This window comes from Plectropomus leopardus, chromosome 8 (assembly GCF_026936395.1).
Source record: "Plectropomus leopardus strain MGB_pleo_1.0 chromosome 8, ASM2693639v1, whole genome shotgun sequence".
Taxonomy (NCBI): Eukaryota; Metazoa; Chordata; class Actinopteri; order Perciformes; family Serranidae; genus Plectropomus; species Plectropomus leopardus.
The window spans coordinates 18,864,967-18,926,241 of record NC_142183.1 but is presented as its reverse complement, the minus strand read 5'-3'; the positions used below and the strand labels follow the sequence as shown (position 1 = coordinate 18,926,241).

General features: G+C 39.0%; 3 protein-coding genes across 4 annotated transcripts; 2 read left to right on the top strand and 1 right to left on the bottom strand.

Annotated features, from left to right (window-relative positions):
• Positions 1–1,093: 1,093 nt before the first annotated feature.
• Positions 1,094–4,753, top strand: pmf1 (polyamine modulated factor 1). The gene is made up of 5 exons (XM_042493920.2): positions 1,094–1,404; positions 2,790–2,895; positions 3,056–3,156; positions 3,322–3,517; positions 4,588–4,753. Exons 1-5 carry the CDS (start codon positions 1,178–1,180, stop codon positions 4,651–4,653), a joined length of 696 nt encoding a protein of 231 aa, XP_042349854.2. The 5' UTR covers positions 1,094–1,177; the 3' UTR covers positions 4,654–4,753.
• A 587-nt stretch (positions 4,754–5,340) lies between these two features.
• On the top strand, positions 5,341–10,143 carry med19a (mediator complex subunit 19a). Of its 2 annotated transcripts, XM_042493919.2 has the most exons (7): positions 5,341–5,457; positions 5,581–5,760; positions 6,175–6,297; positions 7,314–7,447; positions 7,566–7,662; positions 7,747–7,841; positions 9,668–10,143. In XM_042493919.2, exons 2-7 carry the CDS (start codon positions 5,661–5,663, stop codon positions 9,731–9,733), a joined length of 615 nt encoding a protein of 204 aa, XP_042349853.1. In that variant the 5' UTR covers positions 5,341–5,457; positions 5,581–5,660; the 3' UTR covers positions 9,734–10,143. The 2 variants fall into 2 exon arrangements, with proteins under 2 accessions (XP_042349853.1, XP_042349852.1); XM_042493918.2 differs by having other exon boundaries at positions 5,396–5,760.
• slc43a1a (solute carrier family 43 member 1a) lies at positions 9,799–40,827 on the bottom strand. Its single transcript, XM_042493225.2, has 15 exons — positions 40,601–40,827; positions 33,541–33,704; positions 32,205–32,397; positions 31,080–31,135; positions 29,728–29,804; positions 19,719–19,811; positions 18,714–18,847; positions 18,478–18,605; positions 17,373–17,519; positions 17,228–17,263; positions 16,981–17,116; positions 16,139–16,268; positions 15,932–16,005; positions 14,597–14,720; positions 9,799–13,265 (listed from the first exon to the last, which is right to left on the bottom strand). The coding sequence occupies exons 2-15, from the start codon at positions 33,692–33,694 to the stop codon at positions 13,068–13,070; spliced, it is 1,680 nt and encodes a 559-aa protein (XP_042349159.2). The 5' UTR covers positions 33,695–33,704; positions 40,601–40,827; the 3' UTR covers positions 9,799–13,067.
• Between the last annotated feature and the right edge of the window lie 20,448 nt (positions 40,828–61,275).

Genomic DNA, 61,275 nt, shown 5'->3' with positions numbered 1-61,275 from the left:
GTTATTGAAACAAAAAACAAAAAAACGACAAGACCAAATATATATATACTTTATTGATCTCAAAACTGAGAAATTGGGATGTAGCAGCACCATACAGTAAGAACAGAGAATAAGGAGCACACATTATTAATAGAATATAAAGGAATACGCTTAAAAAAACCTAAAAAAAAAAAAAAAACAACTAAGAGACTGTACATATCTACATATATACATGTGTAAAGTGCGGAACAGTATCTGAATAAATATAAATAAAAACAAAGTCAGCAGTGTAGAATGACATGGAGCTAAGACCGGAGTTTAAAGCGCAGACAGGGGTGAGTTACATCCGTGGCATGGATGTATTATCTTAATGGCCACTCCAATAGTTTGAAAAAGGGAAGTGAACTTGATGAGATCGATGGTCACTTCAGATGTCTGTATCACACTCAATGTATTCCAGCTATGCACGTGATGCAAAAAATACATCCATGGTTAGGGTGCAGAAATGGGTAAAACTCCAGTTGCACTACAGAGGAAGGAGAGGATGAATACATTTTTAAATAAATTAAAAACAAGGTAGGTACATTCACCATCTGATGCTTTTAATTTTCACTTCTAATATATCTCATAGGTCTGTGTAGGTCGACTTACATATATAAAAATCCACTCGTCTATTAGCAGATAGTTGCTTATTGAAAACTGTCGTATAATTAATTGCTGTGAGGCTTATATTAATGTATATTTGCTCTGTTCATCTTGTGTGATTTCTGTATTTCCAACATTATCTATAAATGCTGTTTTTAAAAGATACCATAAACCCATAAAAAACAATAGTTATGATTATCATGATATAGATCACACTCAAAAATTATAAAATAGAAAACAGATGCAGCTGATCACTGATTTACTATCTGTGTTTTGCCTTCAGCTAAAAGACAGGAGTCTGCAGTTGTTAAATATATATAATCATGTATATATGTGATTATGATGATTAAGCCCCCTGTCAGCTTTCCCTCAACTTTCCAAGTGGCCTTTGTGCGACGTCAGCTCTTACGTAATACCGCAAGGGCTGAAGGGAAGTAAGGGAGGGCAAGTGGAACAACTTTTGGAACGCAGCCCCGATGGAATGATTTTTGGGTGCAGCGGCTCGCCGTACATTTGGCGGGTACTGCAAAACGTAAACAGAGGCGGCTGAAACATGGAGGAGAGCAAAGTAACTACACAAAAAGAGACTGCAGATAACATTTGCATCAAAGATTCAACAGAAAACCAGATCAATGAAGCAACAGGAGACGTTTCTTCAGAGGTGTCAAAGCCTGGATCCGTTTGTAAGCCGCCCGAGGAGACGGAAGCTCGGTATAACAGGCTGAAGTTGTTTGACAAAGTGATGCAGAAGAGCCTGGAAAAGTTCATCGAAAATGCAAGGTAACATAGCATTTGTGATTATTAAGTGCGCATGTGCCTATATGTTTATGTATGTGCATGAGTATTTATACATATGTATACATGGATGGATGTGTACGTATGTGTGTATGTATATGTATACATATCTGTCTGTATGTACATATGTATATATATATATGGATGTTTATATATGTGCATGTGTATATATACATATTTATACATGGATGGATGTGTACGTATGTGTGTATGTATATGTATACATATCTGTCTGTATGTGCATGTGTATATATATATCTGGATGTTTATGTATTATATTTTAATAGCATTTTCTGCGTGTTGTTTTACTTTGTTTTCCTATACTCTGTGGTTTTGTTTGAAAGCACTTTATAACTCAGGTTTCGGAAAGCGCTACAGAAATAAAGTTTATTATTAATATAATAAATTAAGAAATCAGATCCGAAACGACAGTGAGAGCCATGTATACAGCAGTCCCAGTCTGTGCGTTATAACTCGACACTGTAGAGTACAATGTAGTATTTTTTGGGCTTTATTCGGACAGGACAGCTTAATGGTGAAAGTGGGAGAGAGAGGGGGGATGTCATGCAGCAAGGGGCCGAGGCCGGAATCGGACCCGCGGCAGCTGCTGCGAGGACGTAGTCTCTGTACATGGGGCGCCCGCTCTTCAAACTCAGCTGCTGGGACATATTTTGATACAGGGCTATATATAAAACATTCAAAGCTAAAGCCTTGGCCCCCTAACAATGCCACTGTGCCAAAGGCAGACCATACTGAAAAGACTTGCCTATTTTAATTTAAAAAAATGTTTAATGTTAACATGAATTACCAATAAGATTTGGGGCTGTATTTTTGGGAGATAACAACATAAAGATAAGTGTATTTTTTCATAACTCTTTAATAACAAAAAGGTTGATTCGGACTGAAATGAAGGATTATTTTCATATTTTTAAGATGCTTTGTTTTCTTTCTTTCTCTCCCTTTTTTTTTGAATAAAATTGTCCAGAAAGTTTCCAGAGTCCAAAGGGACACAGTCTCATATTGCATCTTTTGTCTAAGTAACAGTCAAACACCTAAATAGATATATTCGATTTAGATAATAAAACAAAGGAAAGCATGAAATCCTCATATTTGAGAGGCTGTGGAGCTATCTGGCATTTTTTCTTGGTAAATTATTTTACAAGTATTCAGTTATCACATCTGTAGGCAGCTGTGGCAAGGTAGCTTTATTCATATAGCACATTTCATACAAAGGGCAATTCAAAGTGCTTTACAGAGTAATAAAATATAAAAACAATCAATTATTTTTCTGCCGACCAGCTTACAGATCAATCAACTAATCATTTCAATACTCTCATTTTACTTTTGAGTGACACTACTTTACCTCACAGTTTTAACAGATTTGCCAGCACTTATGGTCCGCTGTACAAGAAGAATCCTGAGAGGATGGTGAGCATTCACAAGCAGTTCATTGAGGAGTTGCAGCGGACAATACAGGTGTGCAGCACAGAATATTAATACCACGTATAAAAACAAACAACAAAAGGAAAAACTACTTCCCTGTTGCTTGAATGATATATGTGAATGCAGTATGCACTTGTCTACCTCTTTGTATTTTTACCTGTTTGCATGAATGCTTGTGTCTTTGTATGTAAAGGAGGACATCAGCAGATTGATTGAAGAAGGACGCTTAGAGTACAAACTGAATGAGCTGGACAAACTGGAGAGTGCTGCCAAGAACATTGCAGACCCTGCATGGTTAGTTAACAGGTTAAGATGTACGGTCTTACTGTAGGACCTGTAATAAAGGTGCACTGCAGTTCTTTATTGCACTGTTTATCACCACTGTAATATTTTATTTGATTAATGATGATTAAAATATTTTTAAAAAATCATCTTTTACCCTCTCACTTGTTCCTTCAGGCGGCCGAGTGGGGTTCCCGAGCAGGACATTTGCAGTTTTTTGATGCCATACTATCAAAAGCAGGAGGCCTACATGCGACTGGAGCTGAAAAAGATTCGAGCAGAGAATGCTGCTCTGGCACAGACGGTTCAGGCTGGCAGAGAGAGTGTTGCTCAGACTGAACATCAAATTTCTACCACTGTTGGTGAATGGAAGGTGAGAGAGAAACAATCAGCAAAAGTCACGTTAGGGCTGCACAGGATAACATTCACACAAAAAAAATCATATTCAAGATTATAATTTTTAAATTCACAAAGTGGATATATGTGTAAGTAATGCTTGAGTCTTCACTCTAAAATGTATTTGTGACTTCAGAAGTCTCGTGAATTATCTAATAGCTATATATGACTGAACTGTTTTAATCAAAATCTGCATTTTACTTCCCAGGTAAGTTTTGGTAGTTTTAAAGGTCCAGTGTGGAGCTTTTAGGGGCATATATTTGCAGAAAAGAAATGTAATATATATTTTTTTCTTTGGTGTAAAATCACCTGAAAAATAAGAAGTGTTTTCGTAGAATCAGCTGTTTATGTCCACATAGGCAGCGGGTCCTCGTTTATGGAGATCGCCGTGTTTTTACAGTAATACAGAACAGACAAACCGAACACTGGCTCAGCCGCAGTTAGAAGCCTATCTGCAACAACAAGCGTCAGAAAAACCCAACTTTACAGTGAGAAATCGCTTTATTCAGTGTTTTTAACAGTTTTGATTACCAGTTCAGTTTGTTTTGAATGAAGGAGACTCCTGAACATATTTTGGGTCCCAGTAACAACACTCTTAATGTCTGAATCTAAAAAAAAGGTGAGCCCACTACAGTATGCTTTATTCAGTGTTTTTACTGGTTTAAATCACCTGGTTGTTTCAGAAAGAAAAAGACCTGTGTTGATAATCTGACTCCTGGTCAAAAACAGGATGAACGATGAAGTCTGAAGGAAGTCTAACCTGGTGAAGTTTCAGCTGGTTGCAATGACGCCAATAAAAACAACTAAATCTAGCACACCCAACCTTTAATATATTGTAAATGGGTGTGATGTTTCTTTATTTAAGAAACAGAATACAGGAGAAAAAAAACAGCGTTGGTTTTGCACAGATTGAAGAAGGCAACCGTCTGACAGCTGTTGCTGATGGACAACATATACCTATGCATTTTGACATTACTGGAAATACAAAATAGACGTTTGCCTTGAGTGTTAACAGCTTTGTGTGGTTTTTCTCTCTCTCTCTTTCAGGCATCTGTCACAGAGTTTGAAAGGTTGGCATCTTCTCTCTGCCCTGCTGATGTCTTTGATGTGTGACCTTCAAAACGCCTCTGAGTATATCCACTAATTTAACTGTACATATATCGATTTTGTGCCTGTTTTTCTCAAAATAAATTTGAAATCTTGGAAATACAAAGTTGTTTTGTGACCTCAGTGATTATATAGTCCCACGAACCAGACTGAAAACCAAGGGCAACTGTGCGTTGTGGGCTCTCGGCCCGCACCCTTAGGAACAGCCTTCCCGACAGTGTGAGATCAGCAGACTCCACTGAAGCTTTTAAGAGCCTCCTAACGACTCACTTTCACAAGAAAGCCTTCCTTGATATTATTATTTGATCATGTTGCATTTTAAGTCACTATGATTTCATTTAACAGCGGTCCTTTTTAGTTTCGCCATTGGACTATTTTAAACACTTCGATATACTTTTGCACTTTTAAATTCAAGAATTTGGTCTGTTATTGGCATTCAACCTGTTCTATATAAGATAATCTCCTTTATAAGCGTCTTGTCTGCTTATACACGTTTTTTTTTTATACCCTTAAATTTTATCTGCTTTTATGAGCTTAATTCTCTTATCCCCATTTTATTAACTTATTTATTAAATTGTATTTTTGAACTTGCACCCTCACATGTTCTTGTACGCATTGCTATTTTTATTAGTTGTGCTTTGACACTTTATGTTCTTTATTATTATGATTATTATTTATTTCCGTGTGGGCCAGTACACCAATCATTATGGTAATGTTCGTGTGTATGCCTGGTATTACGGTACGTGGGCCATGAAGATCATGCCACAAAGAAGTGAAGAGTCGAGTAGTTGACAGTCGGATGGATTCGTGGTAAACATCCTCTCAAATAATAGGCCATACACTTCAAGAAACCGGCTTTTTCTTTCCATATAAATGTATTGTTCGCGATAGATATGACAGAAATGTTTTCAACTCTGTTTGGGCAAAATGAAGCTCAGGTACCTCCCGGCTCGTCGTCTCTGGGTTTCGGACCGGGAAAACCTCCGCCGCCTCTGCCGCAAAATCAAGTCTCCATGGCGGGCCAGATGCCACCGCAGCTCGGGGATGAGGGGCCTGCTCTGCGGAAGCCCGGAGCCATGAATGAACCGTTCTACTTACTGCGGGAGCTTCCTGGTACTGTCGCACTATAGTAATTGTTGTATGCTTTGTCTGTTATTGTTCTGTTAATATCAATAAAGAGTTTAGCTACTACGATTTACGGTTGCTAAGCAGTTTGTAAACAATGCTAACTAACGTTAGCAAACAAGATAAGTGTTAACGAAGATATTGAGTAAGCTGATGGCCAGAATTTACCCACTTGTTTTTAATATGAAAGTTTTGTGTTATCTTGAGTGTGACCGCGAGTTTACTGTGTTTTCACTGCATTGTTGTGTTTTTAAGTTAAACGTTTTGATACCTAACATTAGCTCCGGTTGTACCTGGTGATATTATGCTAATAGTTAACATGTAAGACATATAAGTTCGTTACAGTATGAGCTGGATTTTTGTGTTTGCCTGTATTACACTGATTTGTAATTTTGTGTTTAGTGGGAAACGAGCTAACGGGCAACACCAACCTCATCACGCACTACAACCTGGAGCACGCCTACAACAAATTTTGTGGAAAGAAGGTGAAGGAGAAGCTCAGCAACTTTCTACCAGAGTTACCAGGTGGGTTACCAGTGAAACCAAGTCATAATTGTACAAGTCACAAGTACGTCTCAAGTCTAGTTCCAAATCAAGAAAGGGAAGCCCTGAGTCAAGTCCCTGGTTAAGTCTGTCAAGTCCCACATCCAAAGTTTTGAGTTTTGAGTCTTAAATAAGTCATGATGAGCTATTCACCAAATGTAAAGCAGGTACAACTGGGTAATAATATCTATTAAATTAACAAAAGTTCTGAACTCTTTAAAAAATGTACTTAAATCAGAGAAGAAGTATTGCTAGCGTTGTACTTTAATGGCATATAGCACAATTAATAAACACCAAAACAATTAATTTAGTATGTTTCTGAACTGTCTGGGTATATTTAACTCATCTCAATGTCTCTGACTTTATTTTCCCAAATTAAAAGTTTTTAATTTTTTGTTAAGTCAACCCTGAAGTCATGAGCTTTCTGTCCTGAATCTGTATTGAGTCCAAGTTAGGAGAGTCCACACCTCTGGTTATCCTAAGGAACAAACATGGTTTGACAGTACGGTATTATTAATAATGGAGGCTGCATATAGCTCTTCAGAAGTAAACAATGTAGTGAAGATAAGGATAGGGAAAACACCTTAACTAATGTTGCTTATCCCAAAAGTGACACCACTGTATGTCCTGTAGATATTTAAGCAGATTTAACATACACGTGTAAGACTGGTCTGTGCATCCATCATTGTAGTTCTGACTTGTAAACTACCCACAATAGCAAAATATAGTGATGAAAATAATATCAGCTTTAAGAAACCTCTAACATACCATTATTTTTGATTTTACCATCAAAATGCCTCCTCATCATTTTTTATAATTATCATTTATTTAATGGTGAACACAGCTGAACACTTTACATTTCTGCTTTTTTTTACATTTCTGTATTTACAGTTCACAGTGTTCAGTGCTCAGCACCTTCATCTTTAATTGTTTCTATATTTTGATATCATTCAGTTTTCCCCCTCATTACAATATGTCTTTCCTCTTCTGTGCTACAGGTATGATCGACTGTCCAGGCACTCAGGACGGCAGCTCGTTGCGCTCTCTGATTGATAAGCCTCCAGTGTGTGGGAACTCCTTCAGCCCACTGACAGGCGCTCTGCTCACAGGCTTCAGACTACACACAGGACCGGTACTAACTGAATATATGAATGTATTACCACTAATTATGGCCTGCAGGTATCCCATCATTTCTCAATTACATGGTTCAAGTCAGTGCTTACGAATGTTTTTGTGTTTGTTTTTCCCAGCTACCAGAACAGTACAGACTGATGCACATACAGCCTCCAAAGAAGAAGAGCAAACACAAGCACAAACACCATCGACCACAGGACCCGTTACCACAAGGTGTGACATAAACTGCACTGTAACTAACGGAAGGAAATGTAACATGTTTTCAGGCCACTTACCTCCTTCTTTTTGACGTCCCAGAAACTCCATCAGACACTGATCCCAAGAAGAAGAAGAAGAAGCGGGACGACGATCCCGACCGCAAGAAAAAGAAGAAAGACAAGAAAAAGAAGAAGGTAAGAAAATCTATCAAGAACCCAGTTTTTCATGAAGTTGCCAGTTAGGTGACCCAATGTAGTTATAGACTTGTCCTGACCATAACCACACCACATCCATTCCTTATCTTAATGATCTTAAAAATTAAATTTTACAATATACCAAGTTTTTCACCAAATACTATAAAATTCCCAGTTTTAAGATAATTAAAGTTAGAGCTGAGTTAATCCATTTTGGACCACTAGAAAGTGAAAGAGATTTAAAATTTGCTGGCAGACAACAGCCCTGACTTATTATTGCTGTATGAAATAACAGTCAAAGTCAACTTTATTGTAACTTTTGTCGTGTGTGTTAGACATACAGGAATCGAAAATATGTTTCTCTCCATACCCACAGTGCAAAGAGAAAATAAAGAATAAAAAACACATACATAGAATTAAATAAGTACCAAAGGCATAAGAAAAAATGTGAATAAAGTTAATATGTACCAGAGTAAAAAAATAAGACATTGGGAAAAAAATGACACATGACATGTATGTATATATATATATATGTGTGTGTGTATGTATATGCATATGCACGTATGTACAATATGGTGCAGGTTGGTGGGTGTAAAAGGCACAAGAATTGGATTGTAGTAGGTAATATATTATATAAAAGTATTGCAGCAGAAACAGAGTTTATAGTGCAGACACAACTTTGGGCACTTAATACTTTGACTTTGGGAAGCCACTCATGACTTCCAGGGCTTGGCTGCCCGTATCTATATTCCCAGAGTGTGAGTGCTCGGCTACAAGACTAAAGGTGTAGGGATGTAGGCCTACCTGCCGCCTTGCTGTCCTGGCATTGATCTGACGGCCGTCTCTGTCAGCTCTCCCTCTGTGCCCCAACACTTAGCATTGTCCTCCATTGACAGTTTATTTGTACGCTGGCAATAATGTAAAACAAAAACTTCCTTGGGAAAAGGAGAAACCTCCATCATCTGTCTTCATTTCTTCACTCAGGAACATCTTTCAACAACTCCTGTTCCACACCTGATCTGAATCTCCTCTTAATTACTCTCAATTATGCCCCTTTACAAAGCAACACAGGCTCTATGCCTTGGTAAGCCCAACCCACCTAGACTGACAGCCAATAGGGACAGTGTGCAGTGACACTTAACTTATTCACAAACAATTTCTAAAACATCCAATGCCAATTTTTCCTGCATCTACCCAACAAATAAGAGTCTGTCTAAATCACAGGATCACCAATACACACATTGAATATAAGAATAATATTTCATGAAAATGCAGTAAGATTGTCTATGGTTAGCATCAACGTTTGAAGTTTTATTTATCATTGAAACCACTTTTGATTGCTGCACTTTGCAGAACTCATTAAATACTGTCCAGCCTCAAACAAAGTTAGCAACAGTTTCTCAGATGCAGGCGCAGCATTTTACATGGGTTTGCTTAGTTATTCCCCTGTTGACAGAGTGGACCTCCAGCACGTAGACCCCAAACAGTGATGCTGCTTGTTCCTTGTCTTTATTTACAGTGACACATACACTAGATGAAGCATTTCAAAGACAGGCTATTTTTAACGTTAATGCACATTTAATATGTAATTTACTGTACTTAGATAAGGTAAGGCTATGTTATTATTTTTAATGTTTATGCAACCAAAAAGTGCTGCTGATTTTTATTAGTAGTTTTCAATATAAAACTTCTTGACATTTTCAGCACGTTTTAAAAAACACAGATAACTGTGATATTTGGTCACTATTATCATGATATGAGATTTTCACATTGTTGACTCTAGTTGAATGAAAACCAGCGTTACTGATCTCTTTGTCCCCCCCCAGAACCGCCACAGTCCCGACCACCCCGGCCTTGCTGGATCACAACCCAACAGCAACAGCCTCAGATAGACAGGAGCCCACTGTGTGCATGCCTGTGTTTGAATGTGTGTGTGACTGTACATTTTGTAGGAGGATGTGTGTGTGTGTGTGTGTGTGTGTGTGTGTGTGTGTGTGTGTGTGTGTGTTTGTTTTACAAATAATTGTATTATTGGGAGTATGTTTACTGAGAGAGGGGATGAATCATGTAATGCAAATGCTTGTATGATGTGTGTGAGCGTGAAAGAAGCAGCAACATAGTGGATGTGTGTGATGAGAGAAAGAAATGTTACAGAACAGTGTAAAAAGGCAGAGAGCCACTAAAGAGCTGTGTGGTGTTATGTATGACTGAGCAGGCACTGTATGTATGTCCCTCTTTGATTTTGTTGTGATATCTTTTGACCATAATGCCAAAATCAAATAAACTTTGGTTATTATCTTTGCTTGTGTCTCCTTTAAGACGTCTAGATTTGTACATTATATGATCAGCGGATAAAAGGACAGTTCATGATATCGGCTTGAGAGATGTATGCCTTTTTTCCAATATGATGGAACTAGATGGCACTCTGCTTGTGGAGCTCAAAGCACCCAAAAAATTAAATTTCAATAGCAACCATGATGTGTTTACTCAAGATAATCTACAGATTTTTTCTGAACAGTTTCATGTAGGAACTCTTTTCCTTCCATCCAACTACGGGTATCACCTTGGAAAGGGAAGCATACGGCCTGGTGTTGGGGATAAATGTGTATTAAATTAAGCACAAAACATCTGTAAGATTGATTAATCAATCACTGGAATGAGAAAATAATATCAACTATGTTTATAATGATTATAGACAATTTTTAGGCAAAAGTGCAAAATATTTATATGGATTTTTGAATGGACATGAACTGATTCAGACTCTTTTTTGCTGTGTTTGGGTGGATGGCAGAACAAGAGACCTGTTAAACAATATGTTTAAATTCATTTATTTGTTTATCAAAAGTGAAGCTGGATATATTGATTGAAGGCAGGAGAGCAAGGTGTGCATTTAGTAAGACATGCCATCACTTCAAACCCACAGATAAAGACGGAAGATTAGATAAGCCACTGTTGACCAAAGTCTTAAAATACAAAGGATGTTTGTAGCAGAATCTGTCAGAGGTGTTGATTAAACTTCACACTAACAATTCAGGCAGCAGCAGTTGTAAATCCCACTTTAAAAGGCAAAAGCACAAAAGACTCAAAGAGGCCCAACAACCCTTAATTCTAAGGGCCTTACAAGTCAATTTGCAGCAGAAGAAAGAGGTCAGGTAGTTGTTGCAGGAATTGCTGGTGCTTTTTTTTTTTTTAGTAAATATTACCATATGCCACATTTGAAAATCTCACCAATGCTGCACTTGGCATTATTTTTTTTTTACTAAACCACATAAAGTACAGCCTCAAAAATAAGCTGAATCAACACCAGTGACAACCAACAATACAGTAAATTGGTATTAATTGCAGGACTATTGTGTTGTAAGGCGTTCCTGTTGTTTTGCTCCTGAGGAAAGTGCTGTCCTACCGACGAGCTCACAGTCGCTACACATGGCTTTGGTTTGCAGAGAAGGACGCTTGGCAGAGGCATTAATCTTACATGTATATCTATTTCAATAAAGCCGAGATGGCAGCAAAGGCACAGAGTTGAAACAAAATAAAAGAATCTCCTTCATGTCGAGGAAGCAAAGAATACATTTCATGTACGAAGGGAAACTAGAAAGCAGGAAAGAAATGCATTAGACAAGAAAGGAAAACTCAACCAAAGCTGTCTTGATACTGAAATGGATCAAGTGATGAAAAAATTAAAATTCTACAACTGATTCTTTAAATCTACATGATACTGTTGCTGTGTGCAGAACATAAATGTACGGGATAAACGTATTTTGTTGTCACTTCAGAAGAATGTACATTTTTCTGTTTTGATCTGCAGCTGGCTGAAATGGTGTCTTTTTGAATTTGACTTTAAGCATCAAAGCAGAAAAACAAACACTTAAAAAAAACACAGTCAGTCAGTTAACATACTGTACACACCCATATATAGTAAAGCGAGCAGAATATGTAATAAAATACAAGACACACCTCATCTCTATTTACAAAAACAATTAGGATGGAGGATTGTTTGCTCCAAAATCAATACATGACAAAAAAAGAAAAAAAGGGCAAAAGCAGAATACAAAGTAAATCATCTGAGCTTCATTTATAATTAGCAAACTACAAAATAACAGAAACAAATGCTTCCCTTTTTAATGCTACTGCAGCTAGAGTATAAAAAGACACTTAAATACATATTTTATACACACACTAGGTCATTTCTGTGCATAAAGCAGTACAAAGTGATTCATAATTTCGACACACACTGTGTGTCAGAATTTTAAAAGTCAGTCATGTCTTTCCTTGTGAATTTTCCATTATAAAAGTTTTTCCTACATATGTAAAAATCCAGAAATGCACAAGCTGACTCAGAAAAGATCATGACTGCACAAGGAGAAATTCTGCACTGATCAAATTTGTCATTTTGGGTATTTGGCAATTAAAGGATTAAAAGCTCCTAATCTGAAAACAAACAGACATAGGAGTCGGTTGCAGAGAGACAGTACAAAAAAGGAAACAGAGGAGGTAGATATGGTGTCTCTACAACCAGCCTATCTGTGCGTGGATGTGGGTGTTTGTGTGTATAACAGGGCTCTGAAAATACCCTACAAGCTTTTTTATATGTACCAGAAGTCTGGTATTCAGAAGCTTTAAATAATCTTTGATTGTATGCTTTCTGTTATAAATTTCTATTTCTAGCTTTTGGCAGAAGGATTACAGTAGGAACAGCATAATATACTGAAACTTTTGAAACAACACTGAAGTAGAAAGTGCAACTTTCCTAATATCTTTAAGCTGTTCTTTGGTGTTAGCCAGGATTGTGATGATTATCAGAAGTCTTTGAAAACTATATAGCAGTATTTCAAGTACCGTGATATCCGCAGTCTGACACGCAGGCAGGATGTGCGCGTGTGTCTTTGCATGTGCTTGTGAATGAAATCTATGGCTTTAAAAATCACACTAATTTGGCTCTTTGATACTAAACCAAAATAAATAAACAGCAACAAATGATGATGACACATCTTCTCCAAAATCATGAGGAACTTACAGTCTAACTCTGAGTCGTAACAAAACATGACGGGTCCTATGTGTGGTTTGGGGGTTTGTGGTGAGCAAAATGTGCACCAGCAAAAGCGAGAACGCTGGAAACATCAAAAACAGATATATACGGATGTGTAGATTGCTGGTGCTCATTTTAAAGGCAAGTAAAAAAATAAATCCTACAATTTACCAATCCTCGACTCTGTAATGTCACTCTTAAGCCTCCACAGCGGCGAGGCCGTTGCTGTGAGGTTTGTAGCCGTTGGCCTCTGTGTCGTTGAGCGCCTGCATCTCCTGTCCGGCCGCCCGCTTGTCTCTGGCCTCGTTCTCCCTCAGCAGCTGTCTGCGGTGGTAGAACAGGTAACCCGGCAACAGGAAGCCAGCCAATGAGAAGATGAGCAGGCCGAGGTTGATCTGAGGTATGGTTGGACGACAGAGATGGAAAAGTTACTTTCACAGTTGTGCAGATGGATGCCAGAGTTTATTTTGTCACTTGCTGCTGCATGTGTTTATGGAGTTCAGGGTTTCAACACATTTCCCATTTTGAATTTCCAAACTTTTTCCAGACTTCTTGGAAGATCTTTCAAATCATATTTGACCATTGAGTAGAAATAGCTAGAATAAATTACTTGAATAAACTCTTCTTTTTTTTTAAGTGTCTGTGCAGCCTTGTTCGTTCACTGTGTCCATTAAGACGATGATGAACGCAGCCATAAAGATAGTCTGTTTACTTTTTGGATTACTACATCACTGCATAACTCATAAATGTTCAGACAAGCTTAATATTTGTTTTTTGTGAGGCTATAAATGCAATTTCAAGATATTTTCTTTCAAACTTTTTTGGAACTTAAATATCTGGATTGAGTTTGGTTATGAAGCACTTGGGGCGAAGCTTTTTTGCAGGCAGGAGGAGAACAGACTGTTTCAGGGAGGTTAAAAAGAGGAGCGTTCACAGCGCCATATTACATCATATCATTGGATGTATGACACATGCGCAGTAAAGTCTGGTCTGCACTCACTGAAAAGCTTTGTAGCTGGTGTGCTATCATAGAAGATGAGGGTGTTTCATTTGTTTTACTGTGGCATCTATTCCACAGTTGGCCTTGGGCCATTATATATTTTATACAAAAAATAAAAAATATGGGTGGGAAGTACAATTCTGCAATTACTGACAGGTCCTTGATTAAAGACCATATATGAAAACATTGTATTGTATGTTGGCAAAGCCCTAAAAGTTCCATCAGGCCGAGGGCACTCAAAAAGGCTAAAAGGAGCATCTGAGCAGACACCATCCCCTTATTTCTTGCACCGTCTGCTGTAACCTGCCAGCATCACAGCTCATGTTACGCTGCACATGCGTAATACCCCATAGCTCCCATGGGGTGAAAGACTGCGTCCAAACCTTCTTTGAATACCCTTAGTCTTTGTAGGAGTGTGCGTTCAGTCCATCACACGCCATATTTCTTGCGCTGTGCTCCATCAAGCTCTCTCTGTCCTGCACTCGTTCACACAGTAATAAACATTTTGGCTGCCTGCTCCAAACAAAATGCAAAACATTTTGCTTAAAGGCCTATGATGCAAAATTCAGAATTTTAAGTTTTAGAAAACAGAATAAGAGCAAAAGTCTATAAACACAACTATGTTTCAAAACTTCCATACAGACCTGAAAAATTCCTGATTCAATTCCTATCTATTCTGTACTGCGTAGGAATCCTGGGAGTTAAGACATAAGTGTACGTCCTCACCCAGTAGGGGTCTCCTTTCAGCGGTCCGACCATGGCGATGAAGAGCGGCTGTTGCAGCAGAGCGATCACGGCGCTGATCATGGACTGGAGGCCTGTCAGGGTGCCAAAGTGGTTGGATGGGTATCTGTGGGAGACATACAGGATGTTACCAACAGTTTAAAATACAAAATGAAAAGACTCAGAGCCCCAGATTAAAGAGTAAAATTTTATAAAACATGTGAGCTGCTGCTTCTGCGGTACACACTTGATTGCAAACCATAATTATTGCCAGAGTCTGACAACACAGAAGAAGAACAAAGAAAAGTGGATCACATAACACCTATAGTGAACCCACTTCACTGGCTTCCAGTCAATTTTAGGATTGATTTTGAGATTTAATGGCTTGTTTTTAAGGTTTTAAACAGTCTGGTGCCACCTTATTTAGCAGAACTATTGTAGCCTTACTTCCCAGTTAGAGCAGTGAAATTGACCAATCAGATGCTCCTGGATGTTCACAGCAATAGACACAAAAACAGCGGCGACCGAGCCTGTGTAGTGGCTGCCCGTAACTCTGGAAGAGCTTACCTATTCAGCTATAATAACTATACTGAAACCTTTACGTTGCTGCTAAAGAACCTCCTCTTCTCGTTGGTGTACGATCAGATGTCTCCGAGGCCTCCTGACCTAGTTTCGGTTTCAGTTGTCCAGGCATAGCTCGGTACAGATTCCCCTTAAGTTTGGGACCGGATTTAAGATGACTTGGGTTTAAGATAGAAAAAGACAGTGGCCATGTCTGGAGCTTGGTGTTTGCGTGTCCTCACATGCGGCTCACACCGGAAGTCAGACAGCCTTTTTAGACTTTAAATTGAAAAGCTACTCTTGACTTCATCTTCTATTGTGCTGCAATTTGCTGTCCTGAACTGGTCATGGATCTTGTTAAAAGAATATGTTGGATGGTTGCAGTGGTGTGGTTGTTACAGCATCCGCTGCTTGTGTCACTACATCTGGTTGCTTTTATCACACTGTAAAGTGCTGCTTTATATTTGGTGTTTATGTGGTGCTGGGAAACAACTCTAAATGGGCAAGGTTTCAAATATTACACTCTTATAAAGTAAAAAGTTTATGATCCTATTAATGAGCTGGAAACACACTGTGTGTTACTCCGCATTTCTTTCATGCTAAAATTGTATATTCAAGCCTGACGCCACTAGTGATTTGCTTTGTGATTTGAAGTGTAAAACACTGTAAACAGTTTCACCCGTAAGAATATATTTTCCAATTTCCTCTCAGATGTGAGTGTGTTAAACAGAGCGTCAGATGATGTGGTTGATGATGCATTAGCAGAGCAGCACTCACACAGCAGCATAAAGGCCTCCGCAGCAGGAGTGGATGAAGCCTCGAACCATCGTGTGGAGGATGAAGGTCAAAATCTGACGAAGAGAAAAGAAGAAAAAATAAATGAGATCTCTACTTGTTTCTTTGTTTTCTGGTAGCCATTGTGTGTGTGTGTGTGTGTGTGTGTGTGTGTGTGCGTGTGTGTGTGTGTGTGTTCACGTGCGCTACCTGTAGAGGCAGACTGTCTATGAGGCAGCAGCAGCCGAAAGCGAGCAGCAGCAGGTTGGTGAGAATGAAGGCCCTCATGGCGTTGGTCACTTTCTGGACTTTGCGGTCTCTCTTGGGAACACTGGTCTTTCTGATGTCACACACACACACACACACACACACACACACACACACACACACACACACACACACACACACACACACACACACACACAAGGAGGTGTTTTAACAGAAATGGTATGCTGGACCACTCACATTATAGCCACATAAACATTTTTTTTATAATTTTATCTTTTTTTTAATTGTTTGTAGCCGTTTCTAGTTACATGAAATAAATGCCACGGAAATTTTATCTATCTTGGTTTTTTATTTATGTATTTTTTAAATACTTTATTGTAATGTATTTTTCATCATCTTCCAGACATCAGCTGTTTACATCAGTCTATTTTTGGGGTGAATCTTATTCCGTTTCATCATTCAGAATCTTATCAGCGCCTTGTTGTTTGCAACTAATTGATAGCTTTTTTTGGTTATATTTTATTGTTAGCTAGTTTTGATGCTTTGCACCTTACTGTTATCTCAATGTTAGATTTAGGTTATATTTGCTATACGTTTGCTTTTTCTGTTGTTTTTTTAGTCCTTGTTATTTTAGTCTGTGTATGCACACTCTCTAATTTTGTGTTGCTGCTGAACAGTATTGTCCTTCAGGAAAAATAAAGTCCTATCTTATCTCATTGTGTGTATGATCTCTGATTATAGGGATTATTATTTCCATGTCAACAATTTGTTCTGTTGCCGTGAATTTAGATTTGGTGAATTTGGTTGTTTCTCACTGCACGTACTTTGTCTCTGTGGTTGAGGGGACGGTCTTCTCCTCTTCACATTCCTTCATCTTCCAGTCCATGATGTATCCAATCAGAGGACATGTGGCCAGGCAGAGCAGCTGCAGCGTGCCGAAGATGGACGAGTAGAAACTCACTGAAGGAGAACAGAAAAATCCCGATCAAATCAAGAAGAAAAGTGAAAATATATGCCTGACAAGTTACACAAAGTAAAACAAATTTAAAGCTGCATCATTACAGTACTCACCTTTCTCTTCTGCCTCAATTATCAGCTCATCAGATGCTGAAATATGAAAGCAAAGACCCACTCTGTCAGTAACTTTGAGATGTTCTGGATAACATACAATAACTGGCCTGTTTATAGGGATTGCAGTTGAGGGTTCGACACTCACGGTGCTCTTCTCCGTGGGTGACCATAAACTCCAGCATCTTGTTCATCGCCCCCATGAAGAAGATGATTCTCAGCTGGGACATCCCCATGGTAACCAGACTCCACAGGAAGATGGGAGAGAAAACAGAGCGGCGGAAGGGAGTAGAGCCTGAGAGAGGAGGAGACGGTTCGTTTTATCCAACGTAAGTGAATTGACTTATATGAGAGGAGCTCACGGCAGGTGATAAGGATTTCTTTCTTATCAGAGTTTAACCCTTTGAAACCTGAGCACATTGCTTTGATTCCTTTAAAGAAACATGGGGAGAGGGCAATAAGCAACTTATCAAGACATTAACCAAAATTGACAAGAAAATAACAAAAAAGTTTTTTTTAAATTACCTGAAAAGAAAGTAAAACAAGAAAATGACCTTAAGAAAAAGAAACTTTTAAAAAATATGTTTTTAGATACAGATTTTATTGCATTTCTGTGACATCATTTTAAATATGAAATGATTATATTTATAAATAATAGTTATCAAGACACTTTTCCCTATTTATTTTGGATAATTTTCTAATAATGACTCCATCGTTTATAAAACTAATTTGTAGGTAATTTTACCATTACATTTTACTAATTTCTTGCAATTTGTGATATTTTTCTTGTCAAGTTGGTCATTGCCTTTTCCCCAATGTTTTGACAGAAATTAAACCATTTTTTTAGGTTTCAAAGGATCAAAAAGCTTGTAAAAGGCATCTGAACGCAGTACAAGAAAACCTGTTGATACAGGCTTCAAAGGGTTAAGCTTTAAAGGTGTGGGACATCCAGTTTTTGTGAATACATGTGAAGTCAAAAGAGGGCTCAGAAGATGACAGACAGGATAGACAAATAGAAGATGATAATTTTTTAAAACAATATTGTTTCTTTTCAGACTTAACTTGCAATTATATTTCTTAACATGACAAGAAAGAATCACATTTTGGCTAAGTTGGTTACACCCTGCTGACGTATGCAACCTGATGTCCCAAGTCAGTTCTGTTTTAAAGGTCTGCAAGCCAAAAAAAGACTGGGAAGCTGTGGTGGAAAGTAAATGGGAGCATTATGGTTGTGTGTGCGATTGTTGACTTACTGGGTGCAGCGTCAGGTCCATTAGGGAGTTTCTCTGTGGAGTGTCGGATGTCTCCATTTTTCTGGCTCAGTCTCTCTCCAACAACCTTCTGCTCAGATGACGGCAGGTGTTGCAGTGTGAGGATCTTACTGTTGTATATGAACACAAACACACACATTGAGAGAGAAGGTGGTCTGATAAACATTTATGTCCTTGAGAAAAGAGATGAAGCAACAAACACAGAGGGGCACACTGACCTGTAGTCGACCTCGTCAGGTGTTGGGAAGCCCTCTGTGGGCCAGTTGAGGAAACAGTTGAAAAAGACAAACCCGGCCAGACCTGCCCACATCCACATGATCGCCTGGAAGGACACACCTGCATCGTAGATCAGCTGGGAAGAGGGGAGAGGGGGAGGAAGAAGGTTGTTATGATTTTAAGTAACTCGAGATTTCTTTCAAAGTTACATTCACTGGTGTTTTTTGGCCACTTTTTTGGACAACAGTTCTTATAGTGAATGTAGCGCACACATGTCTTTGGTGCTGAGGAGGAACAGCAGTCAGGTAATACTTCTTTGTTAGTTCATCACTACAAGAAACTGTTTTCACTTTCACATGTTTATTTCACATGTGAATATGCAACAGTCTACACTCATACATCTACGTCTTGTCCCTTTCCTCAGGTTAAATATATATTCTACTAATTCATAATCAGACATATTTACATGTGTACATGTCTTTATCTAAATCACACAACTACCACTACCATTGCCATGCCCTCTTTTAGCCAACTGGCATGAACACACACACACACACACACACACACACACACACACACACACACACACACACACACACACACACACACACACACACACACACACACACACACACACACACGACCCCTATGCCAAATTTCAGCCTCTTAGGCCCAAAACTGTGGCCTCCAAAAGGTGGGGAAATTTTTGTCAACAAACCAGCCAACCAACAGTTGAAATAAAACTATTAATTTGAGCAGCTGAAAAGTTGACCTGCACACTCAGAGGCGTCACTGTAAATTAATCACTCTATCCTGCTGCATGGGACGTCAACACAAGACCTTTTTTTAAAAAAACAATTATGCGATTTAAAAAAAAATCCTTATAAGGCTTCCTTATTTTGTTTCTAACCCCAAAGCACCATCACGCAGAATATTTATGTACTTTATTTGAGAAAACTATGACGAATGTATCAGTGTTAGTGCCCATTTCTGTTTCTGTAATTTACCTTGACTCCAGGGAAGGTGACAGCAGAGGAGGCGTAGGAGCCAATCATCAGAGACATGACGGTCGAGCTCAGAGCGCCAAACATGTTGGGAAGCTGCAGAGACAGAGGAGAAACAATACATATCAGTTAGGTACTGCTTGTTATTTGTGAGAAGGAGTGAGGTGGTGCAAAATTAGGGAGGCACTTCAAATATTTTTTAAGCACTGGAAGAAATTCATGTTTTTGTATTCTGCTTACAGGAGGAACATTCATCTGATCAGATTTTGTGTGTATTTTAAATATCTTGGAACCCTAAAACCTATAAGTGGCTTTGAATAGCATGTTTTCTTTAGATATCTCCAAAATCACACCATTTATCATAACCAGGAACTGTGAAACATGGTTATTTATGGTGGAGGGAGGGTCTTTTTACACCGGTCACTCAGGAAAGCTAAGGAAAATAATATGTCAGAGAAGGGGCATGATTAAAAAAAAGAGAAAGTCACACCTTAGCCCCCTCCCTACTCTGACATATAAAGTACAGTCACTTATTATACTAATCAAGCATGTTCATCCAGACGTCAGCAATGTGACAAACACGCCTGTATGAAACCTATACGAGCTGTCCCGAGTCAAAGCTGTGGTTTAATCAGGACGCAGTATATAACTTTGACCAGCAGAGGGCAGACAGCTGCTGTGTGTCCACAGGATGAACTGTTCCTCCGACACTGAACTGTTTCTGCCTCTGAAGTTTGCACCCAGTCACACTTCTCCCTCCCTGCGGAGCAGACTCATTAAAAAAATATTAGTTTCCATGTCATGAGGAAACAAGAAACAAAGTCATGACCCAGTTTGGGTCCTGACCCCATGGTTCAAACACAGACTAAGCTACACTTAGACGCGTCTTAATTCTTGCTTTTTCAACAAATTCTTTGAGTTGGGATTAAAAATGTTGGAGCCGATCTAAAGCGAGCTCTGACTGAACTTCAGAGGGGTCGATGGACCCGGCATGGGGGCACGCATGACACAGGGCAAAAGGGAACAAGATGGTGGGCACCAGGCACTAACACATCATATATTAGGTCGACCTATTTACAGTAGTAAGAGGCTTAGCCAACATAACAACGACCTATTGTGCTGCCAGCACACTCAGTGTCGTTTGATTAGAGATTTAAGTGGGTCAATCACGATTATCAAATCACATGTGTGGGATTTTAGGTGTGTTGCATGACAAGCTCACTATTCTCACTCTGCACTGACCACGGTTTTCCAAACTGCTGCTGGCGTCACCTAATCTCTCCGCTGGGTCAGAGTTTACTGTGTAGTGTCAGTTTCTTTTTTTTTTCCCCACAGGATGCTCTTTCCCAACTGATCTCACTGAGGCTGATCTCAACAGTTGGGAAATTGGGAACACAATGTCAGTGATGCCCTTAAAACATTTTTTCACTAAGGGAATTCATGAAAATAATTTAAACATGTATTTATTCATAAAAGATTATGTGTGACCTCCTTGGACAGACTGACAGTGAAGTCTCAGAAGGGAAACATGGCAAAAAGCTGCAACATGAACGCTACAGCTGTATGGTTTGCATGGTGACCCAGAGGTCATGCAAACCATACAGCTGTAGCATTCATCATTAAAAAGTCATTAAATCATCAAGCATCAATCATTAAAAAATAATGACTGATGCTTGCTGTATAAATGTGGAGCGATGGATGAACAGAGGTGAAAGGATGACATTTATGACGACAAATCTACAATCTTTGCTGACGTGAACGGCAAATACAAAACGTAAAGATACGGATTGTAAAAACTGTTGATGCTATAACATTATTTCAGTGTCCATTTGATTTGATTTCATTCCGGAGGCGATAAAAACACGTCTGCTGCAGAGTCATTTGACCCAGGTGTGAACGCCGATTGTACAGATTCTCATCGCATTAAAAAGCCAGATGCTAAGCAGGTGTTAGCGTTTTTTCGTGCAGTGGGGATGAGGCTCTCTAGTACACCATTTTCTTGCACTTCCAATCCAGAGAACTAGAGTCAACGTAACATTAGAAAGTCAGTACAACTGAACTCCCAAGATGAGGTGCTTCTGCTGTGGCTATTGACAGAACCGTGGACTGTGATTACTGTGTGCAGCCTGCATGGGAATGAATAACAGTATGATATATTTCTCTCTTCTGTCTCATTATCTGTTTCTAATTATCATAGGCCTGTATGCTCATCATGAATGCTTGACGTTTATAGTTTTTTAAAATATTAATGAGTGTGTAGTAAAACAGGTATGTTATATTTACAGGGGACTCTCTGGTGGGTCAGACTGTGATATAACTTCCAAGATAGACTTTCCCAGAAATGTATAACTCCGTAATTAGGCCCAAATTCCTCAAGCTGCTTTTAGCTCCTGAGTCCAGCAAGATGTAAAAGTAGAAGATGAAGGTGAGAATTAATATGTGCTTCTCTTTGAATGTGTGCGTATGGGTCGATTGCTGTGTAGAGATTAGGCTGTGGTGACAGTTGGCGGCTGGCTGGCTCTGCGTGTGTGTTTGTGTGTGTTTGTGTGTGTGTGTGTGTGTGTGTGTGTGTGTGTGTGTGTGTTTCAGGGGGAAGCATGAGGTCACTGACAGAGCTGACCCAACAAGGAGGTTGGCAGGTAAACAGGAAAAAAAAGCCTTCCTGAGGATGTTCAAGAGAGAGAGAGAGAGCCTGACTGTCTGAGCGATGAGAAAAAAACATCCCGGAGAACACCCGTCCTCATTCAGCGCTTCTGAGAACTGAAATAGTTCACGGCCATAAGATCTACAGCGTTGGACTCTCTGGCTGCGGAGATTTGTGGAATGTGGGCGAGAGGGCCCTCTGAGCACACAGTGGAGTTTGCATCTCTTACTAATGTTAAAGCAAAGATATTCCAGCCATGTGAGATGTCAGCTCACTGATGTTTGCTTTTACAAGTGCAGTAGTGGGAGCACATGTATGTTCCCAGGGTTCTATGTTCCCCAGATCTATATCCCCTTAACATGACACATTAAGACCTTTCAAAGGATTTTATGTTCTCAGTAATGTTTTGTTTTTCCCTCTCAGTCAAATGTTCAGTGTATGTGTCTGTGGGTCATCATGTTTTAATCACCCACCTACAGTTACAGCCTACTGTTGTTATGCACTCCTTGAAACCTACACCCTCAGATCACCAAGAAAGACAGTTTTCTTGAGTTTAGACATCGATACAGTATTTCCACAGTGGCTGAAGAGATATTTACCATTTAAATTGCATTTGAATTGCCCATCTACATTAATACTTTTGCAGTTTGAACTGCTAAGATAGACCACACTACATAAAATTGGGAATATTCATGTTTAAAATGAACATTCTTTTTTTTTCAATAAAATTGAAAGAAAGGGGGTAGGATTTGATTTGAAGTACTTTGTTTATAGAATATGTCCGAATATGCTTATATTTTATTTTGTTTTCCTATTTTATTTGGCGTGTTCTAAAAAAAAGATCTAACTAACTAACTAACTCACTGCTGCCCTCTTCAAAGGCAGACTCACTGAACACAGGAGCTACTAGTCTACCGCCGCCTCGATTAGTTGGTTTGTTGGTTGGTTGGTTTGTTACTGTGAGACTTTGGTGTTTAAAAGAGTTTGTTCGGATTCACAAAAGTCACACAATAACACAAACAAACCAGTCAAGGCAGCAATAGACCAGCAGCTTCTGTGTTTAGTGAGCTAAAATTACTGTTTTTTGTGAATGGAGTCTGGTGGGTTTGATGAGAGCATAGATGGGGAAACTGAAGCTGTTAACGGCTCCGCTGTCAGAAAGGGCTGCCTGATGGCAAGGTAAAGCACTTAAAATATTCTAAATATAGTGTACATTTAAGGGATTTTCATTTTTTTTCAGTGGCTAAGAACATTTTGCTGCTGACCCATCCAGAGATGTACACTACAGCTTCTGTGCAGGTACTCTTGCCTGTTTCTTCAAACTGAGGTTGTGCCGACCGCCATCTATCATACATAATACACACACTATGGACCCTTATACAACCCCACTTCAAAAAAGCAATACTATGCTTTTAAGTTAATACAGAGCTGGGGAACACAGCGATGACCCTGCAGGGGAGTGTCAGAGAGATTTGTGTGTGAGGCAGAAAACAAAGAAAAAACATGAAACATGTGTGTGCATGTGTCAGCAGCAGGTGTGATTCACACCACTTGTGTTCTGGCAGTTCTCATAAAATAGATATTTCAAACAGGGTCCTGCAGCACATGTGGTGCATGCAAACGCTAACGATAGAGACATGTGCCTGTACGGAGGCAACACGAGGGTCAGCTGGTGTCAGAGAGTCACACACAAATGGAGCTTTGGTCATTCGCTTGTCACGACTAATCAGTTCAGACTCTATTCCTGCTGTGCTCACTCACTTGGGTGTTGTAAGACTTTGGCACTGAGTTTAATTAAGACCTTAATCTCTGAGAGAACGGGCCAAATAGTAGCTTAATGAGCACTGAAATTTTGATGCATGTGGTTAGATGTGGAGGAGAGGCTGAATATGAGAAGAGAAAGTTAAAGAAAAGGCAACAGGAGTGGGAGAAAAAAGGAGAGTGGTGTAGATAAATAAGCGAGGAGAGAAATTATAAAAAAGAAAGGTGGTGGAAGGAACATTTTTTAAGTTTGACTGATCTCCCCAAGCTGCAGCTGCAGCCACTCTCTCTGTGGAGATCCCAGCAGGAAACACTAAACCACAGCTGATTAGCACCGGCTCCTTCTCTACACCTAAATTCTCTGCCGCCCTTTCTCTGTCTTCATAGGTTGGTCGAACTCTTATCCCTCTCAGTGTTGGCACAGCACTCTTGACCAGTTGCACGAAACTTGTATAACACCAAAAAAAGTAGTTTAATGTAAAAACGGTGGATCACCTGCCTTCAAAGGGAGTCTAAAACCAAGACATGAACCCTCATTTTTGAGGTTTCTTTGTATTTTACCCAAAGCATCTCTTTAAGAGTCCTCCTGAATTCACTGCAGTGGCCTCTATTTGTTGGACAAATTTAGAAGAAGCTCAGCCTCTCGCTGTTGGCTGTTTGCACGTGGAAGACTGACAGCTTTCACAAGTGCGGCCAGGAACAGCGGCAAGCTCTTTTATCACTAGCGTGTGATCCGACAGGCCCCTGCACGCAGCCATTTCTGTTGAAGGACAAACCCATCTGTGTCACAGTAGATACAAGAGGACGGTCCTCATTCCTTCTCTGCCAATGTGACACAAAAGCTTACAGTCATACCATGCATAGTCATCATGCACCACTGATGGTAGTTAAGTATGTGGGAAGAGTGTGAGGTTAATAAAGTTAGAGTTTAGTTGGAAAAATGTTCTTGTGCAAGATTTGACAGGTTTTAATGTCAAAGTGAGGATAGAAAGATGATTCAGCCACATTGAGCAAAAAGGCAAATCTCAAGCCTTCAGCAAAATGGTGTAACAGCCTAATTCCTGTTAAAAAGAAAATCTCTTGCACTGTTGTTAAATGGAAATTTAAGTTGTATGGACATTTGACATGATTTATTCTACTGACCACTGAAAACTGACCACTGTGCTTGCCACTACAGTGACAACGCAAAGAAAAAAAATCTCCCCTCAGAGTATCCCAAACAAAATGTTTGACTAAAGGCAAACTATAATATTTTGTACTGTAATTAGATTGTTACAAACTACACGTTTCTTTAAATTGTTTTTTTGTCCACACAAAAAACTTTCATCTGAGCTAGTTCTGTGTGACTCACTCATTTCACTGCTCCTTGAATTAAAAACCCTAACTGTAATTTATTGGCTCCTTCTAATGAATATATATTTCTCTGCCAATTTTATGCTTTTGTTTGCAACATGTGTGTGTTATCACTTTACACATAATAAATGTGCACACAACACAAGCTATTGTCTGTGGGGAAGGAGGAGTTAACCTTGATCAAGGTCATAGAGGATGATGTTTTCATCAACAATGTTCAAAACTTTCCTTAAGTTTAAATGTAACATCTTTTGTTATTGTGTATTAGAAATTGACAAATCTAATTGTATGAAATCACATGATAGCCTCTCTGTATCCGGGGGGTGTTTGTCCCTCAGTATGTGTAACTGACTCCTGAATGACACGTGTTCTTGCCTTATACAATAACTTCTTAAGCACATGATTTAAATCATGACGGGATGTGTGCGTATGTCCCTCAGTGCTTGCGCTCTGCCCTCATTCCCTTTTCAGAACAACAACAACAACAGTTTGGAGGTCAGTTAATGCTGGTACACCCAAACCAATTACAGACACGGAAAGAAAGACTCAGAGGTCAGACGGGGACAAACAGGAGGGGGGAGTTGAACATTACTCAAGTCATTATCTTGTGTGTAATATTAATCTTGTGTTTGTGGGTGGTTAATAGAGTAGAAAGAGTACAGTCCCTTCCTGTGTGAGTTATGTGAGTGTGCGTTAGTGGCCGAACACTAAAAGGAGTTTCCATGTTGCTGTGATGCTGCTATCATGAGTCACAGGCTCTACTGTTGAATATTATAGCGCATGACTAATAATTATTTTTATAATGATATAATCAATAATATAATCATTTATAATAATACATTACAAATGTACAATAATGCAGGACAAAAAATAAGCAAAATATTTAATTTTAGAAATTAGAATCCATCAATTATTTGGCATTCTTGGCCCAAATAATTTGTCGATCATAGCAATGGCTGTCAGTAATTATCTTTTGATTGACTAATGGATCAGTCAACTAATCATTGCAACTCTAGATGTTTTGTGCACCATTTCATACACACTTTCTCCAAAATGCAGCCTGACATTTTTGGTATCTTTGGCAAATTTGGGACCTTGACAAGAATTTAAAGTGACTGTTCACCCCAAAATCAAGATACATTTTGTGTTTTTGATATGTATTTTTTCGTATTTTGAGCACCACAACTAAGTGCCGTATTGTTCCACTCTTTTCATTATTATAAGGAAGGCAGACAGATCTCCAACACTCAGCAACTTACAACAAAACAATCTAGACTGATAAATAGCTCCACAAGTAAGAGGAGATGTGTAGTTTGATTTTGGGGTGAACTGTCCCTTTAAATGACATTTTGGTTGAATAAATGTTTGGTTGCACAGTCTGTAGTTTGTAATGACTGACCACCAACAAGATGCTGCTAGCTGTTGTGAGAATTTTTTTTGCCATCTGTTCATTAAAAATAAGTCTATAAACAACAATCATATTAAACAAATAAACATTACATCTTTTACGTGGATAATATGAATGGATGAATGACATCCTGTTTTCCTTCTGTAAAACAACCATGTCAGTTGTTTATTAGTTTTGTCTGCTGTTTTCAGTGAGATATATGGGCACAGTTGACAGTGAAGTTGCAAAATACGTGTTTGATTCGAGCCGCAGACAGAGACAGGTGTCTTCTCTTTTCTGCACAGCCAGGCTGCAGTCACCATACAGGGGTATAAGGTCGTAGCAGAGGGTCGTCTTTGCATACTCAGCTTCATTATCTCAACATCTGTTTCATGTTCGTCTCCCTGTGTGTACATAACCATGCGCACACATGTGAACATCCACATGTGTGCAGAGTCATGCAGAGTTTAAAAGGTCCTACATTGATTTTCTGCTGACTGCTGCGCACAACAGAGAAACAGGGGAGAGTGGGAAGATGGGAAGACAAGAACAAAGGAAGAAGGAAGGAAGTGAGAGGGAACAGATGAGGCGAGAGAAAGAGTGGCCTTGAGTGTTTTGAGTAGAGGTGAGGGGGCCGAGCTTTAGGGAGGGTGTGTAGACAACTGCATGTTGTGATTGGTGGAAACACAAATGGGAGACTTTCCATCTGGGAGTAGTCATGTGCAGCTCCGACAGAGACACTGTTAACATGCACGCATACCAAAATACTTGCAGTGACACAGGAGGGAGCAGCAACAATAAAACAGACTTGATAATGTTGGTACCAGCTGACACATCACACACAAACGCACATGCCTGATGTGAGTGTAAACAAACACGGCTCCTAGTCACAGCACACACTGTTTCCTCAGCTGAGAAAAATAAAGGCTCCGGCCACGCTGAGACTCTCAGCTACCAAAACTGTTCTGCTCATTTGTTCCAGGAACACAACTCTACATTAGGACTTTCTCAGAATGTCACTTATGTAACCACAGTAGAAACTTTCAGACGACTGGCTGCTCGGTGTCGTCAAAAAGAAAAAAGAGCTCATTTAGGTGCCAAATTGTGACTCACAACATTAAAATATGAACCTTTTTTCTTGATGACAATATGCGTCAGTTAATATGATGCATATTCAAGAGACATGCTTGTTCAAATAGGCAACGCAAATATTGACAGATGGAGGAGGAGAAAGAAATTTCCATTTTTCTTATTGACTCAGAATCTGACATGGTGTTTTACTTTCTTCACCTTGGAACCAGTTGTACCTTCAGCAGCTGGCCCTGATCACATTAAAGACCACATTTTGTTACTGCCCTTTGACAGCTTTAAATACACTATATCACTAAATTTTTTAAAGGTTTGTACTTAACACACATACAGCGCATGGTGTGAAAGTCGTCTAATAGCACTGTCATAATCAGGTTTCACAAAATGGCTCGGTTGTGTCCCCTGCAAATTTTCAAGAGTAGCTCCATGTGGATATTACACCTATCTGTATGAAAATTAGGAGACACATATCTCAAGATGTACAAAAAGTCTCTTGCAGCCTTACCCTAAATCCAACAGGTAATCAGCCCTTTTTAATTTATTGTGCAATTTTAGAGCATTTTTTCATCATTTACAGGTTCATTCTTAAACAAATTCCTCCTAAAGATTTAACCCAATCTACTTATAATGACCTCTGTGCCATCTCAAGACCCTCCAGATAAAAAGTTATTAAAACCTTGAGTTTTTGTCAAACAGTGTGGCTGTGGTGAGCCATTGAAATTTCATGCTTCGCCATAAAACAGGAAGTGGTTTGTACCTCCACAGCACACGGTCCAATCAGCCCCAGACATTGTATCTTTGAAAAGAGTCCCATCTAGAGGTGTCAAACTCATTTTAGCTCTTGGGCCACACACAGTCCAATTTGATCTCAAGTGGCCCGGCTCAGTAAAACCTCTGCATAATAACCTACATGTAAGAAAAAACTTTCCCTTTCTTCAGGTGTAAACAAGTATGTTTTGAAAATGTTCATTCACTTACAAAACAAATGAACAAACTGAGAGAAAGGTACGTGTAGTTTGCAATATGTCTCAATTTGTCCCTCATACAGTCAGTCTACTGTTATTACATATACATTTTTCCATACATTTCCACTCCTGTGGAACACCAAACTAAAGTAGAAAGTACTGAAGATATCCACATGCTTATTAACCATTTGCAAATCAAAAGTTTGAGCAGTGCCTTATCAATAGTGTTCCAGCAATATTGTTTCAAGATAGAAGTCTGATGCTGATTCTTGTGTACTGAAGCTGCTGACAATGTTTTGCACAATACACGATTGCACTATTTGCACTATTTTCCAGCCTGTGGTTTGAATATAAGAAATTAAAGCTCCAAAACACAATCATTTTTTTCTTTTCTACCTCTCTACCTTTTTTCTTTCAATACGAGCTCATTACAGGTGTTATGCACGAGAGTTGATATCAAACACAATAGCAATCAAAATACGGGTGTGGTTGATGATGACAAAAAAATCATCCACCAAAACAATAAGAACTTGCACTGAGACGAATGATCGTCTTCTCAAAGGATTAATAACAAATCTGTTTACTACCAACACCAGAAAAGACACTCTACCACTCGTGTTGTAAATCAGAAGGCAGCCTTTCCTGACAGTTTTAAAATTATGAAATTAGATCAGCAACAAACCACCCTAACAATTTAGAAGGATCAACGGTTCACCACAGATATCTGCAATACACTAAAGATTGTGCAGAATCATATAAAAAATTAAAATAATCATCTTTCTTGTTCTGTCTCCTATTTTTAGTGTGTCTCACCGTGAGTGAGGTGAAGGTCAGGCAGATGCCTCCAAAGCCGTTCAGAGAGAGAGCCAAGAAAATGAGCGCTGACAGAACTGCAGAGAAAAACAGAAGCATAGAAGAGTTAGAGCCAAAATAAACTCTCTCAGAACAAGTTTGGAGAACATGTTGTCCAACTTGACCACCGAAAGTTTAACATACTTTTTTTTCTGTGACCATACTTGAAGATGAAGTGAGAAGCTACTGTTTATAAATTGGGGAACACTATATACTGTATTTTGGATGCGTTTAACTCACCTCTGACATTTGAAAAGAGTAATTATTAATTCATCCACTTTGTAACTTTGTTACTCTGTTAATTTGCTGAGGTTTTGCTTGTTTCTCATTTGTACACCTACATTTGTAATTGAATTTTTGCATGGCAATGAGCAATATAAATAAAATAAATAGTAAGTGGAAAAACAAAGTGTGGGGGGAGGTTATGTCATACTGCTGAAATAGATTGTTTGAAGCATATGAGGTCCTTATTAAGTAGCAGTTGGTACAGGAGCTAAATATACAAAGCCAAAGGAAACAACTAACTTCCATTTGCATGATGGCTCTTTCTTTATTGGATTTAGTATTATCTGTTTTGATAATGCTTTTATTGTGTTTTCATTGTTTGAGTGAATGTGAGCAGTTGACTGCATGGAAATAAAGTATCTATCTATCTAGCTATCTTGTTCTATCTGGAGTGTCTGGACCTTAATACTGCTCAAGACTATGTTTGTGTGCGCATATGTTTGTGTTGGTAGTTGATATACTCTATGGATGTAGATTGGGGTTTGAGGTTTGTGAGAAATGCTGAGAAGCCCTTAAAAGTAAGCCTTTAAGTATTGTCATTCATCCATGGTGTGTTCAAGTGCATTTTTTTGGCTGAGACAATGTCAGAGGATGCAAGTCAGCTTTTGTCACCACTAGTTCTTTGATATCAGTTTGGTGTGTCTGGGCCTTCGAAAGGTCATAATTCAGTTTACAGCTTGTTAAGCTCACCTATGGAGACATAAACTGCACCAAAGATTTAATTGTAATAATATAAATGTAGCCCTTCTTGTCTTTGCTTTGAGTACTGTACTGTACTGCACTATACTGTATTGTATAACACCTGTACATGAAGTAATTTTCAGTATATGTGAACATAGAGAATGTTGCTCATCCAGACAGCCGGTCTTGTAACGTAGTAAAGTAAATCTCAGGATCTCAGGTCGTGTGCTTCCAAAACTTAAACTGATGGATAACTGTGACAGATTTACAGTGCTCTTACATCACATTTTACAGTTGATTAATTGATGTTGGCACATGTTTTATTTAGAGCATGTGTTTGTACTCACCATCAGGGTCATAGGCAGATATGGCCATCATAACACAGGACAGACCGAAACATGAACTGTAACAAAAGAACGACGACATTTTAAATTATTGCTTAATGTAACTTCTTGGCAAAGTCACACGTAAAGAATATAATAAGTATGAACAATGCAACACATAGATAAACTCCCAGAGGGCCATTAAACAAATACCGCAGGATAACTAACCGCAGGTGACTTAGCAGTAACTCTGGATGTGAATGTCGTGAGTCATATAACTACTGCACTATTCAGTGAAAGTGTGTTTCAACTGAGGTCGGTCACTGTTTACTATAGCCAGCAGATGTGGATATACCGGCAAAAGTTTAACTGTAAATGTTCATACATGAATAACATTAAAAGCATGATTGAAAAAAAAAGCTGTTAAGTCATTGTTTATCAGCCAAAGACTGAAACTGTCAGTTGTTTAACAGTCTGCAGCTTCAGATAAACTCCCCTTTTCCATTTTTTATCAGCATTTATCTTATTATGAAAACGTCAGGCTTCTCTGCTAAAACTGTGAATGAGAAAGAAAAAAGGTTTGTGGGTGTTTGCTGTGTGTTAACAATGCATGTCTGTGCATGTCCATGCAGATACTACGTGCAGCTCCTATCTACTGTGGCACTACAGTTGGGTTCACGTGTTTCCACACCCAGTGAGAAAGAATTTCACTACTTACTACACACACACACACACACACACACACACACACACACACACACACACACACATTATCTCCCTCTCTCTCTCTCTCTCTCTCTCTCATTTAACGGCCCCACCTACATTTATTTATTAACACACTGAGAAAACCACTTTGGGAATGTGGTTTGTGTACTTTTTTATTTTTTTTTTTTTTTACTATAAGCTTAAGTAGTATTTCAGGAACGCACATTCCTTCCCGATTCTCACCATCATATCATTCATAAAGAAAATATGAAGCAGCCAAACCTCCAAAAGACAACATTATTTCATAAAGCAAATCTCTACATTAAAAAAAAGAGATTTAGGTCTGTGTGAACTGTACATAAAAAAGACACTTTGACAGGTTAACCCCTCGCAGATGTGCACACCCCCTTACAAATGTGGCACGTCAGTGACTTTAACCATTACCTGCCCACCAGGCGAATTGGGCGCGGCCCAAACCTGTCCATCAGGATACCGAGTGGCAGGGTGGTGGCGCTGAGCAAGAAGGAGCCGATGGTAAAGCCCAGATTCAGCATTTCCTCTTGGTCAACGCAGCTTAGCCACTCCTCAACCTCACCGCTGGAGGAGTTGCCTAAGGACACAACCACCGACTCATTTGCTGTGGGAAAGAAAGTAGAAGTGAAAAATCAGAAGCATTTTGAATCTTGTGTCAAGAGACGACTAAGTGGAAAGGGACCAGGTACCAAATCTGCTGCATCATTTTTTCGACCCAGACTTTTCTCCAATCTTTGCCTTTTTTGAGTAAATTATTGAAAAAAGGTCCATCTCATGCCCTGAAAGATAATTAGTCACAGCTGATAGACATTTAGAATCAGAGACAAGGAGTTTGCAAATAGAAACGACTTTCAAACTGAGCCGTAAAGGTTGGAAACCACTATCTCAGCCCTTGAGTTTCATTGGCGTGGACATCACTTACTCATCATTAGGTCAAAGACCATGAGCACAGTGTGTGTAAAAAATATTTATGATTATTGCAAAATAAACGTCTCCTTTTTTCTGATTTTTTAGAAACCCCTTATGTAGAACTTTTCAGTTTAACAGGGAAGGCTGGCCGAGAATTTCGCTCCTTCAGACATTTCTACGACCCTTCACTGAGAGACCACAGGGACGGCAAATGGCCTTTAATTATTAGGAAGATGTAGTCCACCACGCTGGAGAAAAAAAAGCATTTTGTCTCTGGGTATGGATGGGTATGAGAGATGGCTGTAAAAGGTAAAAAACAGTCTAACCAAAACAGTGAGGGCTTAGGGATGACAAAGTGGTATGAATTAATTTCGACTTGAAGGTAAGCCACAATAATAATTATAGTACACAAATGTAACGTGTGTCTGTGTTTATACTCTTACCAGGAAACCTTTTTCCGGTAAAGTTCTTCCAGTAACACTAGTTGACTTCATGTTTATCCACAGAATATTTTGTTTGTAGGCTGCCTGGAGTTTTCAAGAATATTGCAGCGAACATCGTGTGCATGCGCGTCATTTGCACGCCATCTACAGCGGCGTGCTTAGGTGTCTTTGTACTACTAAAAACAAAGCAATATGTATCCACAGGCCTCTGTCCTGTGCACAAGTGCAAACACCTTATTTCTGACTGGCTGGAATAATGTTGAGTGGTTCCATCTGAGCCACTTTGTTTCCCAATTACAGAGCCAGTGCTGTGTGTCGACACCCGAGTTTTGTTTCAGATTTTTTTTCAGAATCAGTGACTGCACTTTTAAATGAACGAGAGCCGCTGATGTTACCTGAGCACAGGTGGGAATAGAAGCCTTCCCTTTTCAGCATGATGAGCAGGGAGCCCCAGCCGAGCAGCACAGCCGAACACAGCAGGTTTTCAATCACCGCCGTCACCGCCATCCACCAGCGCCTTCTGTAGGCCTGGGGTAGAGAGGGTGCCATCGCTGCTGGTCTGTGATGGAGAAGAAACAAAGACGGTAAGAGGGTTAGGGTTAAAAAAACATTTTTTCAAACAACATTTTGAGATGTAAATTATTTTACGTGAATACAAACATATAGAAAGGACAACTTAAACGCATACGACAGCACATGTAACAGCCGAGGCTAGTTTGCAATGCCTGTGTCTCCATCAGCCTTCATACAAATGGAACAGCTCAGCAGAGATTCAAAATCTCAACATTAAAATAAATGCAAACTTGGGCTGCAAATAAGGATTACTTAAATAACTGATTCATCTAGAAATAATGTTCTTGATTAATCAATTAATGTTGGTGAAAAAAAAATGTCCATAAGAAGTTCCAAGAGCTCAAGATGACACCTTCCAGTGTCTCATTATGTCCAAATAACAGTCAAAACTCCAAAAATATATAATATCCAATAATAGAAGAGTAAGAAAACAACCGAACATTGGATAAATAGTTGATGTTTTATGGGTTCTTCTGATGTTTATTGTTGTTTTTCCAGCATTTAAAATGTATGCATGGTTGTAAGTGTGTGATGTATGGGTGCATGTGTGTATATTACATATAGTTTTTTGTTTTTTATTATGTAAAATCTTGTATAGAGATAGTTCTACTTTTCTTATTGTAGATTCTACAGCTAGTCAGTTAACTGTGAGCATGAATATGAATAACCTCAAAATAAAATTGAAACCAGAGAAATTTAGCAAAAGGACACCTTCCTTTTGACTTTCATAAAATAAAATAATAACCTGGGATATTTTATAATGTTTACTTCAGCAAGGAGACCTGATGGAGCCACTCGAGACATTTTTCTCTCAGTTTCCCTAATGAGTGCCCATGTCAGTCACTGTTTTGTAAATCCCAGTGGGGTACCCGACACCTTGCACTGCATTGTCCTCAGAAATGTTCCCACTGTGCCGTCAACAGAGCAACTATTTCACCCTCAATTCTGACCAGAGGAAACAATGCTGAGCGCTTGATGTGTCTGCTTTTGTTCTGGAAATTGGGACTGAGTCTTAAAAGGGCGGCATTTCCATCTGAAAGCTGGACTCGATGAGTCTTTCAACAGTGTGAAACCACAGTTTACCTTTAGGGTTTATCTCACTGGGATTACTGGGTCAAAAGTGAGTGTAAACAAATAACACACATGCAAACAGAATACTGAAACTTATGATGACGGAATTTAGTCAGGTTTGTCATGACCACCTGGAGACACACTCAGGACACATCATTGGTCACTGTCACCTGGGACACGAGTGTAAATTGTGACCACCACCAAGATCACTCACTCACACACACTCACACACACTCACACACACGGAAAACATCTAAACAAGCACTAAAGATCCAAATATAACCAGCTTTTCCATTTGGCGGACAACCAGAGAAGTGGAAAGGAAGAGAAGGAGAGGAAAGTCTCAGCCACTTGATTTGAAGAGAGGTGTGTGTGTGTGTGTGTGTGTGTCTGTGTGTGTCTGTGTGTTTGAAGGGGGTGCGAGTCAGGGCCTCAAACAGGAAATACTGAGTAGTTCCTAATGAGGGTGTCTCCTTTGCTTGTATGTGTGTGTTGTATTGGCGAAGCCGAGGAGATGTAACGGAACAGATTTGTCCCCTGCGTGTGTCCATGACTCTGCGTATGTGCTCGTGAGGCGTGTGCATGTAATGCGATTATTCATAGCCCACTGAACTGCCTTTGTGCTGAAAACAGAGTTTGAAAAGGGGGGATTTCTATGTAACTGACACCCCATGCTGAAAACCCCTGTACAACACACACACACACACACACACACACACACACACACACACACACACACACACACACACACACACACACACACACACACTTACTCCCCAAATCTTAACAACAAGGTGACAGAGTGAGACAGTGCTCATTCACTCAGTCCTGTCAATGTATAATCCACAAATTAACTTCTTAATTAAACCACAATAGGGTAACTTGTTGCTTATGGGTGTCTTAATACCCCAAGCCTATTTAGAATTACTACACTGTTTTAAATAAGCAAATTGACAGAAATAACATCAGCATTTACTGATTTCATATTTTATTATTTTATGTTGCAAATAATTTGACTGACAACTGACTGATTGACATAAAAATCAGGGGTGAGCCTGTTAGCAGTCACAAGAGTCAGTCTGGTTTATCGTTAAGTAGGTTTTGCACATAAAAGGAATTTGCCTTACTGTTCTGGTGCATAACACCAGAAGGGAAAATTAAATTAAAAATAAAAACAAGGACAACTAACGACTGTTTAAGCAATAGATTAAAAACCCTGATAAATTCATCAGCCTATGAAATATCATAGAATTCAGAAAAATTGGGATCATATCAAAGTACTTTTTTTGTCTGACCAATAGTCAAAACTGCAAAATACTACATTTATTGCAATGTAAGACCAAGAAAAGTGTTGGCATTTTTGCTTGAAAAATGACTCAAAAGATGAATCAGTTACTAAAATAGTTCCTGACTAATTTTAATCAATTTATTAGCTCACTGATTCAGCATCTGACCTTTGCAGCTCTACTGTCAATAAACATGAATACCTATTTGATTCTGACAGCTCAGTCTTTCTGCAGATCATGACGTCCTGACATCTGAATAATAATAGGGGAGTATTCTCCTCATTAGACACTGTATCACATCTATCTTAATAAGTTATATTTTGCGTATGTGTATCGTGACACCATCCTTACTGTGGTGGGCCACACCATGAGTTGACCTATGAGTTCTTCTCCTCCTCATTTCTGTAAAAATGTGAGTTTTCCAGATGAGTCAAAAAATATCAGCAAATTGTTGATGTCAAAACTTTCACTTGTATTACACTGTGTAACTTCCATCAAGTTACACAATATAAACTTGATAATGTCAACAAATTGCTAAAAATGCCTGAAGCAGCGTAACAAAGATGAATCAGTCAGAACAACTAATGATTGCATAAAGTTGTCCAAGCTACTGGCCGAAAATAGCAAAGATGCTGCCATAAGATGCAACTGTACAGACGACTTATCCTGACAGATCATCCTTGATCTTAAATATGCAGTCCTGTTTCTGGTAACATCATGACACCGCCTGATGCCAGTGAGCTCATTAACAACACAACCTGACGTTGACAGAATAAATTATATTTATCGTGCGCCAGCCAACAACAACAACACAATTACAAACTTTCTTTTGTTTTTAATGTGAACTATTGATAAATAAGTGTCAACCTGAGCATCCTGGTGTGTGCTAAAACTTTAAATTCCTTGGTGTACAGTTACAAACTGTTTCTGCTGAAGGGCTAGAAGCTATAAGAGCTATAAAAATTGTTTTTTTTTATCTCACTCCCTCTTGACTTTAGCTGTGTATTTACTTTCCTCACTTTGGTCTCTCTTCTCATGGACTGAGTCGAACAGCAAATCTGTGATTTCATTCACCGATCGGCTCCCTGGTCTGCAAAAAGATCTGACAAGGGGAGGCTAGTGCCAATGGTGCGGGATACACCTCAAAAAGTAGAGCAGATACTTAGCAACGGCCAGACACTGACTAACATCCAACTGTCAGCTTGGTGCATGAGAGCCCTTACATCAGGACAGTAACATCAGAAACAGTTTGTAACCCTACATGAAGTAGTTTTCTACTCTTGTTCGATCTCTTGCTTCATAACAATCTCTTATTTGTTTCCTCCATCAATGTCTTTTCGCCTCTGCCATGATGGCCTACTGTGACCGAGCCAACTTATTTTTTTTAACCTATGTTTCCAACAATACCAAAGGAAACATAAGAAAAGCAGGGCCGAACAGCCGAGCTAGCCGGTGTTGTAAAGCATTACGCTCTTGTGATCCGACCTGCTCACCAGAGTTACACAGTGCAGGAACAGAACGGGCAGGAAAGACACGCCACTCTCCCTATTCCCATCAAGTGCACCATCAAAATGACGTTGAGGATGATATTTTTGTATTAAAAAGTTGCATAATGTTGCTTTAAAAGCAGAACCAATCTCAGAAATGTCCACATCGCGGACATAAAAAGCTATTATTATTTCTTTATGTATTAATCCGTCACAATGGACAGACAGACTAGTCTTTCAAACATGAAGAGACACAGTCCTAAGCATTATGCCGTCAGTCATATGGACTGGATTTACGCTGCTGTGGCTGTAACACACAATAACCACACATCACAAACACACTCATTGCTCTGGAAACAATGTTGTAAATGCAACAGAGTCACGGCTGCTAGGTGTCAGGACGACAATAGAGCGTGTGTCTGTGAGAACAGTATCAGTTGCTCGTCAGTGTGCTCCTCATTTAAGTTCAAGTTATAAAACCACGTGGACTAATGTGAGACACTGGAAGTGCAAATTCATTATACGCCCTAATGCCGCCTTTTGTTACCACACATTCTTCCACTCTTTTCCCGACAGTTTTGTGCTGCATGTTAGGGCAGCAGTTATTCCGAAACTGCACGTTGTCATTATGTAGGAGTGTGAGAGAAGGAGTGTCCTGGCGTTGTGACATGGGAAGGTCAACACCCAAAGACTTGCAAACAAGCCTAAACACAAAAAATCAAAGACACTTTGGGGTTGGCAGGCAGTTGTGAGTCCTTATCGTAACACTGTGAAGTGTGTGTGTGTGTGTGTGTGCGCGCGTAAAAAGAGCAGGTGAAGTGTGCACCGAGCTGAACACCATATAAGGAAGCTGCTTCCTGAAATACCTGAGCACCAGCAGCTGATGCAATGTTGCCATGACTAACTGTCACGGCCATGGAGAGTTTTGGTTGGCTAAATGTGTATGTAGAGGAGGGGGGTATATTGGGTTATATTTTGTATTATTATGATTAAAAGAAACCCTTTCTGCTGCTTCTGTGTTAAAACTTTAGCATGATACATTTGGGTAATCACGTGTCCTGCTTTCTTTCAAGTCTCTGTGTTGATGCTCCCACTCATCCCTGCTTTTTTCCCCTCGGGGATGTTTCTGACCTTGACCAGCCGTGTTTATCAACCTCTGCCGGACATAAAGGACCGCAGGGCAAACTCTTTATCCTCACAAGTTTCCAAAAAAATAAACCACGCACCCTGGGAGCCTCTGTTCCCCGAGGAGTCCAAAAACGCAACCCCCGAGGCTGCCCGGCCGGCGAGCAGCTGTCTCTCCGCGGGCATGACCTCAGCGCGGGTCCGGTTACCGGAACGGCCGCTGGGAAGACCTGCTGCCGCGTTCACGTGCTGTCCGAAATTGAAAACTCACCGCACAAGACAGACCAGTAAGAAGTTTTCTTAGAGAGTTGTCTGTCAGAGGGGGGATTCTGGGTTGAGATTTAGGAAAAACTACGGGTTACAATGAACAGAATTCTTTCTGTAAGAAAGCCTATAAGGAAAACTTCTCCCATATGTCCAAAAAGTGGTGTATGTATGAGAGCACACACGCCTCCAGGTGACTGGAGGAGGCAGGACGAGGCATGAAAACTCTGTCAAACATGTGGAAATGGATTTTTAATCGTGCTGGAATGTTAAATTGATTAATTGATCAAAAGAAAATAAACTGCCAACAATTTTAATCATTTGAGAAGCTGCAATTACAAAACATTTGGCAATTGCAGCTTCTTAAATGTGAGGATTTAGGAGGATTAAATATCTTCAAAAACAAAAGGATGTCACATGTTTCTGTGGTAAAGCACAATGGACATGTTTCACGATTTTCCTGAATCGAGAAAAAAAAAATACAACTGCAACCCAACTAATTAAGATCATTTTTGGCAACAAAACATGGCATAAATGTACTTTTTAATAGCACTGGGAATCATCAGAGGATCCACGAAACCTTATTATCATAATACTAGGGTCATTTTCAAATGTTTTGCGATATGCTATCAGGATGACATATATTGCGATATGTATTGTCTTTTTTTTTTTTTTTTTTCAAACTACAATGTACAGCATCATCCTGATCTTACAAGTTTAACTTTTAAGTCTGTTCATCTTATTTCAATCATTTTGATTGCAGTAAAAATGTAGGCCTATCTACTGGACTGAAAAAGCAATTAATGTTAAAGTTTAATTTAAGCTGTATTTGCAACATAAATAATTTATAAAATAAATATAGCCTATTGATGTTGGATGTCCATGCACAGATACAATATTGCCACATAAAATAATAATACTATGCCATATTGATTTTCCTCCACCTCATTTTTTTAGCATTGTACTTATCACCACCTCTGCACGAGTGACTTTACACAGCTAATAAACGCTTTCTTATTCATGCTCTTTCATCTCACAGCTATTTTTTCAATCGGACTATAAATGGTCTGTCTGATTTTAAGGGGTGCCCCTGAAAGCAGCAAAGGACATGCCTTAATTTCAGTATCCCAAACATGTCTACCCACTGCTTCTGGCTAAAACATCTAATTTAGAGTGTAATAAAAAAGAAGTGTCTAATTATAGCTATGTGGTTATTGTAGGCTTACAAATTTACTAAGGCGGTAGTTTACCACTTAAATAAAGATAAACACAGGAACTACTGTACCAGCATGCAGTCAGTCATCTCAATGGTCACTTCCTAAACAGCCCGCTGCTTTTTCGGTTACTCACTCTCAGTTTGTGGTTTCCATAGACACTTTCTCTCTGTGTATGTGTGAACGGACAAACTTTTTTTTCCCTCTAGTACACATTTTCGCGGGTTTAACACAAACTGTATCGTGTTTTAATGAATTGAGTATTTCTTTGTATTTGACGTCTCAGTTTCATGCCACGTGTATGAGCAGCCGGTTCTTCCTGCTGCAGCTTCATGCCGCCACTTTACACAAACCCTAATTACAGCTAATAGGCCTAATATACTTTTTAGAAGTAACACGGTGGATATTTGAGGGAAAAAAAGCTTATTTACTTACTTCAGTTTTGCGTCTTCTCAGAGAAGAAAAAAAAATGGATTTTTTGCTCACTTTGAGTGAAATTTTAAAAAAGTAAGGATAAAAAATGAGCCCTGGCAGCTGGTTGTTGTTGTTGATTAACAGGCTGTGAACCCCTGATTGAAGCTTTTCCTCTCCCTGCTGCCTTTCTTCCTTGTGGAAGTTTTAGTGGTAGTCCTTAAGAGACTCCACACTTCTCTCCTCTCTGGTTTCATTACAAACTCCCCCTCTTCTCCTAATTTGACTTCTAATTCCCTCCCTCTTTCTATGGGTGGAGAGACGTCATTCAGTAGTCCACAGGACAAATGTCTCCACTCAGCTCAATGCAAACGCCTGCAGCTAAAACACTTCACAGTCAGTCTGGTGACGGGAGCCTTTCCTTTCAAAAAAGCAGAGCTGTAGCTTCATGTAATTATTCAGCATCCAATAAACAGCGCTGGAAGTTAATTTAAGGATAAGTAGCAGCTTATAAATACTCTGTTTCAAGTAAAAGTCCTGCATTCAAACTCATAAGTGCAAAAGTGTTTGCAATACAACAAGGCCGTAGCTATGAGTCATCATAGATGGGACCAAATCTGCTCGGAGCTGAGGGGTCCCCATCAGGAAACATTTCAAAATTTAACAATGAATTTCTACCATTTTATATGATTTATCATCAGCAAGCACTGTATACTATACGAATATGCAAGAAATTAAAGTAACTTATGTCTTCATAAATTAAACATGCAGCGCAACTCATATGATAAACACTTAGACTTTATGTGGACTATCTGAGGTACAACCACACACAGAACAATAATAATTGTAATTTGTTTTAAAACAATCTAAAAACTGCAAATAAATAAATCATAAACACAGGCTCCAAAATGATATTGCAATCTTCCTACAGCTTGTTCACAAGTATGATGGCAGCTGGAATAAAAAATTGTTTTTATATCGCTTAGTTTTACACCTCGGGACTAAAAACCTCTGCCCAGAGGAGAGAAGCTGAAACTCACTGTGCAAAAGATGCTGTTCATCATTTAAGATGGCACTGGCTATCAGCTGTAACTGTCTGGTATACAGAGGTGCCGCTGGAGCTGGGGCTCACCGATAAACTTACTTGACCATTTCACAATTTGATTTAAAGAGTTCCATGACATGACACCAAGAAAAAAGATAAAACCATTTTGTAAAAGCACAATAAAATAAGATCATCGTGGTTTTATCAGTGTGGAACTAGAACAGTTTTGTCAGACAGTGGAGTCCCTTTTTTTTTCCCCCTCAAAGTTCAGTTTTGAGTCAATGACAGTCCCAAGATATTTATAAGAGTCCACACATTGCACTGACTTATTGTGCAAAACTGACCTTTTCAGAATCAAATTATATTATATTACTGTATTATACTTATTGCATTGCATTAATTGCATTAATATGATCATTATTATAATGTTGCAGCAGGCAAAGGTGATTCTAACTCATTTATATACGGTAGTTTATGTGCCGGGTGAGTTTGCCCCGTGGTTCAATTAAGTCCTACATTAACCTAAAATAAAAAAATCCTAATTCATTTTTGATTAGATTTGTATTACTTACCTGAATGTGCAAACTCACTAAGAGCATCAAATAAATGCGGTAGAGTAAAAAGTAAAATATATGCTTCTGAACTGAGTGGAAGTATAAAGAAGCACAAAATTCCCCTGAAAGTTAATGCTGTATGTATGTTGATGTGCATATGTTTAAACGCTGCCTGATGCAAATGTCTCTGCTGTTTGTTCACAACTTTCAAAGTTTAGCAGGAAAAAAAAACATTTTAGGCTCAAAGCAAATTAATTCAGTGATGCACTCGACAGAAAGAGTACTCTATTACTTTTAATATTGTCTGTTCCTGTGTGTGTGTGTGTGTGTGTGTATGCAATTTTATTTAATTTCTAGTATAATGTAAAACATGCTGTGCGCATTACAATTTGTGCAATTTTCCATCATAGATATATTAGTAAAAGTGAAAGATGTATATAGTTCATATACATTTTATTTATTTATTTACTTATTTGTTGTCTTGTTCTCATTTTGGATATTTTTTTCAATAACTTACTTTATTTCTTTCCTATTTTTTTATGCTTGTCGTTTGGTTTTGACTCTTGAACCACTGTCAAAGTGGAATTTCCAAGTGTGGCATGAATAACATCTGTCTTATCTACATTAACATGTCTCATCAGCCGGAGCAGACATGGCCATAATGTTTTTTCCCACGTAACCATATATAAATTTGTCCAAACTCACTATAAAGAAAACTAATTTACCACAATACAGTATATTTTACAGTGAAATGTGCCTGTTTATTTTATTGTGGTCTTCAGCAAGCAGTTTCAGCAGAAATACTCAACTCAAAACCTGAAGTTAAAGCTTTAAATTTAAAGGTGCTCTGAGGAGTTTTCTCACAAATGTCTGTTTGTACTCCCTGTTACTCACCAAAGCAAACTGTTTGTACTCGTGAGGCTTGGCAAACATGTTTCAAGAACTTCCTCCATCATCAAACATTTGCAAAGAAGATTTTTTTTTTTTGGTCTACACCAACCAACATTATTTGAAACCATGTTACCTGCAGGCAGTTTTCTTTGCATTTTTTGGCTCATCACAGACACCTATAAATCAGAGGAAGTATGCAGCAGGCACTGTTGGCCATTCTCCCAATCAGTTTCCTCCTTTAAAACTTGCAAAAACCTACATTAACAAATGCACTTTTTAGTGAATTATCTCTTTAAAAACTCTTATCTAGCCTGATGCTCTTTTTTATGTTGTATTTTTTTGGGGGGGAACTGTACCTTTAACAAAACTTTTGGCTTCCATTTTTATTTATTTCTTGGAATGACAGCTGAGCTCTAGTAATTCTCTAGTAAGTCTGGTTTCTGTAGAAAAGCATTAGTCCTGCCTACTCATTCACCCCAACAGAGCTCACGCTACAAAGGAAAATCTGCACCCTGCTGGGCTCTACGGGGAAGTGTCCAGTTTTCCATTTCAAGCATGGAGCAATTTGCCATGGTTGGTTCCTGACAGTCGTAGCTTTACAGTTAGTCGTGAAACATTTGTTCCAGCTGCAGAGACAAATCTCGGAACTTTGGGCCCCAATTTCTTAATAAAATAATCCCAATGGAATTTGTGTGAGCTCTCTCCAGCTGTGGACACCTGGAAACCTCACCTTTAACCCCACCTGCACACTGCAATGTCCACGTGAGCAAGAGCAAGTCAGGTCAATTTATACTCAGGTTGACAATGCTGTACTGTGCTTACCTCACAGCGGGGACGCCTGATGGAAACGTGATTATACACAGAGTGGACACGACGCTGAAACACAACACAATCAGCAGCCCTGGATTAATTAAAACCTTTGTGAAACTCTCATGTTCAATTTTAGTTGGAACTGCCATCACTGCTGGAAGCTAAAAGACAGACTAGTAGCTCAGAGTTAATGTTGAGAAGTCAGTTATGAGAATATGGAGCTCTATAACTCTGATTTTTCTGTGGCTTTAAAATGTTTCATGCAAATTTTATATTTCTTAAATCATTGCAGAAGTACCTTACATACATTCCCACTTAAAGGTTCAGTTCATCACACAATGAAAAATGAATATTTTTCCACTTACCTGTAGTGCTATTTATCTCACTAGATTGTTTTGGTGTGAGTTGCTGAGTGTTGGAGATATCGGCCAGAGAGATGTCTGCCGTCTCTTTAATATAATGGAACTAGTTGGAACTCAGCTTGTGGTGCTAACAGCGCTCAAAAAATATATTTTAGCAACTCAACAGCAACGTCTCTCCAGAAATCATGAACCGCTTACTTAAGACAATCCACAGACCTTGTTTCATGTAGGAACTATCTACCAAACTAAACTAGTTAACTGTATCATAGCGCAGAAGAAAGTGTGCATCTACTGCTCACTTAACACCACTGAGCTAGCTAACTTTATAGCTAAGCTGAGGAGGACACCATTATTATTAACACCTCACAGTCATAAGCACAAGCGTCTTCTAATAGATGCACACTAGACAGCCTAGGTTAGTAAATGGCACTACACGTAAAAGGAAAAATATGTGTTTTTTATTTTCTGTTGTTTCAACAAGTACAAACGTTCCTCTTCAAGTAGTGAATCAATAAAATTTCCCCACAAGACATTGTCTCAGTATTACATATGTCACAAGGGAGAAGAAAGGACCAGAGCACACTGATCCATTCACATCCTTTGTGCAAACATTATTTAAGACTGTTTGCACTATTAACAGCTGTAAATCGATCAGTGTGCTCTGGTCATTTTTTCTCCCTTGGAAGTTCACTGCGCTTGAACTGAGACACACCTGATATGGTCACATTTTGTCGGATGATATGCAAGAAACCCTGTTTGAGCTTGCATGAAGGGTACTTTGTTTTTAACTCTTTTTTTTTTAATTTGCACACACATAAGACTGCATAAAATCCAGATAATGACAAATAAGAAATGTGTCAGAAGAGGTCAAGAAGCCACAGGCGTAAACAATGGAACTTCCCAAAAAGCAAACAATAAAAAATAAGGAAAAAAGAACTAAGCGAAACATATGTTACAGTTTTCTTTTCACAGGGTCCTTGGCTTTTACCCAGATTTTACCCCAAAATCAAAACACCACGTCAGTCCATGTTTTTCCAAACTGTTATCAGAGAGATTGTTGATTCTAGTAATACAGTCATTTTCAAGGCCTTGCTGTGATGTCACACCATATTGTACATATAATTCTGTTGTGGTGTCTTTGTCCTTCTGGTTTTTAGTGGCAAAACACTATCATTTTTCAAATATGTCAATCCTTATCATATGTGTATACTTCATATATCCATTTGTGAATAGCCTACTGAACAAATCAAAAACTTTACCCTTATATTTAAGAATAAGACTGATAGTGTTTCAAAAAACGTACCACAGCTGAAATCAGTGAGTAACAAGGAGTGAGGACTGTATAAACATTTTTAAGTGCACAATTTTGTTTAGATTAATTTTACTGAACAATTTTTGTTTTCATCACGCTGAAAGAAGAAAACTTGCAAAGGATGCAGGTTTTTGAACTCCGAATAGAGGGCTCCACCTACTGGACAGGCAGCAGTGTTGACGACAGATTCAGGCAACAACCACAGTGAAGGATAAATGTGCGTAAGTGTGCAGTTTTGGGGGGATGCAATAGTTACACCTCCCTAAATATTTACAACGTGAATTTGTCTGCCCCAATAAAAACATGAAAATAGTGGAGGACTTTTACTGTGTCAAAATCCTAAAATGACATGAATTGATCCAATCAATCAACTTAATTTCAGATTCTTAGGTCCATATCAATAAAAACAATAAATAACAAAACAAGGACAACACAGACATATAATCATTACCGTTCATGAATTCACAGTAATTAAAACGCGTACGAAAAGGCACAAATTGGTGTATTAAAATTTCACCAGACTGCAGGAAATTACTTGTTTGATGCTAAAAATGTTCTGGTGGAGGACCCCCATCTCCCTTCGTTTCATATGTTCCACCCCCAATGTTTAAATAAAATCTACGCCTTTGGATAAAAGCAGTTTCATGCAGGTCGTCTTTCTGTCAGTAATAAAAAAGTGTAAAACCTACAACAGTCAAAATGCACTTTTTATTTTAATTTTGCAGCGATAATACAGGAAAATGTATTAACAAAAAGCTGTGGCTTTATTTATATTGTTCCAGCAATAAGTATGATTGTGTTAAACTATTATGGAAGCTACTTGTGGAAATAAAGTAATGTTTTCATGGCCCTTTTTTAAATTTAAAGCAGCACTTTGGATGGAAATCAATAACCTGTATAATAATAATAATAATAATAAAAATAATACTAATAATAATAATAATAATAATAATAATAATAATAATAATAATAATAATAATAATAATAATAATTTAATTTGTATTATTTTTTATATTTACATTTGATTTTATTTTTATTATAGCTATTTTCAATAACAATAAAATATACAGCAATGCTTGAAAAACCAGGCAGATATAAGAAAAAGGAAAGACAAACTTAAAGATTATTTAAAACCTTAAATAAAACAGAGGCAAAATGTTAAAACAACTGGTGACTTAAAATGAAAATAGTTGAACTGCAAGAGGTAAGTGCAACAACGTCAAGCACACGGCATAGTCTAATTCATTTGTTAAGAATAAAAACAAACCATAGAAAGAAGTTACATGAAAACTTTTCCATAAAGACAGGTCTTCAAAAGTAACTGAAAGACGACACTGATGGAGCAAACCAGACATCCTCTGACAGGTCGTTTCGTGGCTGCAGAGACCGAGCAGCAGATGGTTGGTACCATTTAGTGGTGTGATCAGTCAGCAGATTTTGGCCTGAGGATTAATGAAGCTTCTGCATACATTCTGATATCATTATCTTAGTTACTAAGAAATGTTAATCTCAAAATTTGGGTTCACTAAATCCTGTATAATGTGCCTGTCAATCACAAGCTGTCACCACCTCTGAAAATGTTCTATTATAATAAAGTGGGGTATCAAAGCCACTAATTTACTGCCACAGACTGATAGTCTGCATGCACAGACATGGAAACACTCTTTGATTCTTCTCCAAAGTGTCTCAGTACGAGAGATTGAACAAAATGTTTTATCACCATGAGCGACGGGCAAACTTTGGACAAACAGAGCAGAGTCGGATGAGTTCATTGAGGACATCTGACTTCCATGAATGACTCTGAATAGAATGAGATGGACTGCACAGAGAGCATGTTTTGACTGATTCATGATTAATGTACATGTTCACATGACAGCCCTTCGATTGGTCTATATCAGCTTATAATGTGTGAAACACTGAAATAGAAAGCATCACCTTAATTTGTGGATTCATAGTTTTTAAAGGGGTTTTAGTTTGTTGAAGAAAGAAGTTCCAAATCTCCTCTATTGAGAGGCTTGCAGAGTATCAAAATGACTGATATTCAGATGGCCAAGTATTGCAAAGAATTCCTCAAAAACTTCACAAATAAATCAATCCATCTGAGAAAGAAGCTGCTTTGCATAAGTACATTTTACTTTGCCTTCCTCTAAAATGTGTACTATTGAAGTGAATAAATAATGACATATTTTCCTCAGTCTACAGCCCGTCATGTTCCTCTGCAGTACTGCAAAATGCCTTTTTTCTTTTGGGTGTCAAATTTTTCTGACAGCTACAAAAACCTTTTTTTGGAAAGTCAAAACTTCTTAAACTCAAAAAATAGTTATCACATTTTAGAAATAGCCTCTGCAGCCAAAGACCTTCTCACATTTCTCTCACTCTAAAATTCAGAACTGATTCAACCCAAGAGACATTTGTGGTTTGAGAGCATGGAGTGCCTCTTCCAACATTTCATGAGTAACAGGCCTTTTTTACAACAGATATTTGGACTTGTCACTGCAGGAAAAGCGTAGGTGAAACTATTTTTGTTAACAATGACTCCATCAAGCGTCCCTGTAAACCACACCGTGGCCCTGAGACAGGCTCACCTGAATGCCATGCAGTTGATTTCATTGTTATCAGTTACACCTGTGCTTGGGAAGGATGGTAGTGATGGCAGGATTCTCTTGTTAAATGACTTGTGACTTGTTAACATCATCGAGATAAGCAGTTGAGGTGGGATCCCTCTTGAAGGATGGACAGATGTGCAATAGATAGTCGTGTTTACAGAACAAGAAAATTGCGGTAATATAGGACAAAAAGTTTCATAGGAAAGAGAGAGAAATAGAGAGGGGATGGAAACAGTCCTGAAAAATACACATGTACAAACAGGACCTATACATATGCATTAAATGGAGAGATGTCAGAATGAGGGGGCTGCCCATGGACTGGCCCAGGAGCATGAACTGACACCTCTCCAGCTGCCAGTCCACACCCCATACTACATGTGCATAAGAACTTGAACCAGCAACCCTCCAGTTCACAAGCCCTACGTTAAACTTTAGCTGGAGGGAAAACTGGGTTGACAATACTTTATATGTCTAAATGATGTAAGAATTTCATGCTATATCGATGTTAACATGATGTTTTGCACAGTTTGGTTTTTGGTCTCCATACCTCACAGCTAAATGTCATTATAATAAATCAAGATGACATTTGCATGAGATGTTTGGAGGATGTTGGATTGGATTACTTGAGTACACAATTTAAAACCAACAAGCTATTAATGTCATGACCTGTTGGGGACTATACACCACACTGGAAATGGTTTATGTTGTTAGGAAACTTTGTCATATTTCATGCTCACTGAATTATTATAGGCCCTGTGGAGTTACAGTGGACACTTATTAATCGGCTCCTGTGGAGCTTGAACGTGCATAGGTGAAAGTCACCCTGTGTACAGATTAATGTCAACTGTTGTATGTCTCTGTGTCATGTTGTTTGTGCTTTATGTGTTTTTATTCTGTTTTTATACTTGCTGAAACACAAATTGCCCTCTGGGATAAATAATCGAAATGAATTGAATCAATTGAATGTCATTCATTCGTCAATATTCTACATCAAATTGATATTGGCATTAGACGCTGTCTTAACATTGAATTTTTGTCATCTGGCATCAGAACCTAAATTCAACCAAATGGCAACATCTAAGGACTATTTGTGTATATATATATATATATATATATATATATATAAGAGCTATCAGAGTTTCCAATGGCGTGAACAAAGTCAGAACAAAGTCAGAGCACGCAAAGTACTCCAACATTGCATGCAAAAGTGTTCTTATTACATCTGTCAAAATGTTTGCTGTAAAAGTGGTAGTGATATTTTCTCTTGTAACTTTTCAAGTGATTGCAAATACTTTTGCTTTCCTAACTGCCTTAATGAAAAACAGTCCTGATAAGAAGGAATAAAAATAACTGACTTAATAGGGATCAATTCCAAAACTTCTGGCCTTGATAATAACTTGCAGACTTTCTGATCAGCTTAATCAAAGCCTGATGAGCCCAGATGCTCAAAAGATTGCAGCAACAGTACTAATGTTACTTACAGGCGATAAGGTTTGACTGTTAATCTTAATATTGTCATGAACAGCAGGGGTTTTGTTATGAAGCCTACTGTATGTGTTTTTGCCAAAAAGTTTTCACTTTAGGATCACCAAGCTGCTTTTTTGGCAAACTTTAGACAGGCTTTCATTCTTCTTCCCAGTGAGCAGTGGTTTCTGTCTTGGTGCCCTGCCACAAATCTCATTTTCCTCCAGCTTCTTTTTGAAGATGGACTCATGGACGCTGACCGAAGCCAAGGACAAAAGGATCCTGCAGACCCCTAGATGTTGAAGTGGGCGTTCTCTTTGACTTCCTGTATGATTTTTATACTTTGCTCTTGGAGAGATTTTGGCAGGACCATCCCTACTTGGAAGATTCACTACTGTCCCACAGTTTCTCCTCTTGTACGGCATGCAGCTGGCCAAGAGTCAGAGGAGCCCTGGAGCTTTAGGAATGATTCTGGAAGAATTTCCAGACTGACAGGCGTCAACATCGTCCCTCTGGAGACGTTGAATGATTGTATTTGATCATGACGTGGCATTGTTCTCAAACCTCTATGCTTTTCTCTCATGGTATAGGCCAACGTTTCTCAGATGTGTCAGGTTAGCTCCACATCACACAGGATAAAGCTGCCACTTTAGTGAAAGGGTTGAGGAACAATGATATGCATTTGAAAGGCGTAGGTGCAACAGGCTTCCAGGAAAACCGCTCCCCCTGGCAGCATATTTCTCCCGGTGGTCACTCGTGGCCCAGAAAGCATTCATCCCATAGCCCACCATTATGACAGAGAGGTCTGTAAAACTGTTGACAGGACACCATTAACTACAAATAAGGTCTATTACAACCCTTTCTATTCTGATTTTTTTGGCCAAGGTGGTTTTGTATTTGTAAAACTCTTCCAGAGCTGAGAAAAGTTATTTAAAAATCCCTAACATCATCACAATGTAAAGTCTATGCAGGAACATTCAGGCAGGTTGAGTGTAAGAAACACTACTGTGCATAGTCAGTGGGCCCCATACCCAGTAAACCTGGAAACTAGAAGACTTTTTGGAATATGCACCAGGTGAGTAACTCCATAGGAGTGAATAGACATCTTCAGTCCGCTGTCTGTTAGACACTAAAGCCCCTATGTCGAGCGATCAGCATGTGCTAATAGAACTCGACCAACAATACTGAAACTATATCTCGGTCCCTCTGCTGGACTCTATGGGTACAAGTTAAGCCCGATGAATGAATGCCCTGTCATGTCATAACAATGACCCAGCCACACTTATTCTGACCTGCTAAAGGTTGCTGTAGTCCGCCAACTTCTTTTTAACCTAGTTTGTCACAGAGGAGAAGTAAGGGGACTCCCAATCAACCCAGGTGCTGTACAACCAAACTGGGCGGAGCCATGGCCTAACCTTGCAGGTCGAAAGACAACCAATAGGAATTCTGCACACCACATTTCTCGAGTTGTCAAGGACCAGGGGATCATGTAGGTGTGTCATGCACTGAGGGGGGCAATTACCTGGTGTGACATTTTGATGGTGTGTCATGCATGCGACCAACCAGCGGGAGATTTTAAAAAGCAGCCATCAGCAGTTACTCAAGAAGACAAAAAGGACCATAAATGTCCACAAATTGGGAAAACAATGAGATTCGGGAGCTCCTTACCCTTCAAGCAGAGGGTGAGATCAGCCACCATACAACAGAAAAGGCAAATGGTTGATGGTTGTTATTGACACACAGTGTCATTGCTATTGTTTAGACAGTGCTGCTGACACACATGTAATATGTCACACTATAGGCTGATGCCAATATGTTAAACAGTCCCGCCATTTACATTTGTATTTTATGCTTTTGTTCATTAATATGCTGTGTCCCTTTCAAATAAATAAATAGATAAGTGTCTATCATTCCTCTTTTGCTTCCATGATGCTGACATGCTGTCTAAAATCAAACATTGGAGTGGCATGATCCCACCATTGTTTCATTCTGTGTAAAATGCAAAAGCAGCGTAAAGAAGGAACTTCATAGCACTAACTTAGGGCAATATCTCTGTAAAAACAGCTATTGACTCCCCAAGGTGCTGGTAGGTACATTTTTAGCAGAGCCACACTACTGGCTGCTTCCAGTCTTTGTACTATGCTCAGCTAACCAGCTGCTGACTGAAGCTTCACATTTAAAGACATGAAAATGTTGTCAATCTTCTCATCTAACGTTTGACAAAAAAAAAGCAAAAAACTCCCAAAATGTCAAACTACTGCCTTAAATTTACATAAAGCATGCATGAAATGTTGCAGATTCCATATTATTTGTCAATTAAAAATATTATTACCTTGAGGATAATAGCAGAGTCATCATAGGCCTCATATGACTTTTTGTGACCGTGTGTGCCTGTGTGTGTGGTTCCAATTGACCTGAAGCCCCTTTAAAAGCAACCCTGTGATGCGGCTGCTGTTTGACATAGTTAGGGAAATTCCATCTTATTAGACCTAATTATCATTCTTCAATCTGTTTCTACTTAAATAAGGTCCAGACAGCAATCAGTGAACGCACACACACACACACACACACATACTCACAAACTCACACTCAATGTGGTCTTAATTTTCATTAATGTGAGGACGGTTGTTGGGTTGGCAGGGGAGCAGGCGAGTCTCACGGTACCTGAAACATTAAACATATCTAATCCCATGATTCCATTAGCAGAAGACCGTAACACATCATTCTTCTCAGCTCAAAACTACACACAGGTGGTCAGACACACTCATGGCTCCTGAGGAGTCACGAACCGATAACGGTAACGCTCGCTGCTCGCCACAGGAGGGCAACACAGGCCTATAAAAACAGCACGATGCCACTTTTTACAAGAGAAGTCTATTTAACCTCTTTAACTACTGGCCAATCATTTAGGAAACTGTGCTGTGAGCTGAAACAAAACAGTGAGGCTATTTACCCTCTGGTGAGAATTGGAGCAGGAACTTTCTCCTTAATGTAATCCAGCGCTCTCCCCAAACACAGAAAACAAAGCATGAATATATCTTTTTGACACATCACCCTGGCCCCAGCCTCTTGTTCCCCCCAGGAACTTGGAGGCTTTTCTTCTCAGTCCTAAAACCATGTAACTCTTGCCTTTTTTCAACTTGGAACGTATCTCTCTATTATTCTTCATTGCATTGATTCTGCCCAATATCCCATCACTGCAGAGCTTCATAAATCTTCTTTAAGTGGGTGCGGCCTGTCAATCCTGTAAAATTAATGGATTTACCAAAAATCAACCCTAAAAGCATGTGTTTTCAACACGCTATGGCACACCTGTCATTAATTTATTTAGACAATAATGGGCAACACAACTTCATGAGAAACAGATGACTTTCAAATGTTTTAACTGAACTGAAATTAAAAATAATATTACATCATTTTGACTTAATTAAGTTAAACATTCTTCTCTGTTCCTCTGAGAAAAGACATGGGACTTTTTTTTTTTTTTAAACTTTTGACTTTTACTTTTTAAAATTGTAATTATTAAAAAGAGGAAAATTTTAGCTTTATTTATTTATATCTCCTGTAATTGTTTCCCCTACATCAGAGAATTTGGCAATACATTTCATACTACATTGCAGGTTACATTTCAATATATCAAGATATACTGCAATACTGTAGGCAGGGCAATATATTGTAGTATTTTTAAAATAAAAATTTTAAGGAAAACTGTCATAGATATATCTCTCCACCATATGCATAAACTTTGAACAGAGTAAGTTTAGTTTTTTATTGTAAACAGAATAGAAGGATCTGTATTTATCACAGTCATTGTAAGATGCTAGGAAAATGTGGCTAGGTTGGAACGGCACCACACCATGAAAGACAAACAGCTGATCCCTTTATATCCTTTGCATGATATGGGACAAACAACACTCAGTGTGCAGGAGGCTTGAAAATGGCACAAATACTAAAACTAAAGACTACTTACAGAGTCCAGAATTTGGTTCTACGCCCCTGATCACATGATACACACTGATGTACAGCAGTGGGAATGTCTAAAAACTGAGTGTCAGCAAGAGCTAGCAGTTTGCTTCTACGCAAACGCCTGGGAAATGCGTGTCTAATGATGTATGACTTTCAGACAACAAATACAATACATGGCTCCAATAAGAGGCAGATCCTATGTGCGCTCCATGTTGGTATCAAAATGTTACATCGTTGGCAACATAGAGGAAGCATCTAGACATGTATAATTGAAGCCCCTAAAAACCATATCCAGCACCAATACAAGACAAACCCATAAACATTACGGTTTGTTGACTGCTGCTATGACAGCACTTGTAGTGACTAAATATGAGGCCGCACATAGCAATAATCCACTTTATACATTCACTTTAGTTTACATTAAGACATGACTTAACATATTAGTAATAAATGTAACCCTGACCCTAACCCTAACCTTAACATCCTCTCTTTTGACCTGATACTTCATAGCTAACTGAATGCCAACTTAGCACTTTCTTCCAGGCTTCTGCTTCGCAACCAAGGGTGGAAGGGGCTGATGGTGGACTGATGGTGGGTTACTTAGGCACTTCAGCTGCAGCTATACTTTGTCTGAAGTGGCTCTAGTTAGACATGCTAAAGAGAAAAACCATCAAGACAACCAAAAGCCTATCTAAGCCAGGCCAGATAATGGTGTCGCAGCAAAACAACTCAAACCAACTTCATTCAATGATCTGCTTTAATATTTAAAACTACTCAAATAATTTTTTTTATTATTAAATTAAAATTCATTGGTAAAAATGTGTCAGAATCCAGTTTAGTAGTAAAATATAAACTTGGTCCTCCGAAATGTTGAGTGTTTCAAAAGCACACAACCAATGCTATGTGGAAAAAAAGGTGGGCAAAAAATATTGTATCAGTGTTCATAGGCTATACAGGGGGATGACGTGTTCCAGTCAGTAGTGCACAACTGAAGTTGACAGCGTGTCTCTGCAATGTTGGCTATAAATGTCAGTCAGCTGCTCCAGAGAGAAACTAAGGCATGAAGCTTAGAAGCTGTTCCCAAACATATGTCCAAAAGCAGATTTATTCTCTTTTGAAAAATGGGAAAATGTCCACAATGGCTGCGTAATAGATTCTATTTCCTAACACAAAAAGTGAAATTTCAGTTTGACTTTAGACCTTTTTGCATTATCCATCATTACAGATCAAGCTGAGAGCTTTTGGAGTTGCTTTTCGGAGTGAGGAGCCAGGCATGCTGGCAACAAAGATGTACAAAGATTTATTATAAGCAAATACGACTTTGGTCAGAATTGAAAGAAGATGTGAAAATGGAGTCCAGGTTGAACGTGGCCTTAGCTTTGCCTTTGAGAGGCATTTGGACCTTCGGGGCATTGGGTGTAGGCCGTGATTACCCTCCCTGCTGTTTCTGTGCACGCTCCCGCTCTGAAGCTCAACAGGCAGAAAGCATGGCACCAGCCGCGCTGTGGTTAGGGGTTAGACTCCCACTGTGGCTCCTCAAATTGAAACTGTATGTTTGCACAGTACACCAAAAGACCAATAATAAAATGTATCCTCCAAATTGCTTATGGTGCATTTGCACCCTGTGAGGCGCATAGGTGCCTAAAAGTAATTAGCACATTCATTGTTTGTCTGAGAACAACAGCCTCCACTGAGAGCGGGGGAAAATCAAAGGGATCCGGCAGTGCCGTTGGGACTATGGGCCAATCAGACGTCTCCCTCTGGCTTGAATTATGACATGAAGCCTTTTAAGCCAGGGGCATGGAGTCAAAGGAACCCTGAGTGTGCATAAAACCAATGCAGCACCAGTATAGGACAAGCATATTCGCATAAATATGAGATAATTACACGACAGCGTCACAACCGCCGGCGACAGCACATGATGGATGAGCCAGGGAAAGAAAACATGTAGCAGGCGAGCGGAGAAAGAGACAGGGCTACCGTTGTAACACAAACTGTGGACGGAGGGATGGGAGTGTAAGGCAAAACAAAAGATGGACTGGAGGAGGAGGAGGAGAGAATGGTGGAGGTCTTAGTGTCTCAGGCCTCGAGTATTACCCCTCTTCTATTTCTGCCTTTTAAGGAACTCCATAACTTCAAGTAGATAATGAGTGCCTTGAAGCAGGCTGAGTAAATCAGAACAACAGAGGGAAAGAAAAGGTGTGTGTGAAGGGGGCTGAGAGAGGACTGAGCGAGGCAGTGGGAAACAGTGGAAGGAAGAAGAAGATTAGAAGTGATAACAAATGAAGCGAGAAAGGAGCTGAGCTGAGTGGAGATGCGTGATAAGATCTTGCATTAACTTAAAAGCATACTTTAATGAAACTCCACCGAGAGCTTTGGAGAGGGAGAAGCAAAGATGGGTCAGGTTAGGAAAATACATGTCCATGGTGGATGTTTCTGAGTTCTTGATTTTGCGTTTAACCCCAAAGCCCCTTCTCACCATTCTTTACACTCATCATGTTTCTCTATATACAATCTGAACCGCCGCAGTTGGATTCCAGTCTTTCCTCGCCGGTCTTTCCAAATTTGCAGCAGAGGGAAAACATTAAAAAAATCTAAAACTTGAGTGTCTTTGTAGAAATGTTGTGACTTTGAAGGAGCCTTGAGAGGACACAGCTAAATTCAGAATTCAACGAGACAGTGACCTCATCACTGGATTCAAATTATCAGTGACTGAGTCAACTTTGAACTTTGACCCGTATTGGAATTATGTCTGTCAGAGTAAAGGTCTCAGTGTGCTTCAAACAAAGTGCTAATCGGGCTGTTTTTTTTTCAGTCTATGCAACTACTAATACCAAGTCAAGTAAAGGCGGTTTTATTAACACGAAACACGTCATACACCTGTGCACATGAAATGGGCAATGTTGGAAAAAAATTAATTGAATACTTTTGACAAGGGTCAAGATGTACTGAAACGTTAGTATTGTTCCAATGTTGGTCCAATGACGTTCCAATCTACTTGTTTTGCCCCCGATCCCAGTCCGAGTCATGTGATATTCAGTATCTGCCGATAGCGATACGTATTTAGCTGGATAATTCAGCTGCACATTGCATATTTCAAGCACTCTGAAGTTGTTAAAAATCAATCCATTGTATATGCTTAACAGTTTAATAGCTCTGCAATGCAATACAAGAAAAAAGATCTTCAGAAATTGCTCCAAAATCCACTTATTGTAGCATTTCAATAAAACTACACAGCACTAAATAAATGCGTAATATAGCCTTATCACAATTCCGCTTCAAGCTCCTGTCATAGCTGACCTTTAACCTTTCAAGTCACAATAAATAAAAAACATTCCCAATTCCACTTATTACAGCATTGTGGTAAAACTAATTCGCTAAAAAACCTGAATAACTGCCACAAATTGAGCCCACCGTTTATGACACCTGTGAGATGGCGGACATAAACAAAGGAACAGGCGGGGTACATGCTTAAAATAAAAGATACTAATCAATTTTAAAAAAATGCATTGATTGCGATACCAATCCTTCCGATCTGATCAGGACATCCCTAGTTGGTATAGTTAATAAATTGTGAAGCTAAACAGAGTGCAGGATCTTCTTTTCAAGATTCAAGATATACACAAAACATAAATTTACCTCAAGGGCTTAGCAATATGTATCGCACAGTACATCATCTATCATCAGACCCTCAAAAACCCCCCAAATAAAAAACCCCTTCAATGAAAAAACAGATAGAAATCCCAAGAACAACAGATGTTGGTTCCCTCTTCCCGTACCAGCAGCATGCAAACTCATAGTTTGTTCTACTGTCACTTTTCATGTGTACATCCAAGTGCAACCCAATGAAGGCCTTCAGAAACAGACAGTCCAAAATTGTGCACTGTTATCCCCATTTGTATGATTGACCGTGTCGAGACCATAGACATACTCTTGGAGAAAAATCAGAGAAGCAGCGTGATGCAGCCAGGAGGACGCCATGATGTCCTGGGTCATAGACATTCTGCGTAATTTACTGACTGGAAAACACGTGGTCAAGCAATCGGTATCAATAAGTGGCACAAGTGGGCCGAGCCAAAAGTTTCTGACAAAAATGAACATGGTGACAATGGAGAAAATCGTAATAATGTACCTTTTAAGGAAGGAAGCGTCTTAAACGACGGTGATCTGTGAGGCCATTAAAGAAAACGTGATGTGAGAGAATTCTTTTCACTCTCAGTTCCACCATTTTTAAATGTTCTTGTCATCTTCAGTTGCATCTCGTTTGAATTACCCTACACCACCCTTATGATCTCCTGTGGTACTGCTTTGCTTTGTGTGTATCTGAAAACTTTCAGAAAACCTGCAGAAATACGAATGAAAATAAACATAGAGTACAGACAGAAGGCTCTGTTCCAAAATTTCAAACTATAATAGAGAGATTAAGAAAAAAGAAAATGACTTAAATTTTTTATCAAAAAGGTAACACATCAATTTTCTGTCTATTAGCTAATGATTAATCAACTGATAATTTCAGCTGTACTTGTATAAAATATTTAATTTATAACAAATCATATTATATACATTATTCTTGTGGTTTTAAATGCAAAAATCTTAATTTATAGAGTAATTAGTGAAGCTTTCAGATAAATGTATTGAAGTAAAAAGTACAATATATCCCTCTGAAATGTCGTGGAGTTGAAGTATAATATGGAATGAAAAGAAAACACTCAGTAAAGTGCAAGTACCTGAAATTGATACTTAAGTGTAATACTTTAGTAAATGTATTAATTACATTCCACCACTGAAATGAGACTTTAGTTTGCAAAGGCCTTCACTGCTCTTGGTATCATTTTCGGCCACAGCTGCATCTTTTTAGCAAAAAAGCTACCTGCCCAGCATCAAACCGCTGCCCCCAAGAGGCCAAAAATATCAGTTAATGTATGTTTAAGGTTGCTTTGAATAGCTCCACCTAAGCTTCTACTTGTGGGATCTGAGACCGTAAACTTCTTAAACATTCATGTTGAACTAATGAGAATAAAGACACTGCAATAAAATGCTTTTCTTGCCGGCTTAGCTGACTGCAGCAGCTGCAGATGATGAAACAACTGTATCTGAGCATCGCTGTGGTGCAATTCAATTTCCTACTTTATAGTCACCCTCGCTGTCAAAAATAACAACAGTCAGTCTAACAGAAAACAAATAGCACCCAAGCTCCACATAATAATCTCATGTGATGTCAAAGAAAAAAGAAGTCCCGTTCTTTACCCGGATTTCCAGCTCTGTCTCTGTTTACTGAGTTTCTCTGTATTTTGCTTTCCCATTCGTTCAGTTCTCTGTCTCTAAACCACAACAGTTGTGGGAAATCAGTCCCAGCTGTCAGCACTTTGATTTGATTGTAGAATGTGTCAATCAAGCCAGGACACATTGCGCAAAATCTAATTCTAGTCACTCGTTATTTCAGCTCCCACCAAGTTCTTTGTGGTGGGATTAACTTTGACTGTCACACAGAACCGAGGAACCCAGGGCGAAACTGACCAGCGCATCTGATCTTTGTTCCACCGACCAAGCAAACCAAACATGAAAGCACAAACTTATTCAAAACAACTTGCTCTGGATCCCTTTAAATATTCTTGCTCCTAGCAGTAAATACTTGCATGGCAGGGTTGCATGGCAGCTGTGAGATTACTCTTTTTTTTAAATATTCAAGATGTAAAAACTGCCAGAGACTCTGCACTGTGGGAAACTCTTTCCTGGTTATCTATAGTGGCGGTTTTGCAGGTTTTAGAGTTCAGATCTCTGTCAAACATCAAACTGGTGTCAGAAACAGGATGTGAATCAAAACCGCTCATACTCATCTATCCATCTGGTCAGAAAGAGACAAAAAGCTGGCTCTTTCTCTAAACTCCTCTTTCTTGCTCATCCTTGTCGTCCATCCCTCCTGGCAGACACAAGCATGCCTTGCTGGAGTTTGTTTTGGTCCAGTCTTGTCTTAATGTGCTGAAATGGTGAGAGACCAAAAAGGAATTAAAGAAAAGAAAACTCAGACAGCGTGACGGAATGAAGAAATAGCATCATATTACTGTGGGGTTCTTAAGAGGACCGTAAAAAGATATGCACTGTGTACTTTCCAGGCCTGGAACGTGAAAATATTTGGTTCAGCCTTGTCCTTCTGACTTGGTGCACTGTGGGAGAGGAAAAAGAAAACGGTCCAGTGTTTGTGAGAATTTTAGGAAAGCAAAATGAAGCCTTGATCAACTGTGAGCCAGAGAAAATGTGTGTTGTGTCTGTGCAGGTGTGTATAAGCGCTATAGGGTTGTGAGAATGAAGCGGTCTGCTGATGGATGTCTTTGTCTTCCTCTGTGTGGGTTCTTTTATAATTCATGTGAGACAAAATACCGTTAAATGTGGTCACATTGTGGATTTGGGAAGAGATCCACACGAGGTAACCCATGATATTTGATATTTTTTGTTGACTTTAGGTTGAAACATAAGGATTGGCTTCACGCTACATGGTCGCCTGAGCGGATTGCGGACACTCTAGACAATTCTTGTTTTAGTGTTTTAGACGCGTCCCAGAAAAATACACGCCTCGTCTACTTTTGACAGAGCTGCAGCGCTTTGAACAGAGCTGATTGAGTTCTCTTACTAACAGGCAATGTATGTGAAATATAAATTGTTACTTTGAATATGAATATATTGTTGATAACTAAAACATAATCACAAATATTTGAAACGTCGGTCATAACTTGATTTTTAACGGCATTAACTTTGTTAGCTACAGCACCACAAAGTAGGAAATAACACAAAATGAGAAAAGCCATTTAACTATGTCGCCTTCTAACTTGCTTCAAGAAACAAAAGGAGTAATGATCAAATCAACAAACACTCCAAGTCAACAAAATTGGGTAAAATGCCATGTCTAAAATGATCCGGGTGTGGTATGACGCCGTGCAGCAAAACACTGTTGCAGCCTAACTGCGGAGAAGTGTGCCCGATTGTATTGTCCCTTCCAGCCCCCTTACAGTCAAGATGGCAGCGAAGAAAACAAAAAAAAGTGGATTTCTTCATTTTGTCGCAATACTGGCTTTAGTGGATCATAACATATCAGATCTGGGATTAATCTGCAGATGCTGTGGTTCAAAATAGGATTAACCTTTTCTATGGGTGTTGGTTTTTGAGCCATGACGAAGGTCAAATGTGGACAGCAAAAGGTAAGGTAAGGTTTCTTGTTTTTAGCTGATTTCTGGAAAACTTGCAGCCAATCCTGGCTTGTTCAAAAGAATGAGAAGTCAGCGGTCAATGACGGTACAAAACATTCAATAAAACAGGTTTTTCAACAATTGTAAATCAATGTAACCACAAGAAGTCCTTGAGCATATACTGAAACATGTGCACACAAAATATTAAGCCAACTGGTCAAATAGTTTGCGAGATTTGCTGCGGACAAACCAATACACACGCTCACACAAACACACGCACAACCAAACACACAGTCCCCTCTACCCAGCGGAGATAATTAAAGCGCTCTTGTTCATCCTAATGAAGGAAGATGTCACCCAGTGCAACAGTGTGGCTCAATGGTGTGTTTTTAAGACAATAGAGATCTATGAAACAGAGAAAAAAAGCTTTAGTCAGCTTTGGCTTCACAGACAATTGTTATTAAAAGGTGAAATTCATATTTGTTTTCAGTGTTTTCATGAGATTTGT

Coding starts and splice junctions, on each gene's coding strand:
- pmf1 (XM_042493920.2), top strand. CDS start 1,178: ATGGAGGAGAGCAAAGTAACTACACAAAAAGAGACTGCAGATAACATT. Junction 1,405..2,789: donor AAGTTCATCGAAAATGCAAG/GTAACATAGCAT, acceptor TTTACCTCACAG/TTTTAACAGATTTGCCAGCA. Junction 3,518..4,587: donor CCACTGTTGGTGAATGGAAG/GTGAGAGAGAAA, acceptor TCTCTCTTTCAG/GCATCTGTCACAGAGTTTGA.
- med19a (XM_042493918.2), top strand. CDS start 5,541: ATGACAGAAATGTTTTCAACTCTGTTTGGGCAAAATGAAGCTCAGGTA. Junction 6,298..7,313: donor CTTTCTACCAGAGTTACCAG/GTGGGTTACCAG, acceptor TCTGTGCTACAG/GTATGATCGACTGTCCAGGC. Junction 7,448..7,565: donor TCAGACTACACACAGGACCG/GTACTAACTGAA, acceptor TGTTTTTCCCAG/CTACCAGAACAGTACAGACT.
- slc43a1a (XM_042493225.2), bottom strand. CDS start 33,694: ATGGCACCCTCTCTACCCCAGGCCTACAGAAGGCGCTGGTGGATGGCG. Junction 32,398..33,540: donor CTATTCCCACCTGTGCTCAG/GTAACATCAGCG, acceptor TCTTTCCCACAG/CAAATGAGTCGGTGGTTGTG. Junction 18,848..19,718: donor TCACCTTCCCTGGAGTCAAG/GTAAATTACAGA, acceptor CCCTCTTCCCAG/CTGATCTACGATGCAGGTGT.